This window comes from Budorcas taxicolor, chromosome 11, assembly GCF_023091745.1.
Source record: "Budorcas taxicolor isolate Tak-1 chromosome 11, Takin1.1, whole genome shotgun sequence".
NCBI classification, from domain to species: Eukaryota; Metazoa; Chordata; class Mammalia; order Artiodactyla; family Bovidae; genus Budorcas; species Budorcas taxicolor.
In genome coordinates this window covers 43,071,205-43,142,577 of record NC_068920.1, presented here as the reverse complement: position 1 = coordinate 43,142,577, position 71,373 = coordinate 43,071,205, and the positions used below count along the sequence as shown (strand labels likewise).

The 71,373-nt window shown below is 43.4% G+C and overlaps 2 protein-coding genes and 1 non-coding gene across 4 annotated transcripts; 2 read left to right on the top strand and 1 right to left on the bottom strand.

Moving 5' to 3' along the window:
* Window positions 1-14,249: 14,249 nt before the first annotated feature.
* Window positions 14,250-48,573, top strand: BICRAL (BICRA like chromatin remodeling complex associated protein). 2 transcript variants are annotated; one of them, XM_052648061.1, is made up of 11 exons: window positions 14,250-14,290; window positions 14,754-14,802; window positions 14,892-14,960; window positions 17,783-19,462; window positions 35,197-35,302; window positions 36,139-36,236; window positions 38,147-38,208; window positions 38,787-38,932; window positions 40,163-40,257; window positions 43,805-43,907; window positions 44,876-48,573. In XM_052648061.1, the coding sequence occupies exons 1-11, from the start codon at window positions 14,250-14,252 to the stop codon at window positions 45,661-45,663; spliced, it is 3,237 nt and encodes a 1,078-aa protein (XP_052504021.1). In that variant the 3' UTR covers window positions 45,664-48,573. The 2 variants fall into 2 exon arrangements, with proteins under 2 accessions (XP_052504021.1, XP_052504020.1); XM_052648060.1 differs by lacking the exon at window positions 14,250-14,290 and having other exon boundaries at window positions 14,695-14,802.
* Window positions 48,574-55,870: 7,297 nt separating this feature from the next.
* RPL7L1 (ribosomal protein L7 like 1) lies at window positions 55,871-61,257 on the top strand. Its single transcript, XM_052648790.1, has 7 exons — window positions 55,871-55,919; window positions 56,526-56,634; window positions 57,670-57,833; window positions 59,331-59,468; window positions 59,961-60,070; window positions 60,205-60,419; window positions 60,820-61,257. Exons 1-6 carry the CDS (start codon window positions 55,906-55,908, stop codon window positions 60,411-60,413), a joined length of 744 nt encoding a protein of 247 aa, XP_052504750.1. The 5' UTR covers window positions 55,871-55,905; the 3' UTR covers window positions 60,414-60,419; window positions 60,820-61,257.
* On the bottom strand, window positions 58,757-58,829 carry TRNAR-CCU (transfer RNA arginine (anticodon CCU)). The gene has a single exon. It is a non-coding gene; the product is annotated as a tRNA-Arg (tRNA).
* Window positions 61,258-71,373: the final 10,116 nt, after the last annotated feature.

The following is a 71,373-nucleotide window of genomic DNA, read 5'->3' as shown; positions in this document are numbered from 1 at the left end:
TGATGCTTTTGAACTGTTGTGTTGGAGAAGACTCTTGAGAGTCCCTTGGACTGCAAGGGGATCCAGCCAGTCCATGCTAAAGGAAATCAGTCCTGAATATTAATTGGAAGGACTGAGGCTGAAGCTGAAACTCCAATACTTTAGCCACCTGATGCGAAGAACTGACTCATTGGAAAAGACCCTGATGCTGGGAAAAATTGAAGGCAGGAGGAGAAGGGAACAACGGAGGATGAGATGGTTGGATGGCATCAACGACTCGATGGACATGAGTTTGAGTAAACTCCAGGAGTTGGTGATGGACAGGGAGGCTTGGCATGCTGCAGTCCATGGGGTCGCAAAGAGTTGGACACGACTGAGCGACTGAACTGGACTGCCTGCTGGGGGGCCAGATTTCCCCAGTTTGCCTGAAATATGCCCAAGTATGTGCTGTGACAGGGAAAAAGAGGGACCAACCTCAGGGGCCCAGGGAGAAAGCCCCCTAAAACCCTAGATTCCTGGTGGACCATAATCTCTGGAGTGGGCAGGGGAGACAGGATTCCATGTTTTTGATAACTGACTCCAGTCCATGTTTTGTGAAGCAAATCCCAGACATCTTAAAAGTTAGTTAATTCGTGCCTATTTCAGTGTGAGCTCTCTAAAAGGTATGAGTTCTTTTTAAAAATGTGACCCAAATGTCATTATTACACCTACAGATTTTATTGGGATGTAATATATTTAACATGTCACTAGTAATTGCAAATTTTCAATGCTGGTGGACCTTGGGAAATTTTACATTTGTGAGGATTAAACTAGAATTATGTGAATTTTTAAGACAACACCTTTGGGAACACAGTCTTTACACAAATCACAGCTGCCCTACATTTAAACCCCAAATATTTATTCAGTATTTATTATATCTGTTTATGTGCTATTTGCTGGGGATGTGAAGATGAATATGACAAGATTCCTGATTTTGATGGTACAGTTCAGTTCAGTCGCTCAGTTGTGTCTGACTCTTTGCGATCCCATGGATTGCAGCATGCCAGGCCTCCCTGTCCATCACCAACTCCTGGAGCCTGCTCAAACTCATGTCCATCAAGTTGGTAATGGCATCCACTCATCTCATCCTCTGGCACCCCCTTCTCCTCCTGCCTTCAATCTTTCCCAGCATCATTGTCTTTTCCAATGAGTCAGTTCTTTGCATCAGGTGGCTAAAGTATTGGAGCTTCAGCTTCAGCCTCAGTCCTTCCAATTAATATTCAGGACTGATTTCCTTTAGGATTGACTGGTTTGATCTTCTTGCAATCCAAGGGACTCTCGAGAGTCCTCTCCAACACCACAGTTCAAAAGCATCAGTTCTTCGACACTCAGCCTTCTTTATGGTCCAACTCTCATATCCATACATCACTACTGGAAAAACCATAGCTTTGACTAGGTGGATCTTTGTCAGCAAAGGAATATCGCTGCTTTTTAATATGCTGTCCAGGTTTGTCAGGGCTTCCCTGATAGCTTAGTTGATAAAGAATCCACCTGCAATGCAGAAGACCCTGGTTCAGTTTCCTGGGTTGAGAAGATCCTCTGAAGAAAGAATAGGCTACCCACTCCAGTATTGTTGGGCTTCTCTTATGGGTCAGCTGGTAAAGAATCCACCTGTGATACGGGAGACCTGGGTTCAATCCTTGGGTTGGGAAGATTCCCTGGAGAAAGGAAAAGCTACCCACTCCAGTGTTCCGGCCTGGAGAACTCCATGGACTGTATAGTCCATGGGGTCGCAAAGAGTCGATGACAGCGACTTTCACTAGGTTTGTCATAGCTTTTGTTCCAAGGAGCAAGCATCTTTTAATTTCATGGCTGTAGTCACCATCTACAGTGATTTTGGAGCCCGAGAAAAGAGTCTGTCACTGTTTCCACTGTTTCCCCATCTATTTGCCATGAAGTGATGGGACCAGATGCCATGATCTTAGTTTTTTGAATGTTGAGTTTTAAGCCACCTTTTTCACTCTCTTCTTTCACTTTCATCAAGAGGCCCATTAGTTCTTCACTTTCTGCCATAAGGGTGATGTCATCTGCATATCTGAGGTTATTGATATTTCTCCTGGCAATCTTGATTCCAGCTTGTGCTTCATCCAGCCTGGCATTTCGCGTGATGTACTCTGCATATAATTTAAATAAGCAGGATGACAGTATACAGCCTTGACGGACTCCTTTCCCAATGTGGGACCAGTTCATTGTTCCATGTCCAGTTCTAACTGTTGCTTCTTGACCTGTGTACAGATTTCTCAGGAGGCAGGTAAGATGATTTGGTATTCCCATCTCTTTAAGAATTTTCCACAGTTTGTTGTGATCCACACAGTCAGAGGGTTTACGTATAGTCAATGAAGCAGGTGTTTTTCTGGAATTCTCTTGCTTTTTCTATAATCCAATGGACGTTGGCAATTTGATCTCTGGTTCCTCTGCCTTTTCTAAATCCAGCTTGAACATAATTCTCGGTTCACGTACTGTTGAAGCCTAGCTTGGAGAATTTTGAGCATTACTTTGCTAGCGTGTGAGATGAGTGCAATTGTGTGGTAGTTTGAACATTCTTTGGCATTGCCTTTCTTTGTGATTGGCATGAAAACTGACCTTTTCCAGTCTTGTAGCCATTGCAGAGTTTTCCAAAGTTGCTGATATATTGAGTGCAGCACTTTACCAGCATCATCTTTCAGGATTTGAAATAGCTCAGCTGGAATTCCATCACCATCAGTGAGGGTAGCACTGTAATAGTGTCTTATATATAAATCTGTTAGTAACATTTAGATTTGAGGTGAGTCTTTTGGTCCACTGTACTTACTGTTGTTGTTCAGTTGCTAAGTCATGTCCAGCTCTTTGCAACCCTATGGATTGTAGCACGCCAGGCTTTCCTGTCCTTCACCATCTCCCAGAGTGTCATGTCCATTGAATCAGTGATGCCGTCCAACCATCTCATCCTCTGGTGCCCCCTTCTCTTCCCACCTTCAGTCTTCCCCAGCACCAGGATCTTTTCCAATGAGTCAGCTCTTTGCATCAAGCGGCCAAAGTATTAGAGCTTTAGCTTCAGCATCAGTCCCTGGACAGAGGAACCTGATGGGGTACAGTCCATGGGGTCACAAAAAGTCAGACACAACTGAGCAGCTAACACTTTCACTCCACTGTACCTGAGCCATAACTTAATACCCAGAGGTCTTTCCCACCACTAGCTGTGCAATAGGAGAGCAGACGGTTAAGCGTGTCCTCATATGCCGTGTTACTCTCAGAGTTTGGTTTCTCTTGAACCACCTCAGAGACTTTCAGAACTCAACCCCCAACCTCTTTTGATGTCCTCCTTTGTTTTAGACTGCCCATCTACCCAGCCTGGCACCACATGGCAGTTGACATTAAAGGATGATAAAGAGAGATGTTTTCCCCAGGACCATCTTCACATCAGTCAGACAGTGCATACACAGGTCTTCCATCAGTGGATTCCTGTTAAATCTCAAAAATTTGAGAGGCCTTCAGCAAACATGTTAAGCAGAATTTTTATCAGCCCTGAAATATTTCAGCATGTATATTTCTGGCTGGTTTTAGAATCTGTTGATGTTTCTCAAACTTGAGAACTCAGACCAGCCAGGATTATTTCTTAAGATATCAGTTTGAGAAACACTGGTCTGTGTATGGTTAAATGGTTCTATAGCCAGTAAACGTGGGTCATTATCGCTATGTTGGAATTTTGTGCCTGGACCCCTCAGAGAATCCAAGGTCTCCAGGGATCAAAGTTTTAAAATCACTATCCTAGCTATTAACTTCATTAAGGATAAAAAAAAACAAGCCCTGAAACATTGGAGTGTGTCGGTAGTTGTCAATGTCAGTGTCCAGAACAAGCCCTCTGACTTCCAAATTCAGTGCCCCCCCCCGCCACCTCCACAGCCCCTGTAAAGCCTGGCCAGACTTCTCCCTTACCCCCTCAGATCGGTCCCTCTTTCTCCCCATGTTATGGTACGTTGTGTAGTGAGCTTGATTCTTAATTTATTAGGTTTGTGTCTACTTCACCTCGTTCCAAGTTGAAAAGTAAAGCAACTTAAAGGCTTTCAAAGTCTTTTATTTATTTATTTTCTTTTTTTTTGGCTGCACAGCAGGATCTTAGTTCCCTGACCAGGGATCGAACCATGTTCCCTGCATTGGAAGTCCACAGTCCTAACCACTAGACCACCAGGGAATTCCCAAACTTTGTATTTCATGAGTTGAACCATGAAATACTGATAATTGCCTACATTAATGATGGTCATCTTTTCTGACTTCAAGGAATTCTTTGGTTCCTAACTTTTCCTCCTAATAATGTTTTAGTTTTTTCCACCTTTCTTCCTTGCTGCTAGTGGGCTCTAGCTGGTGACAAAATAAGTGAAGTTCTTGGTTGAATAACAACGGAAAAACTCAGAAGCCATCATGCTGAGTTTGACAGTTTCCTTTTATTACATATGGGTATAACTGTGAGGATATAGTCATTTTTTTTCTAGCAAAGTGTATTATTTCACAAAAAACGACCAGTGACTTCACCTGAAGAAGCTTGGGAACCCCCTCCAGAAGCTCTAGGACTTCTTACATCACGTTGCGTTGAATTATTACATCTGTTTTCCAAAAGAGAGTGAGTTCCTTACAGTTAGGAACTGTGCCAGAAAGTCTGACACAGCCTTACAATTGCAAAATTTAACAGTCCATAACAATAACAATATAAGAAAAGAAATAAGATGAGAATACTTTATATCCTAGGTGACATAAACAGTTACTTTCCCTGGGTAAGTGGCTGTTTTATGGTGTTAACTTGTTGATCATGACACTTATTGGGATATTGTTTGCTTAAATAAACACAGTAACTTACTTTTTGGCCTTGCTTTTACAGTCCTACAAAAATGCTAAGGGTATTTATATTTACCATTGCATTTTATGTCGTACTCATTCAACATTCCCAGTCCTTAACACAAGACCTGGCACATAGTGGGCACTGAGTGTTGGTTAAATATTTACTCTCTTCACCCACCGAGCAACTTCATTAAATGTAGTAATTAAAGAAGCAGGTTTCCCCGTTCCCTAAGCTTTTTTTCAGGGTAGAAAACAGAAGGAGGCAGGGCTAAAGCAATTTACTGTCCTCCTTTTCTCCTTCCCTCCTCCTTTCAGGATTGTCTGATCCCACAATTCATGCTAATGAACTCATATAAGCTGTTCTTACCTCCTAAAGTAATTTCTTCCGAAGATGGAATAATAGGGACTGGATTGACCTTCTTTCATAAAAGTTAAAAATTAGATAAAACATGGTTATTAGACATTGACTATCAGGCAGCCCAAGACAGTGACTCATGAGAAAGAGAAAAGGCGTAAGATGGGCCCTGTAACTTCCCCAGTGTCCTGTCTGGGGAGAGTTTCCAGGCCACAGCACCAGGAAAAGGAACCCGGATGACACCTGGTAGTCTTCTTGAGTTGTGCTGATGGTGCTGGCGTGTAAAAGTGGCTAAACTCGTGGGGGCAGAGCCCCAGAGAAGAGAGCTGCAGTGAGATAAATATAAAACCCTGGAGAGTGTCTCCCTTGACTCTTCAGCTGATACCCAGTCAGTCCATGTGTATGGGGAAACTACCCAAGTCCTGGGAAAGAACCAACCAAAAGGATTAGAGGAATTAACACTTGGAGGTCACACAGGGCAGAGAATAGTTTGTATTTCCACTTGTAAGAGTGCAAAATCCTTACAATTCTGTAGTATCAAGTGAAGTACTCAGGTGGGTATTGGGCAAAACTGACCCTAGACTAAAGACTGACAAAGCTTAAAATCAGACCTCAAGAGAATCAAACTATTCCTACAACCAACCTAATTGTGTTCTAGAGAGAGTTAAAATAGAAAAATATCCAGTACTCAATAATGTAAAGTTAGCAATGTCTGGAATCCAATCCAGAAGATTACTCGGCATACAAAGGAGAAAAACACTACCCATTATAAGGAGAGAAAAGATCAATCAGTAGAGACAGACCCAGAAATGATACAAATGATAGAATTAGTAGAGAGCGATATTAAAAAGTTGTCACTATTCTGCATAATTTCAAGAAGGGAGAGGAAAGATTGAACATATTAAAGACAAGAAAGGTATTTTTTAGAAAATACCCAACTACTAGAGATGAAAACTAAATGGTTGAAAATTTAAAAATACATTGGATAGGATTAATAAGTGATTAGACACTGCAGAAGGAAAGATTAGTGTGCTTGAAGACACAGCAATAGAAACTATCCTAAATGAAAACTAGAGATACAAAAGGGCACTTAAAAAGTTTCAAAACAGCACCAGTGAGCTGTGGAGCCACTTAAAAGCAGCACAATCATAGGTAATTGGAGTCCCTGAAGGAAGGGTAGGAGATAGAGAATATAAAGTAATGGCTGCAACTATTCAAGATCAGCTTACCTGCCTCCTGAGAAACCTGTATGCAGGTCAAGAAGCAGCAGTTAGAACCAGACATAGAACAACAGACTAGTTCAAAATTGGGAAAAGAGTACTTCCAGGCTGTGTATTGTCACCCTGCTTATTTAATTCATACGCAGAGTACATCATGTGAAATGCTGGGCTGGATGACTCACAAGCTAGAATCAAGATTGCTGGGAGAAATATCAACAACCTCAAATATGCAAATGATATCACTCTAATGACAGAAAGCAAAGACAAACTAAAGAGCCTCTTGATGAAGGTGAGAGAGGAGAGTGAAAAAGCTGGCTTAAAACTCAACATTCAAAAAACTAAGATCATGGCGTCTGGTCCCATCACTTCATGGCGAATAGATGGGGGAAAAGTGGAAACAGTGGCAGATTTTCTTTTCTTGGGCTCCAAAATCACTGTGGATGGTGACTGAAGCCATGAAATTAAAAGATACTTGCTCCTTAGAAGAAAAACGATGACAAACCTAGACAACCTATTAAAAATCAGAGACATCGCTTTGCCGACAAGGGTCCATCACAGTCAAAGCTATAATTTTTCCAGTAGTCACGTACGGATGTGAGAGTTGGATCATAAGAAAGTTGAACACCAAAGAATTGACTCTTTCACACTGCGGTGCTGGAGAAGACTCTTGAGAGTCCCTTGGATAGCAAGGAGATCAGATCAGTCGATCCTAAAGGAAATCAACCCTGAATATTCATTGGGAGGACTGATGCTGAAGCTCCAATATTTTGGCCACCTGATGGGAAGAGCTGACTCATTGAAAAAGACCCTGCTGCTGGGGAAAATTGAGGGCAGGAAGAGAAGGGGGCGACAGAGCCTGAGATGGTTAGATGGCATCACTAGCTCAATGGGCATGAGTTTGAGCAAGCTCAGGGAGATAGTGAAGAACAGGGAAGCCTGGCGTGCTGCAGTCCACAAGGTCGCAAAGAGTCTGCCACCACTTAGCAACTGAACAACAAACGACAACAACAGTGGCTGCAATTATTCTAAATTGGAGGAAGATTAAAAACTTACAGATTATGGAAATTTAATGAATCCCAAACACAAGAAACATGAAGAAACATTGCCAAGGTACATCGTAATCAAAGTGCTTAAAACCAGTGATAAGGAGAAAAATCTTTAAAGTATCGGGGGTGGGGGATGAGGGTGGGGAGGGGAGACCTGTTCTGTACAAAAGGACAAAAGTGAGAACCACAGAATTCTGTTTAGAAACAGGGCAAGCAAGAAACAGTGTAGCAGGATCTTTGAAGAACCAAAAGAAAACAGGCTCAGTAGACAGGAGTTTGAGCAAACTCCAGGAGATAGTGATGGACAGGCAGCCTGGAATGCTGCCGTCCATGGTGTGGCAAAGCATTGGACGTGACTTAGTGGCTCAGTGACAGAACTATATATATCCAGTGAAATACATTTCAAAAATTAAGGCAAAATAAACATTTAAAGACATATGAAAGAATTCATCACCAGATCTGTACTTCAAAATATTAAAGGAAATCCTTCAGAAGGGGGGAAAGGATACCTGATGAAAATCTGAATTCGGTCAAAGGATTGAACAGCACTGGAACTGGTAAATATATGGGTAAAAATAAAAGTGACTACAGCTCATTATACCTTCAGAGATCACTTGAGAAGACTACCCATTCCATAGCTCAGTTCAGTTTCAGTTCAGTCGCTCAGTCGTGTCTGACTCTTTGCGACCCCATGAATCGCAGCACGCCAGGCCTCCCTGTCCATCACCCTCTCCCAGAGTTCACTCAGACTCACGTCCATCGAGTCTGTGATGCCATCCATCCATCTCATCCTCAGTCGTCCCCTTCTCCTCCTGCCCCCAATCCCTCCCAGCATCAGAGTCTTTTCCAATGAGTCAACTCTTCGCATGAGGTGGCCAAAGTACTGGAGTTTCAGCTTTAGCATCATTCCTTCCAAAGAAATCCCAGGGCTGATCTTCAGAATGGACTGGTTGGATCTCCTTGCAGTCCAAGGGACTCTCAAGAGTCTTCTCCAACACCACAGTTCAAAAGCATCAATTCTTCGGTGCTCAGGCTTCTTCACAGTCCAACTCTCACATCCATACATGACCACTGGAAAAACCATAGCCTTGACTAGACGGACCTTAGTCAGCAAAGTAATGTCTCTGCTTTTGAATGTGCTGTCTGGGTTGGTCATAACTTTTCTTCCAAGGAGTAAGTGTCTTTTAATTTCATGGCTGCAATCACCATCTGCAGTGATTTTGGAGCCCAAAAAAAAAAGTCTGACACAGTTTCCTCTGTTTCCCCGTCTATTTCCTATGAAGTGATGGGACCGGATGCCATGGTCTTCGTTTTCTGAATGTTGAGCTTTAAGCCAACTTTTTCACTCTCCACTTTTACTTTCATCAAGAAGCTTTTTAGTTCCTCTTCACTTTCTGCCATAAGGGTGGTGTCATCTGCATATCTGACGTTATTGATATTTTTCCCGGCAATTTTGATTCCAGCTTGTGCTTCCTCTAGCCCAGCGTTTCTCATGATGTACTCTGCATAGAAGTTAAATAAGCAGGGTGACAATATACAGCCTTGACGTACTCCTTTTCCTATTTGGAACCAGTCTGTTGTTCCATGTCCAGTTCTAACTGTTGCTTCCTGACCTGCATACAGATTTCTCAAAAGGCAGGTCAGGTGGTCTGGTATTCCCATCTCAGGACTGCTTAAATAAAGTTTCCTACTGATCCCTGTGCTAGCTCAGCACCTTTTAAAGGCAAATTTGTGAATGATTGGAAAATTATGACATATACTGATACTATACCAAATCAACGCAAATAAAGCAAATGTCAGTAATTTTTTTTGTATGTTGGTAAGATAACCTGTTTTATTGATTCTTGATGATCTTTTAAAGTTTTAGCTTACTAGTCATCATTTTCACTAGATAATGTTTTTGGAAGAAGAGAAAACAGAAAAGCATATAAGGGAGAGAAGAGAATCATTTGTGATGCAGTCACATAGCAGATTTCATTTTGTGAATTATTTGAAATCCTGTGTTATGACTTTTAATGTTTTCTTCTACTCCTAGGTTATAATGTCTTAAATCAGTAGAATTGATTTGCTTAGCTAGCTTTCCTGAAATTTGTTCTTGAAACCAACGCATTTCTTGATATAAGAACTCCGATTTTTTTCCTCCTATGTAAAAAAATATATATATATGTATGTATATATATAGCCTGCCATCTTCCTTTTTATCTCTGGCTTGGCGGTCTTTAAAATCTTTGTGTGATCTTGAATATCAAACTGTCTGTAAGGTATTTCTTCTGAGATAGCTGATGTAGGTTATTCTTGAGGGCACTGGACTGCTTGAAAATTTTCCAAGTATTTGATGTCCAGTATGCTTACCGAGAGTGAGCCTGACTTGAGGTTCTTGTGTTTCATGGATCTCCCTATCCTCTTTGTTTTATTAATTGTATTGGGGTGGGGGCCACTGCTCAGCTTGTTGGATCTTAGCTTCCTAACCTGGAATCAAACCCAGGCCCCAAACAGGTAAAGCCCAAAATCCAGCCACCCAGTTTCCCTCGCAGAAGCAGCTGGTATTGCTGGTTATTTGTGCCTTATTTCAGGGTCTGGATATTTATAAGCACATGTATATATTTTCCCTTTACCCAACACTTGGGTATCAATTATATTCACCCACACAATGGATTGTTACACAGCCATTGAAAATAATGAGGCAGATGCATACGAACTGACTTGGAAAGGTATATGATCAAAGGAACAAGAAAGGTGCATACCTCTTTCATTTCATTTTTTTTAATGCTTTAAATATAATTTCAATACCATAAGATTCACCCTTTAAAGTGTACAGTTTTCCGTGGTTTGATTCCACAACATTTCCATCACGTTAAGAAGAAATCCCATACTCCTCCCCTCTAGGTTTTTATAGTCTGTTGTTAAAAACCAATCATGCTACAGTGGATAAGTGTGGAGACTTAGCCCCCTGACCGCTAGGGAAGTCCCCTGCATTGGATAGTCTTATACACACAGCATTTCACACTTGTGCAAGAATATCTGTAGGACAAGCACCTGGAAATGTTTGCCAGGTGACATGATTCATGCATTTAAAATTTTTAAAGTAGTTGCCCTCTCCAGAGTGTATGCTCTCACTGCTGCTGCTGCTAAGTCGCTTCAGTTGTGTCTGCCTCTGTGCGACCCCATAGACAGCAGCCCACCAGGCTCCCCCATCCCTGGGATTCTCCAGGCAAGAGTAACGCTCTCACTACCAAAGTGTGAAAGTCTCTGCTTCCCATTTCCTGACTAGCATAGTCCTTAATCAAAGTTTATCTTTGCCAGTCTGACAAGTAATTTTATCTTATTGTAATTTTCATTTGCATTTCTCTTATTCTAAGTGAGGGTGATTACTTTTACACACTTAGGAGCTACTTGTCTTTCCTTTTTTATGGACTGATTTTTCATACCCTTTGGTTCTCTGCAGGGTAGCTGACCTTTTTAAAAATATGAGCTCTTTATATATTAGGGAGAAAAGCTGCTTGTGATATGAACCGGACGTGTTTTCCCCACTTTTTTCGTTTGTTTTTAAATCTTTGTTCATTTTTTTCTTTTATCATGCATAATTTAAAAAATTTTTGTCATCAAATTTGGCAGACTTCTGCGTCTTGTGACATACTTATCCTTTCCCTACTCCAAGATTATAAAAACAAAATTCTACCATATGTTTTTCTTAAACTGTAAGTCTCTTCTCCTCCCTTCCCTGCCCCCCACATGTTTAACTCTTAGATCCATCTGGAATTTATTTTTGTGTAAGATAGGAGGTATGGATCCACCTTCTCTTCTCTAGAGGGCTAATGTTTTCTCCCGCTGACTTGAAATGTCAGTTTTACATTGTCTTCTTGATTAAGAACAGTATGAGCAATTTTAAATATTAGCTTTCACTTTCTAGGAGTGGTAGTCAGGGATTTCCCTGGTGACCCATGCTTAAAACGTTGCACTTCTAATGCATGGGACGCTGATTCAGTCTTGGATCAGGGAACCAAGATCCCACATGTGGCCAAGAAGTAAAAATAAATCAATTTTTTTTAAGAAAAGTCTTAATCAGGTGTGTCTGGGCAGTGCCTTCTGATCTCTTGGGGCACCTATAGGAACTGCAGTCCCCTTCTCTCCCTGCCAGATCCTACTGGCTGCAAACTGCTATCACCCAGGGGATGTGTCTTGCTCTAGTGTGTGAAACCAAGAAGTAGTTTGTAACCTCTGATCTAGGGACTTCTCTTGGAAGAGGGGCGGCCAGAGGCCCATCTTGTGAATCCAGAGTCATTACTATAATGAGGGCTTCAACGAGAGCCCAGAAGTAATGGGAGAATCTTTCCACAAAAAACTCAGCTCTTCACTTTGGAGTTATTAGTTTCTATCCTCAGGTTGACTTTCCGCTTTCGAATCCTAGTCAGTTTCTACACATTCACTCTGGTAGATGTACTCTGATGGGGCCATCTGTCCTCCTGGGGAAAGAAATACTGGCTTGGGCTGCGTGTGACTGTGTTTGGGCACCATGTAGAGCTGGGTGTGTAGAGGTAAGAGTCATCTCTTCTAATCTGAAACTGTTTAGTTGAAAAGAGTGTGGCCCTTTAAAAAGTAGAATTCTCAGAGTACCCCTGACTATAAAGGCTTGTGGAATTCCACCCAAGGGGCGCTGGAGGAGAAGGTCTGTCTGGCAGGACTGATGCCCTGAGTAGGGTGGATGTCCCCAACGAGTGTTCTGTCAAGTGTCTGGGCAGCCCACTTGGTTTGGTAGGGGAGGATGTGCAGTGGCTTGTAATTTCATCCCTCTTGTACAATTGCTCTTATATTGAGTCTACTCAGGGAGTAGCTTGTCACTGAACTGTGGGGTAGCAGATGCCCTTCTGTGCTTGAAAGTCTTGGTGGCAGTGACACTTGGGAGGAGCGACTGGTGCTGCCTTCCTGTCTCGGTGTGTGTGCATTAACCCTGGGGCATCTCGTGCGCTGGAGGAGCTGATATGGGTGTAAAGGGAACCAGGGAGAGACGTGAAAGGGTTCTGCCCTGATGCAAGCTGTTTTTCACATACATTTAGTTTGTTCTGAAAACAGACACTTAAAAAATGAATTTACAGAGGGTACAGTGGAGCTCCAATTAAATAGTCATATTTAAGTAAAGAAATAATATGCATTTTATAGGCTTAATTATACATCATAATTAGCTAATGTAGTCCCTGTGATTGGGATGTCTGGGAGACCAGCCCAGGGAACAGTAATGAGCAACAGCTAATGTGGTTCTGCATGGTAAATGTCAGGATTTAAGGGCAGACCTTCACACAAATTTCTACCATATCTACTTGATGATAGTTTTCCAATTTCTCCTTCCTGTCCCTTTTCACCCCTCAAAAGCCATGTTAGTAAAGTCATCCTAGAATGCCCCTGGGTAACTCAACGTCTGAGCCCTAGACACAGATTTCACTTGGCCCGAGCTCCTCCCACAGTTGTGGCCATGGCTGTTAGCATTGGATAAGCTGTCCACACTGACCTCCTCCTGTCTCCCATCAGCTCTCCTCTCCACCGATGATCCAGAGGGATAATCCACAGCAGCTGAACCCTGTCACCCACCAATGGGGAGGTCCCACATGGGGGGATACTTACCCCTTCCAGACCCTTCCTGAGGAAAGCAAGTTTCCCTTCATGTGGCAGGAGTAATTTTTATATTTGTTTGGCCTTGTGACCGATAGGATGGGAAGTTGGGGGGAAGTGGAGAGGAGATGGCAGTTTTAACCAAGAAAAAAAAACCTTAGTAGAAACTCTGCCTTCTTCGGGCGTGTCCTTCTTCTGGGCATCTCTTCAGGATTTCATTCCTCTGTCCAACTGCCGTTCACAACTGCCCTTTCCAACGGCTCCAGAACTCTTGGCCTTGGCATTCCATGATGTAAATTATTCCACGCATGGCTCGAAATGGGTGCGAAGCAATGTTGCCAGGTGTCGGATCACTAGTGTAAGTTTCCCGGATCTCGGGGGAGGGAGGAGAAAGAAAGGGGGAGAACCACTCTTGGAATTTGTACAGTTGTTATTGTTTCAGCCAGAACACAGCGATTGTGCTGGCTGAGCTGGATGCTGTCGATGGCTGGGGAGAGAGGGAGCTTTGGGCTTAGAGCTGCGGTGAACTGGGAGTTGAGAGTTTCTACTTTAAAGATTGTAGTGTTAAGATGTACACTGTTTACAACTGAACAGTTGGCATTGCTGCTGCGGAGGGAGGAACTTGGGACCTTCAGTGCAAAGCCTTTCACAGTACTGCCTGGGGCAACGGTGCCTCTTCTGTCTCAAAAAGTAGGGAGAATTGACTTTTCTGTTTTCCTAAGGATAGCTAAAATATGGCTAGAAATCCAGATTGCTCACCAGGTTTGGAAACATCTAGTCACAAAATTCAAAGACCTCTGTATGCACGGGGTTTTTTTAAAAACAAAACTCTGATTGCTCCTCTTGTTCACTGTACTTTTTGAGGAAGTTACTGTTCCTGGTTTACTCCCCTTGTGGGGAATTGCATGTGAAAGTTTACTGCCAACCCCCTTAGATTTGTCTGGATTCCTTTTTGACTTGTAAGTTCAGGATTTGTGTTCAATAAAAACAATTTAAATTGAATATTTGATCTCTTGAATGACCACAAAAATTTTAAAAATCACATTCATAATAAGCAATTAGCGGGAAATGCACATGAATTACAGTTATTTATCTAGGAAAGTATAAGGTATATTTTTGTGTTGCGTTGATGCTGGTGGCTTTAATCTGCTCTGCTGAAACAGTGCTTTCTTATTCCTTTTCTTTATAGTTGTCATGGATGATGATGACGACTCGTGTCTCCTTGATCTTATTGGGTAAGACGCTCATTCCGGGATTGGGGTGAATTGAGTGTGTGAGGTCTGCTGTACTGACACACCCTAATAAGCGCATTGAAACCAAGTGGATTTTTTAAATAAAAATTAAATAATCATCATAGGTATAGTAGATATATATAGGTAGAGTAGGTAAGTATAATATGCCTACCTATAGGCATATATAGGTATAGTAGGAAGACAGAGTGACATGGATTAACGTAGGAGTCATCATTAGGTAATCCTTTGTTACATTTATTTTCTAAGAAATCCTAGGAGGCCGAAATGAGTGCTAGTAGGAAATGGAATGGCAGCAAAACAAAACAGATAAAAACTACTAATAGTTTTAAAGCAAGGAGAGGATTTTACTTGAGCTAATATGTTATTTTCTTTTTACCCTAGTAAAAATGACCCTACACATAAGTAATGCATTCATTTGCTGTTGTCTCTGGTTGTTGTTTTCTAGAGACCCACAAGCATTGAACTATTTTCTACATGGACCTAGTAATAAATCGGTGAGTAATACACAGGCTGTCACAGTTGTACGTTTTGCTGCTTCTTTTACAGTCTGAGTGATCATTTTTTTGAATTTGTACCTTTGCAGAGCAATGAGGACTTGACTAACGCAGGATATTCTGCAGCCAATTCAAATTCGATTTTCGCCAACTCTAGTGTGAGTATTGGAAACTGCAGTGATCAGGTGTTTCTGTCTCATTGATGCCTGGTGACTGGAAGCTATAATTGCTTTTGGATCATGATGGGAATCCTCATTTCGTCTTTTGCAGTTGCCACAAGAGGAAAATCTATTGAATTATGTTGACAGTTTCTACTTTTAACTTAGCCTATTAAGATTTTTACTTTACTATTTTCCTAAGCTTTCAGTTTTCTTTCTAAAATGCCACAGACACATAATCTGAAAAACTTAGAGGCTTTTGAACACTGTTACATAAGCTTTAAGAAAAAATCCTTCTGAATTATGGTTATGTTCTCATCCTTTTCATCTTAAGCGAGGAAAAGGTCATAGTAACTGACACCTATTAAGCACTCAGTATGTTCTTGGCACTAAGAGCTTAACAAATATCAACCACACTAACCCTTACAATAATTCCGTGAACTATAGTAGGTTCTGTTAGTATCCATATTTGAAGATGAGGGAACTGAAGATTGGTACTTACCGAGTATTACACAGCCAGGAGTTGCAGAGCTTGGAACTGAACCCAGGCCACCAGGTTCCAGGGTGCAGGTCCTTAAATTCTAGGAGCATCCAGATAAGAAATCTGACCTGGGGGACAGGGGAGTCCTGCCTGGAAACTATATCCAGATGGCTGTGTTTAAGCCCATGTTACTTTAATCTCTTAACTGCTTTGTTCTCCATGGATGATAGCCCAGAGTCCCACTGCCCAAGTTTGAATCCTTGCTCTGCCCCTTTCTAGCTCTGTAACCTTGCTTATATTACTAAATTTCTGTGAGGCTCGGGTTCTTTATTTGTAAATCCAGGAGAATGCTAGCTCTACCTCACAGGCTGGTTAAGATGAATGGAACTAGTCCACGGGCACACTGTTCAGTTAATGTCAACTTATTGTCATCATCAGGGTCTTTATTTTCTTCATCCATAATATGGAGTACCATTGGAGTAGCATTTGGAAAGTTCTTAGGAACGTACAATTCTTTAAAGTCTTTGAGTGTGTACAAAGTATGTCAGATCCTCCACATGCTAGGGGTGGGTTTAAAGTCACAACACTATCTCTTGTAAGGCTTGTGAATCAGTAGCAATTCTGAAATTCATTCTGCATGGGCAATAACTGCATGCATGCCTATAGCCCATAAAGAAGGTATTTAGCCTGTTTCCCGACACTACTGATGTTTACTCACCAGCTCTCCCCCTTCCATCTGAGTATGATTCTAACTCTTCAGGCTGCTTCATTCAGGGTGTATTTGGGGGGACTTGTATTATGTCATGGCAGTAGAAATATTTTAAACGCTTTGCAAACTATGAACTTTTAAACCCATGGTCTGTTAGTTTGTGCACTGTGAAAACATTACTGTGTATCACCACTCAGGAGATAATCCACTGTTGCCTCGACCTTTCTCTGCAGAAACAAGCAAACACACCTCCTTGGTTTCGGTGGCTTTCCCCCACTTCCTTTCAAGTGACTTCAAGTTCTAATTGGGTGTCAGGTGAACTAGTCTTGCTTTTCTACCTTGTTCTTCCTGTCTTCTAGCCCCCAGAACACTGTACCTTACTAGCCTATGGCTGAGAATTTCTAGGGTTTTGAAAACTGGACTGTTCATTCTTCTTCTTTTTTTTTTTCAGTCACACTGTGCGGCTTGCAGGATCTTAGTTCCCCAGCCAGGGATTGAACCCAGGTCCTGGCAGTGAAAATACCAAGTCCTAACTGCTGGACCACCAAGGAATCCCTGGACTGTTTATTCTTGCTTGATCTATTTTTAAATGTTTTTCTTCACCTTTAAAAATTTTTAATTATGTTATACTATATATATAACAAGTTTACCATCCTAACCATTTTTAAGTATACAGTTTGGTAGTGTAAAGTATATTCACATTGCCTTCACCTTGTGTTAAATAACTATTGATTTCATTTTTTTTCTTTTGTAATCCTGTTGTATCCCATGATAAACTTCTGGCCCAGTGGAGTGTCTCTGACTTATCAGTAACTGTGTTCAGTTCTCCGCATATGCCTGTCTTGTTGTCTCTGATTGGAATGCCCAGACCTTAAGGACTCATTACGGACAGACACTAACGCACAAGTGAGCACTTGACACACGGTGACCAGCTTTCACTCTTGAATAAGACACTGATACAGTTTTCACAGCATCATAATGAGCTGATTACTTCTAAGAAACCAAATGCCCATTCACTCATTTCACATGGGAAGCTTCTTTTCATCCAGACTGATCTTGCCTGGATTGGGACAGGTTAGAACTAGGGGAGTTCTGAGAAACCTTGAAAGTCAAGGCTGAATCTGGGATACCGTCTGGACATCTAGTAGAACCACACTCAGAACTCGCAAAACTCACGTCTCCTCCTGTGGTACAAAGAACTAGACACTGCTGTCTCCTGGATATACACATACCCTAGGCTGAGTCCTATTCAAGCTTTGGACTTGGGAACAATCCTGAAAAATAATGTCTGTGCCACTATCTCAAAGAATAAAGCTACCCAGGTAGCCATGAGTATGTTTGCATTATTGATCTGTTCCCTATAAAATAATTTACCAAAATAAATAAATAAATAAAAATAAAATAATTTACCAGAGCAATGAATGCTTATACTTAGCAAAAAAAAAAAAAAAAAACCTTAAACATCATTACTAAGGAAATCAAGTGTCAGAATAAGATGAGCAGTTTGGAGAGTTGAATCTAAAAAGCAGACTGTTATGCTTTATTCATATTCAAAAGTGAGATTCGTTTTTTGTTCTAAGAATCTCTTTCAGAGGTGAGATACGCCGTGTAACCTCCCACTTATTTTTTTAGAATGCTGATCCTAAGTCAGCCCTCAAAGCTGTAAGCAGCCAGCTTGGAGAAGGGCCCAGTGATGGACTGCCACTTTCAAGTAGCCTTCAGTTTCTCGAAGATGAACTTGAGTCTTCTCCTCTTCCCGATCTCAGTGAGGACCAACCTTTCGACATTCTTCAGAAATCCTTGCAGGAGGCCAATATCACTGAACAGACATTGGCAGAAGAGGCATATCTGGACGCCAGTATAGGTTCAAGCCAACAGTTTGCACAAGCTCAGCTTCATCCCTCTTCATCAGCATCCTTTACTCAGGCTTCTAATGTTCCTAATTACTCAGGTCAGACGCTGCAGCCTATAGGGGTGACTCCTGTGCCTGTTGGCACGTCGTTGGCAAGCAATACGGTGGGCGTGCACCATGGCTTCATGCACCACGTGGGGATCAGTGTGCCCAGCCAGCATTTGTCTAATAGCAGCCAGATTAGTGGTTCTGGACAAATACAGTTAATTGGGTCATTTGGTAATCAACCTTCCATGATGACTATTAATAACCTAGATGGATCACAAATTATACTAAAGGGTGGTGGGCAGCAAGCCCCCTCAAATGTGAGTGGAGGGCTTCTTGTTCACAGACAGACTCCTAATGGCAACTCCTTGTTTGGGAACTCCAGTTCCAGCCCAGTAGCACAGCCTGTTACTGTTCCGTTTAACAGCACAAATTTCCAAACATCTTTACCTGTGCATAACATCATCATACAAAGGGGTCTTGCACCAAATTCAAATAAAGTCCCAGTTAATATCCAGCCAAAGCCTATCCAGATGGGTCAGCAAAACACATACAATGTGAACAACTTAGGAATACAACAGCACCATGTTCAGCAAGGGATCTCGTTCGCCTCTGCAAGCTCACCCCAGGGCTCAGTGGTTGGTCCGCACATGTCCGTGAACATCGTAAACCAACAGAACACAAGGAAGCCCGTCACCTCGCAGGCCGTGAGCAGTGCCGGGGGCAGTATTGTTATTCATTCTCCTATGGGCCAGCCTCACACACCCCAGAGTCAGTTCCTCATACCTACGAGCCTTTCTGTCAATTCCAACTCGGTACACCACGTCCAGACCATCAATGGGCAGCTTCTTCAGACTCAGCCCTCTCAGCTCATTTCTGGCCAGGTGGCCTCAGAGCATGTCATGTTGAACAGAAACTCTTCCAACATGCTCAGGACCAACCAACCATATTCTGGACAGATGCTGAACAACCAGAATGCCGCCGTCCAGTTAGTGTCTGGGCAGACATTCGCTGCCTCCGGAAGCCCAGTGATTGTCAACCATGCCTCCCCTCAGATCGTCAGTGGACAGGTGCCTTTGCAGCAGGCATCACCCACCGTCTTGCACCTGTCCCCTGGGCAGAGCAGCGTCTCCCAAGGAAGACCTGGCTTCACTACCATGCCCTCGGTGACAAGCATGGCAGGACCTAGTCGGTTCCCTGTCGTCAGTTCGTCCAGCACTGCCCATCCTAGTCTTGGGTCTGCGGTTCAGTCTGGTGCATCAGGATCAAACTTTACAGGAGATCAGCTGACCCAGCCAAACAGGACTCCAGGACCGGTCAGTGTGTCCCATCGTCTTCCAGTTCCTTCCTCCAAGTCTACCAGCGCCTTCAGTAACACACCTGGAGTAGGAAGCCAGCAGCAGCTCTTCTGTCAGGTAATGTCCCCTTCATCAAACAAATGCTTGGGTGATTGCAGAAGGGAAGAATGGAATATGTATTTGTAAAGAATATAATTTTCATCCTAGGGTCCCAATTTATTATCTTAAGATGTTCAACTTATGATTGATTGCCTTTTTTCTTCTTAGTTAAAATGTTCTATCCCACATAGCCTTGTGGTTTAGGGTGGAGACTTCATGGATTTCACTCCATGGGAACAAGTCTCAACTAACCTCTCTAGACTTAAGTTTTTCCATCTGTATAATAGACTTTATATTAATAATACTACCATCCCACATAGTTATTGAGAAAGTTAAATGAGATAATCTGTATAAAGCGCTTAGCATGGTCCCTGGCAAATGGTAAATACTCAGTGTGTGCTTAGCTCATCGTGTCCAACTCTTTGCAACCTGGACTGTTAGCCGGCCAGCCTCCTCTGTCCATGGGATTTTTCAGGCCAGAATACTGGAGTGGGTTGTCATTTTCCTCCTCCAGGGGATCAAAGAGCCAATATTAATACATATACATGATGGAATGTGTTATAGGCATTTAAAAGGAAAGATTATTTCAGATTATTTACTTACATCAAGGGATTTCCCTGGTGGATCAGACAGTAAAGAATCTTCCTGCAGTGTGGGAGACCCAGGGTCAATCCCTGGATTGGGAAGATCTGCTGGAGAAGGGAATGGCAACCCACTCCAGTATTCTTGCCTGGAGAATTCTATGCGCAGAGGAACCTGTCAGGTCACAGTCCATGGGGTCGCAAAGAGTCAGACACGAGTGAGTGACTGACACTTTGGCTTCACTCTCACTTGCATCATATAGAAGCCACTAGGTCCTATGACTATGGACTGGATAGAGAAGTCGTGGCTGTTTCTTGGGTGCCAACTGGAAAGGCTCAGGGACCTACTGAGACTCAGCAGTGGGTAACTGGCCTGCACAGAGGGATGCATACAAGAGGGAAGGATCCAGGGCACTGGATGGACCAAGAACCTGAGCCTGTTCTTACCAGGCTGCTGTGCAGGTGAATGACCAGGCAGTCAGTTACACCATGTGAAGATGGTGTTCCTGAGAAGCCTTTCAAACACTTGTCAGCGGTGGTCCCTCAGCCCATCTGCCAGTCCTTGAACTCCTATGGCTTCTGGCTCTCACACATTCTGAGAATGTTCTGTAGCCCCAGTTCCATACCCCACCTGCCCGCTGTGGTATGCCCTCTCAACTCCTCCATTTTCCCTGCCTTTCTCCTCCACATTTAGAAGAACTCAGAACCTCCTCTCTACCTCGTAGGTCAATATTTCTTAAACTGTATACCTTTGACTTAGTAACTCCATTAATCCTAAGGAAACAAAGATTATTAATGATTAAGGATGTTCAGTGTACACTTTTGGTATCAAAACTGTTTGTTTGTGTGTTTTGTTTGTTAAATTTTGTTTACATTTATTTGGCTGTCCCACGTCTTAATTGTGGCATGCCAGATCTTCGATATTAGTTGTGACATGTGGGATCTAGCTCCCCTGCATTGGGAGCGAGAAATATTAGCCACTGAACCACCAGGGAAGTCCCTCTGTATGTTTTGAAATAATGTCAGACTTATAGAAAAACTAGAGTTGTAAGAAGAGTGTAAAGAATTTTCGTGTACCCTTCAGCAAGATTCTCCAAATGTTAACTTTTTACCCCGTTTGTTTTATTCTTCTCTCTCTCTCTGTTTCACACACACACATACACAAACACACACATACAGTTTTGAAGAGTAAATTGCAGGCATGATGCCTCTTGACCCCTACATACTTCAGTCTTAACAGGTTTATTTCTTGAAGTCAGGGGCATTCTACTACATAACCACAGTACTGTTATCAAAACCAAGAAGTCAGCATTATTACAATATTACTATTAAATCTATAGACTTTATTCTGTGTAGTTCATTTTCCTAATAATGTCCCTTACGGCAAGAGAGAATAAAATATGTTTTGTTTTGTTTTTATGGTCCAGGATCCAACCTAGGATCACTGCCTAATTCTGTTGTCATGTCTTTAAATCTGAAACAGTTTCTTCATCTTTTATGACCTTGACTTTTTGAAGAGTACAAATCAGTTATATTATTGAGTATTCCTCAATTAGAGTTTCTCTAATGTTTCCTCATGATGAAATTCAGGTTATACATTTTTGGTGGCCTTCCCTGGTGGCTTAGCAGTAAAGAATCTGCCTGCCAATGCAGTGGATGTGGGTTTGATCCCTGGTTCAGGAAGATCCCCTGGAGAAGGAAACAGCAACCCACTCTGGTACACTTGCCTGGGAAATCCCATGGACAGAGGAGACTAGTGGGTTATAGCATATGGGGTCGCAAAGAGTCAGACTCAACAACTAAACAACAACACCTTTTTGAGAGGATTGGCACAGAAGTGGTGCATGTGTCCTCGTGAGGTGGACTTGTCCCACTCCTGGTGATGCTGACTCTGAGCACTTGCTTAAGGTGGGGTCTGCTTCATGTGGTCTCTGATGTGTCATTAACAAGCTTCTTTGGGGAGCTACATTGAGATCATGTAGATATCGTTTCTTGCCAAACTTGAACAAACTAGTTTAAGCTTTCATTGAAAATTCCCAACTGAATCAGTTATTAGTCAGTCAGCTGTTACTGTGATGGTCACCACATAGAGACTTTCTAATTCCATCAAGTTTATTCTACCTTAATTGTTAGCATTCTGCTCTAAGGAAGAGCTTTCCTGTTTCTCCCTTTTACTTCTGTCAGTATAGACTCATAGATTCTTACCTTATTTAATGGGTTAAAAATTGTTGCAATCAAAAATTGTTGCAATGATTTATTTTGATGCTCAAATTGATTTTTAAAAATTATTTTTTAACATGAAACTTGAGATCATATGCTCTTTTTATTAAAAATTTCACTTTGATGCTTAGGTTTGTTGGGATTTATATGTTTATTTAATTTTTTGGGTGCATGGCATGTGGATCTTAGTTCCCTGACCAGGGGTTAAACCCACATCCCCTGCTTTGGCCGCGCAGACTCATAACTACTGGACCACTGGGGAAGTTCCACTCAAGTTGATTTGATGGCCGTTGAGCGCCCCTCCAAATTGGCTGCTGGTCTCTCTGACATGTTTCCACTGTGCTTGGAGCACTGTCTTTTAATTTCTGGGAAAACATGATGTTCCATGTTCATCTTTCACTTTCCTGCCCCTGCCCTGGAATTCCACCATTTTAGGGGCCTTGCTCTTTCTAGTGGAGAACAGTACTTAGAAGCCAAGATCAGAGCACTACATATTCATTGCTACTGACGTTGTCACAACTGGGACTTACATATGTTTACACATACACAACATCTGTAGCTATCTATTATCTATATATCTATGTTAAAAACAGTGAGTTCATATTGATACTTCAGTTCTAATCCAGGACCACCAGATTTCGTTATTCAAGTCTCCTTTTCCATATTTATCACTCCCTTTTCTAATAGTGAAGAAGCCTGCCACATAATATTTGCTTATTTGCCCAGTCCTAGAATACACAGAAAATAGTTTTAGAATCACTAATTCATGGGCTTCCCTGGTGTTTCAGAGGGTAAAGCGTCTGCCTGCAATGCAGGAGACCTGGGTTTGATCCCTGGGTTGGGAAGATCCCTGGAGAAGGGAAAGGCTACCCACACCTGTATTCTGGACTGGAGAATTCCATGGACTATATAGTCCACGGGGTCGCAAAGAGTCAAACACAACTGAGTGAATTTCACTTATAAAATCATTTTAAGTGCACATTTAAACTTGAAATATTTAAAATGTACATTTAACTGTAAAATAGTTAATAAGCAATTTGCTTTCTCTTTTAGAAAAATGATGAAAGACAATATGGTGAACTAGAAAATAGAAAACCCTCTTGCTTACCAAACACTCAGAAACTTGACTAAAAGGAAATGTACTACTCCATCAAGAGCAGTTCCTTGGGTGGTGGAATTACAGATACTCTGTTTTCTTCTAATTTAAAAAATTCACCCATGGTAGAGGAGATGATACCTGGAAAGCATTTATCAACATATTGATGCATTTTTTAAAAGAGTAATACTTCCCATTGGTAAAAATTAGAAACAGTTCCAAAATAGCTTAGAATGAAGAGTAAGCCCTCCCCTTCCAGGTTTCCCTACCAGAGGCCACCAGTGTCTCTGAGTTCTTTCTCTTTCTCTTCCCCCAGACACCCTTTGCATATTCAGCACACGTCACATATACACTCAACTCTGCAACACACCGTACCCGTTTCCATACCCATTTTTACTTAATTAGATAATTTGAGGATCTCATGATATCTGTATATATTGGTCTACTTCATGTTTATTATAATTAATTACACATAATCAGCCACAGCATGGTCATTTCCTTTCTTTTTCATTTTTTTCAATAATGCTTCAATGAAGGGGAGAAAAAATCTCTCTCTCTAACTCCCCAAAGTTTCAATTATCCAAAGGTAACAAGAAGCATATTCTGGCAGCTCCAAAGTAATTTTTTGTGACTTTTAATCTCAAAGAACATTGGGAACTAAATCTTGCATTATACCCCATGTGTTCTGCTCTAGGTTTTCCAGAACAATTAAAATATCAGGTATTTTGGAATAAGGAGGACATAACCTCAGAGGCTGCACAAGCTGGAAAAGTAGTGTTGAGGTGCCGTCTAACATTTACACTCCCAGGAAATCCAGAAGCAGAGTGACTCTTTTTACTTTATAATTTCTGTATAAATTACCTTATAGAACATTGTAAGGAACAAAGATACCATTATCAAGGGCCTTCAATGTTTATTTACTTGGGGAAATTTCATTTAGCAAGTTTTGATACTATAAAGCGTTAATATTAAATGAGTTTTAAATATAAACTATTTTTGCCATCGATAATACACTTATTTGGTTCAAAATTCAAAAGATACAGAAAGTTGTGTGCTACAGTGAAAAATTTCCTTCCTCCTATCGCCAGCCACCCAGTTGCCTCTAGTTTAACCAGCTTCTTAAAGAGTGAACTTAAGTCCCTGCCTCACCTTTTCTTTTATGAAAACTTTCAGAACCACAGAAAAGTTGGGAGAGTACAGTGGACCTCTGCAGCGAGATTCACTACTTGTTTATGTTTTGCAGCATTTGTTCTGTTTGTGTCTGGATGTCTCCAGTTCTCTCTCCAAACACAGACACAGACACACACACACACACACACACACACACAGACACACACACACACACACACACTTTCCTCTGAACTATTTGAAAGTAAGTTGCAAAATGGCATGAGACGTGACCGCTAAATTCTTTAGCAAGTATCTCCCCAAAACAAAGACTCTCTTCAACACAACCTCAGTATCACTATCATGCCCAGGAAATTTAACATTTGTATAATAACATTATATCAGATTTCTTCCTGTTGAGCCAGTAACACCCTTTATAACAATGCCTCACTCTGGAAAGCACTGATCACTTACTGTCACGTCTCTTTAGGCTACAGCAGCCTGGATCAGTTGTTTCAAGGGGGGCCCTCAATGCATTGACTGATTGTTTCCTCGTGGTTAGATTCTGGCCGAGTGGCTGGTATATAATGTTTGTTTGTCCCTTTATGGGTGATCACTTGGTTCCCGTGGCCCCCCTGGCCAGGTTTCTCCTCGAGGTATTGAAAAGTATCTTATTCCAGTACAAGGAAGACATAATCTCTGGGACGGTGTTTTGGGACTCTGTGACCCTCTTGTTTCTCAGCCTGTCACCATTGACTTCACTGATATATATTACGTTAGTGATTGTAAAATGATTTTCTAATTATCCTATCTACTGTTAGTGATTGAGATTTTTCCGAAAAGAGAGCTTTTCTTCTTCTCACATTGTATATATATGTGTGCTGCTGCTGCTGCTGCTAAGTCGCTTCAGTCGTGTCCGACTCTGTGCAACCCCATAGACAGCAGCCCACCAGGCTCCCCCGTCCCTGGGATTCTCCAGGCAAGAACACTGGAGTGGGTTGCCATTTCCTTCTCCAGTGCATGAAAGTGAAAAGTGAAAGTGAAGTCGCTCAGTCGTGTCCAACTCCTAGCGACCCCATGGACTGCAGCCTACCAGGCTCCTCCGTCCATGTGATTTTCCAGGCAAGAGTACTGGAGTGGGGTGCCATTGCCTTCTCTGGTATATATGTGTATGTGTGTATATGACGCTATGAAATCATAGTTGTTTTTTTTTCTTTTTAATTTATTTAATTGGCTATGCCAGGTCTTAGTTGTAGCATGTGGGACCTAGTTCCCTGACCAGGAATTGAACCCAGGCCCCCTTACATTGGCAGTGTGGAGTCTTAGCCACTGGACCACCAGGGAAGTCCTGACATCATAGTTTGTTTTTTCATTCATTTTAAAACTACTTATTATGGGGAACTTTATTTATTTACTTATTTACTTTGGCTGCATCAGGTCTTCATTGCAGCATGCAGGATCTTTATTGCATCGTGTGGGGTCTGTCGTTGCCATGCACCGACTCAGTTGTGGTGTACAGGGTCAGTAGTTGTGGCCCGTGGGCTTAGTTGCTTCACGGCATATGGGATCTTAGTTTCCCAACCAGGATTTGAACCCATGTCCCCTGCGTTGCAAGGTGGATTCTTAACCACTGGGCCACCAGGGGAGTCCCTATGAGGAACTTCAAACATGAACAAAAGTAGACAAGATAGTGTACTGAACCCTCATGCTCAATCGGCTTCAGGGCTGACCCACTCATGGTTGCTTCTGTGTTATCCATACCTGACTCAGGCTTCCCTGCCCAGTGTTATTCTGAAGCTAATCGAGACACAGAAGTTCATCTCTAATTTTTTAGTGTATTTCTCTAAATATCGTGTATTTTCTTTCATAGTTAGTGTTGCAATCTATTGCTTTCCTTATTCTTTTGATGCTTAAATCCTCCCCAGTTTGGTCAGTGGAGGCGAGGGCTGCTTAAGATGGCTTCTGAACTCTTTTCACCTCCCCACCTCCTTTGAGCACTCTATGGGACAAGACGTTATAGGCATGCCTATGATTTCCTTGCCTCACACCTAGAATCAGCTATTTCTCCAAGTCCTTCTCTGTGAATTTAGATCTCTTCCTGCAAAGAGTCATTTACAGGACTTAGGCTTTCTCATGAATGCTGCTGCTGCTGCTGCTGCTGCTGCTAAGTCGCTTCAGTTGTGTCTGACTCTGTGCGACCCCATAGACGGCAGCCCACCAGGCTCCCCCGTCCCTGGGATTCTCATGAATGGATTAATATTTTACAAATCACTGATTGAAGCAGTTTGCAAGAGTTTAGCCTAAACAAAGTAAGTCCAACTCTCTTTAGATCCAGGCAAGAATACTGGAGTGGGCTGCCATTTCCTTCTCCAGGGGATCTTCCTAACCCAGGGATCGAACCCAGGTCTCCCACATTGCAGGCAGACCCTTTAACCTCTGAGCCACCAGGGAAGCCCCTACTAACTAACTAACTATAAAATTCCCTGAGAACTTTGTGTGAGAGATTTCTGGAGTGGTCACCACTGAAGTCTCCAGCCATCCCTGCCCCTCCCTAATTTCTTCCGCATCCAGCTCAGCCTGCCTACCTTACCATGGAACCACTGAATGCTCAGACGCTCAGACTTCATAATCTAGGTGTTCTTGCTTTTTTCTTTTCCTTCTATACTTTTAATAGGTTACTAAATCCTACAAATTTTTCTTTGAATGTCTCATATCCATTCCTCCCAATGACAATGAAAGTAATAATATTATTAACAACTGGTACATACCTTGGGGCCACAGGTAGCATTATTGTTCCCATTTTGCAGTCAAGGACTTGGAGGTTCAGAGCATGGACGAATTGCTGTAAAGGCAGACTTCACCTGCTAGCTGTCTTACTGCACTGCCTCCCATTGCTCTGCTTTCTGCATCCATACTTGGGGCTAGACTTTAAGAGGGACAGCAGTATAATGGGTAAAACGAGAGTTGGAATAGCAATCAGAGCTCACTTGCAGGTCATCTTCTGCCAGTGACTGGTTTTGTGATCCAAGTTCATATCTTAAATTCTGAGCCCTTGTTTTCTCTTGAAAATGAGGAAACCCTAGCCAAGCCATAGAATCATCTGGGGAGCTTTGTAAAAATATGGATACCCCCATAAATTCTGACTTAAATGGTTTGGATTAAAGGCTCTAGGCATTAGCATTTTTCAAAAGCTCCTCAAGTGATTCTAAAGTGCAAACAGGAAGATGGGTCAATGAGTAGATGGTTCCCAAGGCCCATCCGTATTGTCATTAGGTGGCTGTCACCATTGTCTGAGTGATTAATCTGCCTTCAGCCTCTTCCCAAAGTCTGGTTTATTCACCTTGCCAAAACATTTGTTCGATGACCTAAACCACATCATCTGGGAGCTTCTCATTGCACAGGAGAAAAGTACAAACCCCTACCCTAGCCCTTAAGCTGAACTCAAGCTGAACTCTTCAGGTTAGCCAGGCATGACCCCTCATGGTTTCCCAAACAGGCCAGACTCGCTGTGAGGCCCAAGCCTCTGCTGATGGGTATCCACTGAATGTCCTTTCTTGTCTTGCCTGACGGCTTTCCTTCCATCAGGGCATCCAGACTTCTGAAAGAGTGAAGCCTTTCTCACACCATCCATTGATCTCTTCTCTGCACTTTTTGTTTATACTGCCCACCAGGTACATAACCACTCGCTGTACTGTTTGCTTCATTGATTCATTCGTTCAGCAGTGTATCAGCACCTGCGCCACCAGCCCTGGGCCATACGACAGGCTGTTGCAGGGCAGAAGGCAGCGGACAAGCTGACCAGTATTCTCAGTGCTCCAGTGGGAGCAGCCCAGAACTCCAGGCTCCAGAAAGGAGCCTCTCACCCAGATGGGGCAGGTTTACATGAAATAGTGGTTTCTGACTGAGCCCTCCTAAGGGAGAAGGAAGTCATCCAGCAAGAAAGGGTCTGAGTCAAGAATGTTCAGGCAGTAGGATCAGCGAGTGCAAGGCCTTGGGCAGGGAAGAGAATGTGGTTCTGCAGGGGGAGGAGAACAGGTTCAAGTGAAGCATGACGATTTAGGTGGGAAAGGTAAGCGGACACTAAATCCTACAGGACCTTGATGCTGTGTCACGGAGCCATCAGGGTGTCATAACCTAAGCCTGACATAGTGAAAACCGACTCCGCCTGGGTGGCTGTAGGAAGGGCGAGAAGTGAAATGGATTTGAGGCAGGTTAGATAGAATTTCTGATTGATTGGCTGGAGTGGCAGAATAAGGGTGACACAGATTCCTGACTTTTTTAAGCCAAAAAGTTGACTTAAAACTCAACATGCAGAAAACTAAGACCATGGCATCTGGTCCCATCACTTCATGGCAAATAGATGGGGAAACCATGGAAACAGTGAGAGACTTTATTTTGAGGGGCTCCAAAATCACTGCAGATGGTGACTGCAGCCATGAAATTAAAAGACGCTTGCTCTTTGGAAGAAAAGCTATATGACCAACCTAGACAACATATTAAAAAGCAGAGACATTACTTTGCCAACAAAGGTCCATTTAGTCAAAGCTATGGTTTTTCCAGTAGTTATGTATGGATGTGAGAGTTGGACTGTAAAGAAAGCTGAGGGCCGAAGAATTGATGCTTTTGAACTGTTGTGTTGGAGAAGACTCTTGAGAGTCCCTTGGACAGCAAGGAGATCCAACTAGTCCATCCTCAAGGAAACCAGGCCTGAATATTCATTGAAAGGACTGATGCTGAAACTCCAATACTTTTGCCACCTGATGTGAAGAACTGACTCATTTTAAAAGACCCTGATGCTGGGAAAAACCGAAGGTGGGAGAAGGGAACAACAGAGGGTGAGATGGTTGGATGGCATCACTGACTTGATGGACATGAGTTTAAGAAAGCTCTGGGAGATGGACAGGGAAGCCTGGCATGCTGCAGTCCATGGGGTCACAAAGAGTTGGACACACTGAGCAACTGAACTGAACTGAACTGAGATTCCTGACTGACACCCAGGTTCACTGAAATAGAGAACAGGGGAAGACATCGTGGTTTGAAGGGAAGTTCTGAATTTAGTTTAGGATGTTTGTCAAGGGTGGGGTACTTGTGTGACAGCGGAGTTGTATGGGAGACGGCTCCGCATGCTGAAGCAGAGGGTGAGATGCCAGCCGAAGTGGGGCTGCCTTGCGTGTATATCACAATGGAAGCAGCCAGAGGGGAGGAAATGCATCAGGAAGAGCGTGTCAGCAGAGAGGAAGAGTGGCCACAAGAGAACCCTAACACACTTCAGCACTTGGGGTGGATGCAGAAAGACAAGTCCACTGTGAGACTCAGGATGTTCCAAAAAACCGAACGGTCTTGGCAGTTTGGAAGCTAAGAAAGGAAAATGAGGCAGGCAGGGATAGCTGGGGCCCATAGAGTTGAGTGTCACTGAGGGGCTGGTGGAAGTCAGGATGGAAATGTTTCTGACATATTTAGCAACAGGGAGGCAGTTGTTGACCTTGGTAACATTTGTTTCCATGGAGTGATATGTGCAGAAGCCAGATTATAGATGAGGGGAGATGAGGAGTGTGGTGATGAGCATGGACAACTTCCAGAAAAATGACAGTAACTGACCCCGCAGTAGCTCCACAGATGTGTGGAGTCCAGTGGGTGATTTGTATAAGATACGGGAAAGCCTTGACCTTTTTTCCAAAGCCTTGGAAAGGAGAAGGACATGAATTCCAGGGCATCAGTGGGATTCTTTGTAGAAAAAAAAGGAGAGATGCTTCTGCCACTGTAACAGGGAAGGGGGGAAGGGATGACTAGGGATCAGGTGAGGTCATATCTTTGATGGTAAAAGGTGGAATGAATTCTCACCTGGCTGACAGGTTTGAAGACAATGAACTAGCCTTCAGTGGAAAATGAGCAGGGAGCTAGCCAGAGAAAGAAAGGGTTACTGGTCAGGCCTGAGGGCCTGAGATTGGCCACTGTAACTGTGGTGCACTGATGGGCTGGGTTTGGGCCCGCCTGGGTGTTCTCTGGCCGGTGAATGTTCAGAAGACAAGCCCTGTAGCGGTATCCTTCAGCCTCCCTCTTTGATTACCGTGGTATGGTGTATACAGTGAACGCCCAAATGTCTTAGTCAAGGTACTTTGGGTTGCAACTATCAGAAACTCACTCTAACTTGTTTAGCAAAAAAGAAGAACATCTCATGGAGTGCAACTCCTTTATAAGGGTCAGAACCAGGCTCTCTGCTGTTCCCTTGGCCTCTCCAAGATGGCATGTACCTACCTCTCTCCTTCACAGTCCCCTCTCCCTCTTCTGGCCCCAAGTGGCCAGCCCAGGCCAGCGTCACAATATTTGCCAACCATTTAACAGAGACTGGGAAAAGAGAAAAAAGAAAAACAGAGACTAGCAAGTGCAGTGGTTTCCCCACCTTCAGAATACATCAGAATCCACTGGAGAACTTTTTTTAATAAAGGATTCCTGAACGCCGCATTGGATTTCTGAACCCATCTTTGTGGATGGAAACCCAAAACTTTGTCTTTCAGAAGCTCCCCCAGGTGATCTTGATACAATTAGGGTATAAACCTGCACTTGAGAACTACTGCTGTTAGGTGCCCACCCGCTCCCCCCATTCTCAGTTCCAAGGAGCATCTGATTGGCCCACCGTGGTTCAGTCAGCCTTGACCTGAGGAGCCAGTCGTGGGTGACCTGAGGAAGCAGCCACATGGGGCCTCTGCTGCTCTGTACAGAGCCTTTGTTCAAATTAGGAAAAAGTGCGCCCTGAGCCGAAATAAAGAAAGGCACCCCTAGGAGGGAGAAGCTGCTCCCTGGCAGGGTTGGCAGTTTCCACGGGAAGAAGAGGTGCCCCTGCCCTGGATTCTAGCTTTGCACATCCTCGAGCCCTGTGTGTGCCCACCACCCTGGCTCCACCCATTTCTGTGGCAGGGGGCAATTCCCAGAGGAGGGCGTGGGCTGGGAAGATTCCCAGTGGCCTCCCTCATTCAGCAGACGCCTGATGCTATCATCTTGCTAGTTTGTTGTGGGCTCTTACAAAGGGTACCACAGAGCTGGGGACGGATAGATGCTGTACTCTGATTCATTGGGGGATTTCTCTGTATTCACATGGTATCAAGATAATGCAGGATCTAAAGAGTTAAAATCATACACTGATGTGAGCAGAGTTCTTGGAGCCAAGTTCGCAAGAAGATAGCCTTCAGTAGCTTCTCTATTGTAAAGAAAATATATTTCAAGAGGAAGGTATCTCCTTAGAGCTCAGGAGAAAAAGACCAGAATGATCAATTTTATTTCTGGAAAAGACTGTCAGTTGGGGGCAACCTAAACTGGGGTGGGGGGGGGAATGGCAGAAAGTTGTTGGCTGCTAGGGAGAGCTTTGGACTAGGAGGAGGCAGGGACCCCTATAACTTAGGCTTCTGTGGAATTCACTCACTCATTTTCATCTAATAGCGGTTCACCCTGTGCTCGCTGTGGTGTCAGGCCCTCTTCTGGTGCTGGGGATTCAGTAGTGCACCAGACAAAAGTCCTGCCCTGAGAATCAGGGGACTGGAAGCGACCAGTGACATCTGGAAACAGAGCGGGTCTGTCGGGCAGCAGAGCTTTCCAAACATACAGACCTGGTGAATGGAGGTGTAACCCACATTCCCAGTGGATTGCTATTCTGCCATCACCCTGGCCCACCCAACCTCCATGTTACCCCATGGACCAGCCGGGGAGATCATTCCAGTCCCCAGCGGAGGCACACAGTGAGGGGCACCGGCAGCAGCTGGAGGATGAAAATGTGCTGATGCCAGTGTTGAGCCCCCACTTAGGTGGGCGAGAGGCCTGTGAAACACTCATACCAGAACCTGCTCAAACGAGAGGTACCCTGCGGGTAGAAGCCTTGCTTTCAGACACAGCGGCAATTTATGCCCTTTGCTGTTACTGTCTTTTGGTTACTAAGTCATGCCTCACTCTTTGCGACCCCATGGACTGCAACACACCAGGCCTCCCTGTTCTTCACTATCTCCCAGAGTTTGCCCAAGTTCATGTCCATTGGGTCGATGATGCCATCCAACCATCTCATCCTCTGTCACCCTCTTCTCCTTTTGTCTTCATTCTTTCCCAGCATCAGGGTCTTTTCCAGTGAGTTGGCTGTTCGCATCATGTGGTCAAGATATTGGAGCTTCAGCTTCAGCATCAGTCCTTCCAATGAGTATTCAGGACTGATTTCCTTTAGGATTGACTGGTTTCATCTCCTTGCTATCCAAGGGATTCTCAAGAGTCTTCTCCAACATCACAATTGGAAAGCAGCTTTGACATTAGATTAGATTGTTCAGGGTATTTTTTTTTCTTGTTACTCTTCTATATTATGAAAACACACACACACATTTAGGAAAATAAAGAAAACATAAATGTACAGCTACCAAATAATTTTAAGCAAATACCTGTGCAAGTAACCACTCAAGAAATGGACTGTTCTCAGCACCCACACAGACCACCTCCTCCTTCCGTGTGTCTCCGTAACCCCAGCCCGCTCCTGACTTTCATGATGATTTCTTCTTTGCTTTTCTTATGTACTTTTTAACTTTTTTTTGTTTTGGCTGTCCTGGATGTCTTGTGGGGTATTAGTTCCCAACCAGGGATCAAACCCGAGCCCTCGGCAGTGAAAGCTCGGAGTCCTAACCACTGAACTACTGGAGAATTCCCTAGTGTTACTACTTATGTATGCATGGATTTTGTTTTATTTGTCTGTTTAATAGCTAAGAGTCATTCAGGGTCGTGACTGATGAATAAGTTGGGAGATAAGGCTGTGTAGTGAGTGCCATTTACTTATTCGGTTTTTCAAAGTTGTATGCTCTTAAGCAAATAAGGATGAAATTCTTCTGTTTCATGTGAACTAGGCCTATTGAAAGAAATTCCAAAAATGTTGTGTCCTGGTAGCACTGCTATGAGGACTTTGGTCATAAAAATGTATTCCTTCTGGTTCATCTATTCATCTGTTGATCTCGTTATTTCAGAGTCCCGTCTAGAATATAGCCTTGCCCTGTCAGACCACATTTTTCCAACTTTTATCTGTTTTTTTATCCAAAGTGGTACCTTTCTTTCTTTCTTTTTTGGCCACACCTTGCAGCTTGTAGGAACTCAGTTCCCCAACCGGGGGTTGAACCTGGGCCACAGCAGTGAAAGCCCAGAGTCCTAGCCACTAGGTCAAGGGGGCCTTTAGTGTTTGTGTGCTGGAAATACTTGTGAGGAAAGCCACAGTCCTCCCTACAACATGGATATCCTCCTTGTGGCTTCTCTGCAGTAGGAGAGTGTGGAGTTCTGTTCCAGGGGAAATTCTGAAGACTGGGAGGTTCTCCCCTGTGGTGTTCTCACTCAGAACATGTGACTATTGCCTGTAGACTTAGGAGATGCAGGTCCAAGCTTTCCTGGTAATGGAAAGATGAGCCAGGTGACCATTTCCATCTTTGTAACGACCTCCTCCAGTCTGTCTTGGATGATGTCAAATCCCTCTTCATTTTTGTATTAGAAAAAGGAGCCAAATAGATCATTGTTTAGCATAATTCACTGTTTAGAACAGAAATACTAACATATCTAGTTAACTGGATTGTTGGCTAGTGACCAGGCATTACCCAGTTCTGTGAGTGGCCACATGTGAATGGTTGGTGGGAAACTTTTCCTTAGGCCAGAGTCACAGGTCATCAGCCATGGAGATGGTGGCACTGAATCATCTGCTGGTGTACGAAACTGAAGGAGAAGCTGGAAACACTGCGCTGTGAAATAGTGATGACGTAAAGGATTAAAAATTGGGTGTGGTTTAGAAACCCACCCTTTATTGTGCGTGCGTTGTGTGCCCAGTCACTTCAGTCGTGTCCCACTCTTTGTGAACCTATGGACTCTAGCCTGCCAGGCTCCTCTGTCCATGGGATGCTCCAGGCAAGAATACTGGGGTGGGTTGCCATGCCTTCCTCCAGGGGATCTTCCCATCCCAGGGATTATACTTGTGTCTCCTGCATTACAGGCAGATTCTTTGCCACTGAGCCACCAAGGAAGCCCAGAAACTGTTTATCACTTTTTATGCATTATAGAGATAACAGATTTTTTTAGACCTAGAACTTGTTAGCCCTTAAACATCACCCAGTTCATCTTCCTTATTTATAGAAAAACACATAACAGTTTAAACATCAGATTAATTTTTCTAGTCATATTTTGCTCAGACTGATATTCAGTTGAATTTACATTTCCCAGTTACCTGCCACCTAAGGCTGTTATTTCATGAACCAAAGATCTCCCAGACAGCAGGGGTGAGAGGTCCTTCAGATCATCTACACAGCAAACAGCGAGTGTTGACAATAGATTTGGGGTTGGCACTTAGGCCCTGGCTGGGTGCTCAGCATTCCTGCAGACCCCAAATAGTCAAGGCCATAATCCTTGCAGGTGTGATAAAGCATTCCTGAAGCTAGAAACTCTTGAGGGGCAGAAACTGAGTTCCAGGCTCAGCTCTGCATCTGAGCACCATGGACACAGGAGTTCCAGGAGCAAGAAAGCAGCTGGTGTCAATGCACTCTGCATCCCTGAATGGTGTCAAGAAGACTCAGCATGCCTGGAGGCTTTAGAGGGTACTCTTTGCAGGTCTCCCAATGTGACAGGGAAAATTGTTTTGTAATCTAACCTGAAGGCGATGCAGGAGACTCATTAACTGGCTTGGTTGGCATTTTAAGTGATCTTTTAAAGCTTTTATCATGGATTTAATTTTTCCATCTTGGCCTTGTTTTTCACAGGCTCAGAAAAAAAGCTTGAATCAGACTTCCCCCATTTCTGCTTCCAAGACCACAGATGGCCTGAGGCCAGCGCCCATGCCAGGCCTCTTGAGCACCGCACTGCCAGGTCAGGAGCCCCCCCTGAGCTTGCCTCAGTCCGTGCCCGTCTTCCCAGGGGGCACTCTCTGCACACCCGTCATCCTGCATCTCTTCCACTCCGCCTCACCTCTGCTCTCATCCTGCCTGCCTTCTGTGTCCCTTCCACCTGAGTTATGTACCGTGCTGCATCTGTGCCATCATTTTATATAAAAAATGAGAAATTAAAACACCTCTGTTAAGCTATGTTCAAAAAGTGTGCTGCTTAGAAAGAGTGAAATCTAGTGTTTTGAAAATAGTAAAATGAAAATAGTATTATATGGCACATGTGACTTTGCGGCTATCCTCGTGTTGCTTTGTTTAGGTATATTTAGAATTCACCCCTCTGAGACAGAAAGTGTCATGGGTCATGTCTCCCATTGCTTCTAAAGCTTTGAACACCCACACTGCTCAATAAGTACCAGAAAAGATGACACTGTGAACACTCAGAGCCAGTCCCGTTTGGGCCTCCCTTTCCTGAAGTTGTGAGTATTTGGAGGTTCGGCAGTACTGACAGATCACTGGCCCGAGGCCTGTTCTGTAGACCTTAGATGATTGGAAACTGCAGCATTGACAGCTTTTATTTATTACGATTCAGGGATGTGTTTATTTCTATGTGTTACCTAAATAATCTTTCCTAACCCTTACCTCTGCTTTTTGCACTTTGGTAGATAAATGGACTTCCTGCTTTCCTTTCTCATAGCCAACATCCATGATAAATTTATTTCAGCAAGTTCAGTAATGTATGTACATTAGACTCTAGGGGTTACCTGCCAGGCCTGATTTGCTGTTTCTGTTGAATGTTGTCTCATGTGTTCATTCTAATAGGGCAGGATTCTGGAAGCAAAGTTATACCAGCGTCCTTAGGAACCACACAGCCCCAGGAAAAAGTCGTTGGATCACCTCCTGGCCAGCCAGCGGTGCAGGTAGAAGACAGTTTGCCTGGCTTCTTAATGTTCAGTGTGATTGAAAGAAAATGTCACATCCCCTTCTATACAGTCAGCCCCGATGCCCTGTATGCCCACAAAAGTGCTCGCTGAAGACCTTCCCCAAGGGCCAGGTCTTGTCATATCAGTGTCCAGGTCTTGTCATATCAGTGTTTCTAGGATGAATGCATCTATTCCTTACATACTTTCAGTGCTATGATTTCTTCATGAATCAATAAGATACCAGCAGTTGTCCACCTGAAACTATCACAACATTATTAATCAGCTGTACTCCAAAACAGAAAGTTTAATTAAAAAGAAGAAATTAATCCTCAAGAGCAAAAGTAAATAGAATGTGTCCCAAAATAAAATAGTAATACATTAATACATTTGTTTAAAGAAAGAATAATTTATAGCCTTTTAATTACATTTTAGTTGAAAAATTCCATTCTGATTTTTCTTGGAAAATGTATTCATGTGAAAATATTAAGTACTTATTAAATAAAACAAAACAGTGCAAAAATTTATCTTTAAAAAAAAAAAATGATTCTGAATACAAAATAATATACCAGCAGCCGACACATAATAGGCACTCAAAAATGAAGTTTACTGTTGAATGATAATGACCATTATCTTATCAAAAGTGGATCTGTTCCTCTTAGCTATACTAGAGATTTTTTTCCCCTGTCAGAGTGTAGGAAGTAGTCAGACTCTATGGTCTTTTAACTCATCCACTGGTCTAAAAAGGAAGAAACAAATTTTTTGTCTTCCATTTTCTAAGGGCTTAGTTTCTTTTCCATCAGTTTTACCAGTTAATAGCAAGGCAATGGCACCCCACTCCAGTACTCTTGCCTGGAAAATCCCATAGATGGAGGTGCCTGGTGGGCTGCAGTCCATGGGGTCGCTGAGAGTCGGACACAACTGAGCAACTTCACTTTAACTTTTCACTTTCATGCATTGGAGAAGGAAATGGCAACCCGCTCCAGTGTTCTTGCCTGGAGAATCCCAGGGACGGGGGAGCCTGGTGGGCTGCCGTCTATAGGGTCACACAGAGTCAGACACGACTGAAGAGACTTAGCAGCAGCAGCTTAATGAAATTTGTGATTGTCTGGGCCTGCCTGGAATACTCAGTGAAGGACCTGGCTCAGTTCTCAGGTTCTGACATAAGGAGTATTTGTTCCTTACTATGATCTAAGAAGTACCCTGCTAGATCACACACCTGGACTGGATGTAACAAGAGCCCAGATGTGTTTGCTCCCTTTTTGACTACTGAGAAGATGAGTTAAGGACTATCTACTGAATGTTCAGCTGTTTATGAAGCTGGCACTTAAAATATTATTTTTCAAAAATACAATGAAAGGACTTCTCCAGTCATGCAGTGGCTAAGACTCTGTGCGCTTCCAGTGCAGGGGTCCCGGATCGATCTCTAGTCAGGGAATTAGCTCTCACATGCTGCAACTAAGAACTGGTGCAGCCAAACTAAAAACAATAATGAGCATTTAAGGGCTTCCCTGGTTGTCCAGCGGTTAAGATTCTGTTTCTACTGCAGAGGGGCATGAGTTTGATCCCTGGTCAGGGAAGTTCCACGTGTCACGAGGTGGCCAAAAGAAAAAATAAAAACATAGTGAAGTGTTTGTAGAGGGAGCTGGGAATTCAGGCTGTAAGGTACAAGTGAATCCCTTCAAGGAGCTGATAGCACAGCTGTCTATAATCTTGACACAGCGCAGCTTTGCTGCATGGGTCTGTGGGACTTCCTTGTTTCGTTTTCCAACGTGGCAAATTCTACATTCTTAGAGTGTGCTCTTGATAAAGAGTTGAAAAGGCTGCAGCCACAGTGACCTTTATGTGGAACTGTGTTCTGCTTATGTTTTCTACAGAAGGGACTAAGAAGAGGTGTGTTTTGTCCTCAGGTGGATGGTCATCCGGGAGGACAGAAGAGGCCTGCTGCCAAACAGCTGACTAAAGGAGCTTTGTGAGTCCCCTTCGGAAATGACCCATTTTGAATGTTTTTCTAGGTTTCTAACCTTCAACAAATAGACAACAGCCGTCAGGTCACAATGCTATATGTTTTTAAAGTATACTCTGGAAGCCTTTCCCTATAGTTTGTTAGCACCTGTATATATATCAAATGTACTTTGAGCCTACTGCTTACCCTTTTGTTCTTAAGAATAGTTCTTTGTCTTCTTAGCAACCACATGCCCTTTGACTGGCCTCGGGGTCTCTGAGAAGCAGGGTTAGATAAATCCCTCTGTTCAGAACAGAAATGTTAACCAGAAGCTTAGCTGGCCAGTGGTGAGGCTTTGCCAGGGTCTGTGTGAGCACCTGCACTTGAATGGTTGGTGGGAACACGGTGGTTTAGAGGCCAGGGTCATACTTTGAGACTAAACTCAGGGTCAGACTGAACTAAACCCACCATGATGTACAGAGTATAAAACTATACTATAGATGATAACATCCCTGGATGTCTCATTGTCTTTGCATACGAATGACCATTGTGATTAGATTTCTTGACATGATTCAACACAGCCATCGGCAATTTCTCTCTCACAGCATTCTCCAGCAGTTACAGAGGGACCAAGCCCACGCGGTGACGCCTGACAAAAATCAGTTCCGGTCACTCAGTGACGCGGTGCAGAGGCTGCTGTCCTACCACGTGTGCCAGGGCTCCATGCCCACGGAGGAGGACCTGAAGAAAGGTGAGCAGGCTGGAGCCCCAGAGCGCCTCCTGGGGACACGGCCGACGGGAGAACCTGAGCTCGTTGCCCCCAGGTGGTCACTGGAGTACTCTTTTTCACCACAGACCTGCCATCTCCCCAATTTGCTTGGTTTCCCAGGCCATGTTGAGAATTGTGACTTATTTTTCTCTGCATTCTGTGAAGGGATACCCAAATGTCTGGACATTTTATGGGCAAGTTTGAGGGCAGTGAATGCAGAACATTGTCTGGACTCTGGCTGCAGGGGGGACAGCCCTGGGCTAGGTGCTCTGCACAGTGATTCAGGCACAGTCCTTGCGTTTAGGCTGAGTACACACATACCCTGAGCTGTTAGCATCACCTTTATGAATTAGATAGATGCTGTAGCCCTCTAAAAGCTTTGAGATTCCAAAGGCAGTCCAAGGCACTGCCCCACATCCAGAAGCTGGCAAAACGTTTAGAAGTAACATCCTCTTATCCCACCTCGAGCTTAGCCCATTCCGATGCCTGGCCCTGCTGCCTCTCTCAGCCACGCTGCCCAGTTCTACTCTCCTTCCCACCACGTTCCCAGCCTGGACCCCGTTAGGCACCCTCCACTGCTTGAATCAGCCCCTCAGCTGCCCCCAGACTTGTCCTTTTGGCCAGTGTCTCTAACGGGAGTGCAGCCATCAGCCCACTGGGAGCTTCCCTGGGAGGGCCAGGGTGCTCTTCATCCTCATCCAGCATGAAATAGGGATGTGGAGGCTCTGAGAAGAGCGAAGTGGAAACTGAGACGTTTGGAGACAAAGGACAGAGCCACAGGACCATGACGTGCGAGATGCCATGGACCAGTTGGTGTGGTTATGGGAGCCTGGTCTGCCCAGCCCAGACAGTAGGACCCCAGTGTCTCAGTGTTTCAGATTTTCATGCTCTGGAAGCAAGTGGAGGCTTCGGTCCCCTGAGCTAGTAGATGACTCTCTGTTCACTGATATTTGCTGCTGTGCTGTGTTTCGTGGTTTTCTTTTATAGATGATCTTAAAGGAGTTATGTTTTGGTTTCCTAATCAGAGTTAAAACAAGCTACTATTAAAATGAGTTTCTGAGAGCACATGCCAGTGAACAGGAAGGGAAAGCCGTGCAGAGGCATCGCATCTAACCAAGGAAGAGCTAAACTAAGAGAGAAAATGGAGGAAGGAAGGGCCTAGTGGTTGATGTGCACTCTCTCACTGTTTTTTTCCTCTCTCTCTTTTTAAAGTTGACAGTGAATTTGAAACAGTTGCCACTCAGCTCCTGAAAAGGACCCAAGCTATGCTTAACAAGTACAGATGCCTGCTCTTGGAGGACGCCATGGTAAAGTTCCACTGAGCACAGTTTGTTTCTTAAACTCCATAGGTCACAGCTACTAACTCAGAGAGAAAAACTTCAAGGAATTACATTTTCCCACCATAGTTTAAAAGGAACAGATACTTAAAATTGTAGAAAAACTTACCTTTGCCTGTATCTACTACTAACAGCAGCTGTGGGTTGGCCAAAAAGTTTGTTTGGGTTTTCTGTGCATTTTCCGTACGAACTTTTTGGCCGACGCAAATACAAGCGCTGTGCTCTCCGTGATTGATCACTCTCAATGCGTGCCATTGTTTTCCTGGTGCCAAGTGAGGAATTGGGGCTTGCTTACGTAACTTGCCCGACACCATACAGCCAGGAAGTTTGTTCTGTAATTAGCAGAGATGGGATACAGACCAGGACCACCTGACCCCCCTCCATACTCCGATGCTGTCCACTGCATCTCATCAACTTAAGAGGCAGGAGAGGACTGGTGACACTTCTGCTGAAGGTTGTTCAGAATAATATCTGAAAAGATGCGGTGACAGATGTTAAAATTAGTTTTGTCTTGTTTTCAGTTGAGAGATCACTAATGTCATAAAAATCATGCTTCATTTTAAAATGTACAACCTGATGGATTTTAATATGTTCACAGACTATGCAGCCATCAGCACCCCCTAACTCCAGAGCATTTTCAGCCCTCCAAATAGAAACTAAAATTGATTTTAAAGCATAGCGAACTAGAGAAAGGAGTAAGATTATCTCTGAAAATGATGGAAAGACCAAATCTATCTGAGATTTTAGAAGCAGTTCTAAAATCATACAGACTAATAAATTGGTCTCTTACAAGTGGCTTCTTTTTTTTCGGTTGCGCTGGGTCTCTGTTGCTATGTACGGGCTTCTCTCTGGTTGCGGCAAGTGGGGGCCGTCCTCTCGTGGTGCGCAGACTTCTCACTGCAGTGGCTGCTCGGGTTTGCAGGCTTTGGTAGTATTGGTTCCCGGCCTCTAGGGCACAGGCTTAGTAGTTAACGGCATGTGGGCTTCGTTCCGAGTCATGTGGGAATCTTCCCAGACCACAGATGGAACCCATGTTCCCTGCATTGGCAGCTGGATTCTTATCCACTGTACCACCAGGGGAGTCCATAACTGGCTTTTAATTTGAAATCAGCTTTGAAAATTTACCTTGGAAGAGTAAGTGAACTATATTATATGGTATACTGTATAGTGTAAATATGTATGTATGTGTTTATGCGTGTGTGTGTGTGTATATATATATATATATATATATATATATATATATATATATAAACAGGCATCAGTTCAGTTCAGTTCAGTCGCTCAGTCATGTCCGACTCTTTGTGACCCCATGAATCGCAGCACGCCAGGCCTTCCTGTCCATCACCAACTCCCAGAGTTCACTCAAACTCACGTCCATAGAGTCAGTGATGCCATCTAGCCATCTCATCCTCGGTCGTCCCCTTCTCCTCCTGCCCCCAATCCCTCCCAGCATCAGAGTCTTTTCCAATGAGTCAACTCTTCGCATGAGGTGGCCAAAGTACTGGAGTTTCAGCTTTAGCATCATTCCTTCCAAAGAAATCCCAGGGTTGATCTCCTTCAGAATGGACTGGTTGGATCTCCTTGCAGTCCAAGGGACTCTTCTCCAACACCACAGTTCAAAAGCATCAGTTCTTCAGCACTCAGCTTTTCTCACAGTCCAACTCTCACATCCATACATGACTACTGGAAAAACCATAACCTTGATTAGACGGACCTTAGTCGGCAAAGTAATGTCTCTGCTTTTGAATATACTATCTAGGTTGGTCATAACTTTCCTTCCAAGGAGTAAGCATCTTTTAATTTCATGGCTGCAATCACCATCTGCAGTAATTTTGGAGCCCCAAAAAATAAAGTCTGACACTGTTTCCACTGATTTCCCATGAAGTGATGGGACCAGATGCCATGATGTTCGTTTTCTGAATGTTTTAAGCCAACTTTTTCACTCTCCTCTTTCACTTTCCTCAAGAGGCTTTTTAGTTCCTCTTCACTTTCTGCCACAAGGGTGGTGTCATCTGCATATCTGAGGTTATTGATATTTCTCCCGGCAATCTTGATTCCAGCTTGTGCTTCTTCCAGCCCAGCGTTTCTCATGATGTACTCTGCATAGAAGTTAAATAAGCAGGGTGACAATATACAGCCTTGACGTACTCCTTTTCCTATTTGAAACCAGTGTGTTGTTCCATAAACAGGCATACGTCAGAGCTATTGAGGGTTTATTTCCCCAGACCACCTCAATAAAGTGAATATCACAGTAAAGTGACTCACATGAATTTTTTGGTTTCCCGATGCATATAAAAGTTATGTTTACACTATAATCTGTTAAGTATGCAATAGCATTGTGTCCAGAACAAAAATGTGTATGTCTTAATTTAAAATACTTTATTGCTTAAAAATGCTAACCATCATCTGAGCCTTCAGTGAGTTGTAATCTTTTTGCTGGCAGAGGGTTTGAAATATTGGGAGAATTACCCAAACATGACACAGAGACATGAAATAAGCAAATATTGTTCAACGTTTGCTAGGAAAATGGTGCCAGTAGACTTTCTCAGTGCAGGGTTGCCACAAACCTTCAATTTGTTTAAAAAAAATGCAGTATCTACAAAGCACAATGAAATGAGATATGCCTGTAACTTATATATATTTATTTTAAATTGTGCCACCAAAGTCAAACAGTTGTTCTTGCTTTGACAGTCATTTCTGTAATAAAACTGAGCTATCAAGAAGACTAACTGTCATTCATGAGAAAAGGATCATTTGTACAGATTTGGACAAATGAACTAATTATTTGGACAAATTATGTCTGCCATGAATTATGTTAAATTATTTTATGTTGAATAAATAAAACATAAATTATTTTATGTAAAATAAGAGTAAATAAGATTTGATTCTGTACAGCAAGAAATAATTCGAAGGAAAGCCTTAATACAAAACACAATCATAGGGAATTCCCTGGTGGTCCGGTGGTTAGGACTCTGCACTGTCACTACCATGGCCCAGGTTCAGTCCCTGATCAGGGGCCTAAGATCCCACAAGCTGTGCTGCAAGGCCAGAATACAATTACAGCATAGCAAAACATGAAGTAAGAGTGTCTGAACAAAAAGATTTCCAACATATCATTAAGCAGAGGAGGGAATAAGGAGAGAATAGTGCATATAGTTGCTTGTCATTTGTGTGCAAGAAATAGAGAATGAATAATGTAAATGTGTGCGTGTGCATAAAGTATCTCTGGAAGAGTTTGCCACGGCAGCGGGTGCCTACAGAGAGGGCCCTGGGTGGGTGGGAAGGCATTGCACAGGTCAGGCGAAGAAGGAAGGCTCACTTTCCACCTCCCCTTTTAGTACCTTTTGAAGTTTGTACCAATGTTGTAAATGACCTTTTCCCAAAAAATACAATTTTAAAAAATATGTCAATGATAAACACATTTTCTTCTCTGATTGCTTCCTCTGTCCCCCAAATGCAGCAAGATGTTCGCAGTTGTTAAAAGGCATCTGAAATGACTAGACTCTCTCATTTTTAGCGGATCAACCCCTCCGCTGAGATGGTGATGATTGACAGAATGTTCAACCAGGAGGAAAGAGCTTCTCTGTCCCGGGACAAGCGTTTGGCACTCGTAGACCCCGGTAAGAAATGTCAGAGTGAAAGCCGAGGAGAGCTCCTGCCAGGGTTCCGGGGCCGTGGCTTTGGGGAGACCATCTGAACTGACCTTGTGGGATAAGACCTGAAGGTAGAGCCTGGATTCCAGGGAGAAAAAATCCAGAGTTGAGAGCACAATATGAACCCTCTGAGAAGGTCTATGTTCTGCAAAATCCAAACCGGAATTTGACATTTGGTTAACTGAGTCTTCTTCTCTCCTGTAAACTGACACTTCTCAATCTTTCTCTAGTTTTTGAGAACTAAAGTAAGTCAGAAGCCTTCCCAGAAGCAAGTAAACCTCAGCCAGTTATTGAGTTGTCTTACTGTGTGCCAGACCTTGTTGGGGGGAGTCAGTGAGGCACGGTCCCTGCCCGTAAGCTATTGGATGGTAGTGCTCCTTGTGGGTACTCTGAACACCCCATCAGCTTCCTGCCGTTTGCATCATGCTAGAGTCAACCCACATTCCGCCTTTTAGAAATGGGTTCTCAGGACTGCCCTGGTGGTCCAGTGGTTATGAATCTGCCTGCCAATGGAGGCAGCATGGGTCCCATCCCTGACTGGGAAACTAAAATCCTGCATACCACACGGTATGGCCAAAAAATAGGAAAAAAAAGAAAGAAAAAAGTATTCTCCATACTATTTTCTAGCCTCTGAAATTTTTAAATCCAATAACATTATAACAATTTGTGGAGTATGGATTTTCACCCGTATTTTCACCATCCTATAAATGTTTTTATTCCTACAAGCTTTCTTCCAGTTCTGGTTCCCACTTGTATATATCATTTACAGGTTGCTTTTATAGGGCACCCTCCAACTGTGCTTCTGCACGTTCCTGGACGTGAACGACTGATTGAGAGGGTGGGGTGGGGCAGTCTGCACCTGACCCACTGAGGGGCAGCTGTCTAGTCTCACTGTCTCCTTCTTTCATTAACGTCCTTTTCGTTCCCAATTGCAGAGGGTTTTCAGGCTGATTTCTGTTGTTCCTTCAAACTCGATAAAGCTGCCCATGAGATGCAGTTCGGCCGGAGTGACCAGCATGGCGGTAAAACAGCAAGTTCCGTGCATCTGATGGCCAAGGCCCAGAGCAGAGACCGAGCCAGAGCAGGCCTGGCAGAACCAATGAATCATGACCAATTTCATCTAGTGCCTAATCACATCGTGGTCTCCGCAGAAGGAAACATTTCTAAAAAAACCGACTGCCTCGGCAGAGCACTGAAATTTGACAAAGTGGGCTCCGCTCAGTACCGGAGTGCATCTGAAGAGAAAACCAGCCGGAGAGACTCCGCAAAAGGCAGCGAGTGCTCCCCTGGGCCTGAAGGCCACCGGAAAAACTCGTCCAGACCAGATCATGGTCCCGACAGCAAACTCTCAAGCCTCCTAGTAGATTCGCACCTGGAGATGACCTGTAACAGCTCCTTCCAGGACAAGACGCTGCGGAATTCTCCAAAGAATGAAGTTTTACACACAGACATCATGAAAGGGTCAGGCGAGCCCCAGCCCGATCTCCAGCTCACTAAGAGTTTAGAAACGACATTTAAGAACATCTTGGAACTCAAAAAGGCTGGGCGGCAGTCCCAGAGTGACCCCACGGTTAGCGGCTCTGTCGAGTTAGATTTCCCCAACTTTTCTCCAATGGCTTCGCAGGAAAACTGCCTGGAAAAGTTCATCCCGGACCACAGTGAAGGCGTTGTAGAAACTGACTCTATTTTAGAAGCAGCTGTAAATAGTATCCTAGAGTGTTAATAGCGCAGTCCTCCCCTTGCCTGCCCCGAGACCCTGCCCCGGACAAGTTACATTCTTTCCTGGCAAAAGCAATGGAAACGGTCTCCTGTCTCCAGCCTGCTTGATCTTTCTTCACAGGTTTTTCTTTCTAATTTCAATCCCATTCTTTGTTTAAGAGCAATACTCGTCATGGTTACAGGGAGATCCTTCAGTAAAGCGGATCCTTATTAGAAAGCAGTCTGATAGGCCCTATACATTTCAAGTGTTTTAAAAGTGCTTATCGTCATTTTTGTTGTTGTTTATTTTTTTTCCCAAACACTATAATTCAATGAGATCACAGTACACTTGGCCCTAGGTAAAATTCTGACAATCATAAGTCATTTGAAAAGAACAGACTTTATTAAAGAAAATCAAACAGGACTGTTAGAAGATACTTTTTAAAGAATATCCCCACTGCATCTCCAAATTTGGGCTTCGAGGGGGGTGGGTCTTGGGGCTGTCGTGGGCCAGGAGACCGCATGGCTCTCCCCTCGGCCTTCTGTGAGCAGTTAGTCCTGGCTACTCTGCTGGGACCCACAACCCCGGCCTGAGCACCTATAGCGCACAAGCAGGGCTTCCTGTTCATTCAAGTGCTTTTCTGATGCTCCCTGAGCAAAACCTCACCTCTTATATCCATGTTGAATTTCATGTAGGGAAAACTTTGTTTTGAGTTGCGACAGCGTGACTTGAGATAATCTCACCAGGCAAAATAAAGGAAAAATGGAAACCAGTTAAGTGGCACAGTGTGCAGGGGAGGCCAGGATCGAGCCTTGAGGAATATAATATGTATATATGTAAAAGCATATATATTATGTTCACTGTTGAGAAAAAAACAAGTGTTTTGCATTCTACAATTGGATCTAGTCAACATACAATGTATGTTTTTGTTGGTTGCTGGGTTTTGTTTCATTCAACCTCTCTACGCACCCCCTCCCACAACAAATAGCCAAGCGTCCAAAGCACTTTCATTTGAAAACTGTGTTATAATTTTTCAGTTTAAGTGTTAAGGGGACTTTGGCCTTGTTTCTGCTTCTTCTTGTCTGAGAACAGTAGTCACACCCCCCGGCAGCAATCATTACCAAAACACAGACAGACCAAAGGTAACCAGCCAGCCCACCACTGAAGGGAAAGGTCTGAGACCCGGATGCCCACTTGAGAGCCAAAGGACACGCCCTGTCATGGTTTGGCCCTTGTTCATGTTCATGGGTGTGACTTACTGCTTTATTTATTGATACTTCTTTTCGGGGAGCTTTCCCCGTTTTCCTTTGTGTATGCCTGCCCCAGGTCCTCCCATTTCTGTTGTCACTTTCATTCTCAAGGTCCCTGCAACCATCAGTGTCCCTCAGCACTGGGAACGCTACACGCGGCATTCCGTGCGTGCTGTCTGACATGCGTGCGTGTGTCTGGGCTGTTCAGGCACAGAGGCTATTTTGGCTACAGAGTGTACAGTCACCCTCCCTCTTATGTGGACAGGCTCTCATCTCTTCTGTCCATCTCTCTGGCTTTAGAGGAACTCCCACTGGTCTTCACTCGAACACGTTGCCAAGATCTACTTCTGGCCTTCCTCAACATGAGGACAACCCCCTGTCGTCATGTTGGGCATTTCTTTTCCAGATTGGCCTGCAGTGGAAAGGAGGGCTTCTGATTCCTAGAAAATACAACAGAAGACCTAGACTCTGCCTGCCCCTTAGTGCCCTCCCCCACACACAGACAGAGAAATCCTGGGAGACTGCCAGTCTTCCAAAAGCAAAATACCTTCTCCCCACTCCCAGCCCTGAGCCAATAGAAACCAGAAAGTCTGGGGCATTTCACAGTTGCCATGTTTTCCTCATGTGTGCCAATGTCCAAGTTGCAGATATCCCCTTTTTCCCCGTATTGTAACATATGAGAAAGATAAGTCGGTGTTGCCAGCTGGAACTTTCTGTTTGGGCAGCCCTGGGATAACACCCTGCTCTGAACCCCATGATGTCACAGGCTCTTCTTCTCTTAGGGCTCATGCTTCCCTCGTTACTAGCAAGACTTTAAGGTGGTTCCTCCTGGTCAAATTCTTCTCATTGTGGAAATTTATACCTGGAAGCCTTCTTGGGGGCTACTGATGAGTTACGTTAATTACCGAATCAGTGGAATTCTTAAGAGACAAGCTAGATTCATGTACGTTTGTCACCACTCTCCTTCCCTACCCTGCCCCACTACCCCAGTCCCAGCTTTTCAATCTACCATCATAAAGGGTTTTGTAAAGACTTGACACTTGTCTTGAAAACAGAGAGCCTAATTTACCAAAATGAAACTTGTAAATTTTTGTGTCCTTGTATGTAAGTTTACTTTTAACGGAGGAAAGTTCTAGATAATGACAAATGACGATTACGAAATACATTTTACTCCTGTGATTAGGTCATAACTCGCGTGTCGAGGCCCCTCTGGTGGAGGGCGAGAGCTCAGCCTCGGATGGCCAGCATCCAGTTGTTAAGGTTCATTAGTCAAAGTTAAGTTTTAGAGCTACTCGTGCTCAGTAACAAAAATCATTTTCTTTTCTTTTTTTTTTTTCCTGTTGTTGTGGAAGAGTGTGAATTTGTTATTAAGCATTTGATTTTCTGTGTCCTTAAGTACTGCCTAAAGATAAAGCAAATTTTAAACTGGCAATTACGAAAAAGAACTATTTTAGCGCTGAAGAATTTAGTAAACTTTGTTAGATTAGGGAGGCCTTACAGACTGACTTGACTTAAAGAGGACGCGTCACTCACTGTCAGTGTGGTGTGGGCTTTATTTGCTTAAATACCTTCATTTGTATAGTATGTCTCACTTGAAATTGCTTTGTATACATTTTGTAAAAATATTTATAAAATGTTTTGTAAAAAAAAGTATAACAAATTGCAGTTTATTTTGTTATGTTGGATAAATACTGTTAAAAGAAACCAGTCAGTAACTATATTGTTAATCCATGGTTAGGAAATGTTTAGTTGGAGATTACAAAATGAAACAACCATTGCAATACAGCCAAAGATTTGGGAAAATGTGCAACTGTGATTGTCTTGATTTTGCAAAGAAGAATGGCTGCTTTTCCTAGAAGAAAAGGGTAAGTAAGTGTCCAGCGGGCTTTCTGTTATTAAATCCTGTTACTCAAAACTACCTCTGCCGGTGAAGGGGTAGGATTTTAATTGATCAGCCTTTCCAAACAGTTTAAAGTTGATCAGTGAGAAAGTTTAGTCAAGTACATGTCAGGCCTCCCTCCCGGGACTCCTGCCACATGGGCCCTTAACTAAGGAAGGAAAAATGAGGTCATTTAAAGGTCTCAATCTGCGAGAAATTTCCTTAATTTCCTGTAGTCATTATATTTATTTTGTTTCTGCGGGGACAAGAAGGCTAAGGGATAGGTTAAAAATGAAAAAGATTAAGAACTGTCTGACATGAGGCTTGTTCTAGAATGAACACGTTTCCCTTTGGATTCACACATTTGACCAAATTATATTGAGAAATAACCCCTGTTATGTCTATAAAGTCAGCCCCAGGGGCACTTCTGAATTCCTATACTCCCTCCCAAGTGTAACTTTACTGAAATGGTCAGGAAAACTACCAGAGTGGAAACTTTGTGGAGTAAAAGTCTAAGACTCCTTACCTTTTTCTTTGGGGCCTAGAATTTATACTTGCTGCTGCTAAGTCACTTCAGTCGTGTCCGACTCTGTGCGACCCCATAGACGGCAGCCCGCCAGGCTCCCCCATCCCTGGGATTCTCCAGGCAAGAACACTGGAGTGGGTTGCCATTTCCTTCTCCAGTGCATGAAAGTGAAAGGTGAAAGTGAAGTCGCTCAGTCGTGTCCGACTCTTAGCGACCCCATGGACTGCAGCCTACCAAGCTCCTCTGCCCATATGATTTTCCAGGCAAGAGTACTGGAGTGGGGTGCCATTGCTTTCTCCTAGAATTTATACTCAGCCTCCTTATTTTATGGTTTAATGGCTCCCTTCCCCACCCCCACCATTAGGTGGAAGCAGTTGGGATATCAAGATTCTTCAGTAATCAATATATAAAGAGGAAGTCATTCTATGTCTTAACAGAAGTTAGAATAATGACATCAGTGGACAGATCCCTTAATATCTTTTGCAGTGGTGTCCTGCTGTCGAGCTGCTCCCCTTGCTAAGGACAGATACGTCACCAACATGATAGTCTTGCCCCTCTGCCCATTTACAGTGGGTGTGCCCCGTGAATAAAGAGAAGGATCATCTGGCTACTTGGTTAGGAGTGAAGTCTGTGTGTTGCGCCGGAGCACACACAGAAGAAAAACCTCTTAGGATGGTTAGAGCCCTGAGCCCTGTGTACGAGAGGCCCTGTCCCAGGAGAGGGGTCCTAGCACTACCTGATGTAGGGAGAGTAGCCAGGGAGTTACTGGGGGAAAAGGGAAGGGAAAGGAAAGAAACTCTACCATCTTGGGGCACAGCAGCAGCATCGCTCAGGCAGGATATCTGTGGCACTGGATCTGAGCTCTGGCTCTGCTTCAGAGACAGAGGGTGGACTCCCAGGCATCTGGCATTAAGTATCAAACTATCGAGCAGTTTGCAGGCAGTGTGCTAAACCCTGGGCATCTACAGGTCACTCAGGTGTGATGTCTATGCTCAAGGAGCTCAGTCTAGAGAGGAAACAAGTCCATAAATAGCTACATTCCAAGAGAAAAGAAACTTGGGGCTAAAATTTTTCCGGATCTCCACTTGGTAGAGAGCCACGATCTATATTCCCATGCCCCTCTTATTTCCATGGTTCCATGGTGCAATTTCCTGAGGTACGTTTGAGAAAAAATAAGTATGATACTTTTTGCATGAATGAAGATAGAGGAATTTTATAGTGTTAACTATATGGAGAAATCTGGTGCAGCAGACACAAACTGCAGGAGCACCTTTGCAGTATCAAGTGGATTCTAAAGGATACATACAGGCTAAAGTGAATAGCCTGTTGCACTGGAGCACACACAGGCCTTCATGAGTCCCTGATCTATATTCATTGTAGGCATGTGCTGGAGCAAATCACGTGTGAAGGTCAAGGAAAGCGGTACAATGGGAGGTGGGAGCGGGTGGGCACGGAAAGTGTCTTTAGCAGCAGAACCTGGGAACAGGCCCCAGGACTTCACCTAAACTCTCATCAGACAGCTTCGTGCAAGTTACTCTCATCCTTTGCTTCCTTGCCTATCAACTGGGAAGACTTGTCCTGATTCTCCACTTTTTAAGGTGTAAAATGAAGTCTTAAAGGAATGTGGAAGGTAGGAAAAGCTAAAGTTCCATTATCCCCTAAATAATTGACAAGAGGTCTGGGTGGTTCTGTTTTGCATTTGGTCTTGCCTACAGCATGCTCTCTGCCCACGCCCTCAGCTCCCCTGAGAGCTGCCTCCACCAGCTCTCTCCTTTTCCCCTTTCACTTTTGCCCCCTTTGCTCGTTTATCAGGACCTAAAGCTGCTGTCCATGTTCTTTCCCAACTCCAGGCTCACCTGGTTGCTCTCTCCCACCGGCCGCCTGGGGGCCCCATGGCACTCTCTGAGGAGGCAACCAGGAAATCCTGAAACAAAAGTTGACTGCAAGAAGGGTCCTAATTCAAGAAAGAGGTTTGGGGCGGACAGGAAATTGCAAGTTGGGCCCACTTTTGGGTGTGTGGGGTGTGATGCTTTTGCCTTACTGAGAAGGCATGGAGTCCAAATAATCCCAAAATGCAGATATATGTTAGGAAAGGAATCCCAGAGCCAATTCAGAGAACCACAGAACGTTGGCTCTGAATTTTGTTTATCATGGATCCTAGTTCCCCCATCGGGGATCTAATCGATGCCCCTGCATTGGCATCTTAACCACTGGACCACCAAGGAAGTCCCTTGCAAGGAGTCCTAAAAAACAAACCAACAAACATACAGTCAAGTGGTTTCTAAAACAGGCAAATCACAAGAACCTAAGAGAGTGCTTTCTTAAGTGATAAAGGGCGCACCACAAAGTGTCAGTCTTTCTCCTATTCCAGGCCCTACTCCCATTTCCCCAAAATAACCTCCGTCAGCACTTTCCTATGTGTGTGTTAGTTGTGTGTTAGGTGCTCAGTCGTGTCCAACGCTGCAACCCCATGGACTGTAGCCCACCAGGCTCCTCTGTCCATGGGGGTTCTCCAGGCCAGAATACTGGAGCAGGTTGCCGTGTCCCCCTCCAGGGGATCTTCCCAACCCAGGTCTCCCGCATTGTAGGCAGATTCTTTACTGTCTGAGCCACCAGGGCAGCTAACACTTTCCTATATATCCTTTGTACTCTATTCTGTATCTTGATTTTTCAAACATAGCCAAATGTCTGGGAGTTCTATAGTTAGGATTCTTTGGTTTTACGTAACAGAAACCCATCTGGTCAGTTAACGGCATAAAGTTTTATAGGAAGGATAAAGATTAAAGGAAGATTGAAGAGCTTGAAGACTTCAGGGAATTTTCTGCTAATCCAGTAGTTAGTACCCTGTGCTTCCATTGCAGGGGCCATGGGTTTGATCCCTGGTCAGGGAACTAAAATATCTCAAACCAAACAGCATGGCCAATAAATAAATAAAAATTAAAATTCTAAACTTAATCAGCAAAAAATTAATTAAAGTTTTTGGGGGTCAAATTCCGAAAACAAAGAATTTGAAGACTTGAGAAAGACAGGAATAAGAAAACTCCAGGAGGCCTTCCTTAGGAGGTAGAAATCCTTAAAAGACTAATTCTGTTTCTTCCACTGTCACTCCGTTGAAGATTCAAAATCTGGAGGAGAGAAGGTTAGGGTCTTATGGGCAGGTAGGAGTTGAAAAGATGTTCCAGAGACCCCTTCAACGGATGTATTGGGAGGTCAAGTGTGTTTGGATTTGACGCCCCACCCTCCAAAGACTGTACCCAATGAAGGAGAGCTCACTCAGCCCACAAGAGAAAAGGGGACAGAGGTCAGTAGGCCAAAACAGAAAAAAATACCACTGAGATTTCAGGACATAAAGACCTACCTCACTGCATATATCAATAATTGCATAGTCTTCCATAAATTGTTCTAACCATTCCCTAATGATGGACAACTGAAATGGTCAAGGAAAAAGAGAACTGAGGCCTATGCGGTCTGGCTGTAAAGAATCAGATTCTAGAGGCTGTATATGGCCATGCTCCATTCTCATTCAGGAACCTGTTTCAAGTAAAAAAATCTATCTTGCCCAGAGCTCAGGGCATATATTCACTTCACTATAAACATGTAGTTAGTGACCATCTGGGCCTTGAGAAGTACTCCATCTCTTTGGATCAGTCTGGTGGAATGACGGCTTTGGGCCTGAGAATACGTGTTCTGCTAGCGCCACCTGCTGGCCCTGGAGAGCCTCTCCTGACTGCTGGCCTCCAAGTCTCAGCCAGGAGCGTTACATGAAAGTGAAGAGGAGCTAAAAAGCCTCTTGATGAAAGTGAAAGAGGAGAGTGAAAATGTTGGCTTAAAGCTCAACATTCAGAAAACGAAGATCATGGCATCTGGTCCCATCACTTCATGGGAAATAGATGGGGAAACAGTAGAAACAGTGTCAGACTTTATTTTGGGGGGCTCCAAAATCACTGCAGATGGTGACTGCAGCCATAAAATTAAAAGATGCTTACTCCTTGGAAGAAAAGTTATGACCAACCTAGATAGCATATTCAAAAGCAGAGACATTACTTTGCCGACTAAGGTCCGTCTAGTCAAGGCTATGGTTTTTCCTGTGGTCATGTATGGATGTGAGAGTTGGACTGTGAAGAAAGCTGAGCGCCGAAGAATTGATGCTTTTGGACTGTGGTGTTGGAGAAGACTCTTGAGAGTCCCTTGGACTGCAAGGAGATCCAACCAGTCCATTCTGAAGGAGATCAACCCTGGGATTTCTTTGGAAGGAATGATGCTGAAGCTGAAGCTCCAGTACTTTGGCCACCTCATGCGAAGAGTTGACTCATTGGAAAAGACTCTGATGCTGGGAGGGATTGGGGGCAGGAGGAGAAGGGGACGACAGAGGATGAGCTGGCTGGATGGCATCACCGACTCGAGGACGTGAATCTGAGTGAACTGCAGGAGTTGGTGATGGACAGGGAGGCCTAGTGTGCTGCGATTCATGGGGTCGCAGAGTTGGACACGACTGAGCGACTGAACTGAACTGAACTGAACCCCTCTGAAAGAACTTCTAGTACCACAGAACCTATCTTGTATGTGTAGAGGGGAACTTACAAAACACTTATTTTGTTTCTTGCTTACTATGTAATGGATGTTTCATAGTTTGCTGGCCTTTCTGTTTTTGCCTTTCCACAAAGTAAGATACATGGTGAGGTGCTGAAAGAGCGAGTCAAAATGAGCCTCACACCACAGTCTGTGATTCTGAAGACCATGTTGTCCTTCGACATTTATTCATCAGGTACTGAGCTCTGTGCATGGTACTTCATGGTTCAAGTATTAATAGTTACATAGCACTTAACCAAAATGATGTTTTGAGCTTAGATGGTTAATAAGTCCCTGCAGGTGTCCATTGTTTTGAGAGGTGCTGTAGAAGATTCAGAGAAGTATGTGACAAATTCTCAACCTTCAGAGACCCCAATCTAGTCAGGGAAACAATAAGCCAAGCAATACAGGATAATATCTGTGGATATGCCTGCAAGTGTGTGCCTGCATGCCTGCTAAGTCGCTTCAGTCCTGTCCAGCTCTCTACAACCCTATGGACTTCAGCCCCCCAGGCTCCTCTGTCCATAGGGATTCTCCAGGCAAGAATACTGAAATAGGTTGCCATGCCTTCCTCTGGGGGATCTTTCCCAACCAGGGATCAAACCCGTGTCTTTTATGTCTCCTGCATTGGCAGGCGGGTTTTTTACCACCAGTGCTACCTGGGAAGCCCCCGTTCCTGTAAGTACAGTCAAATAATGACATTGTTTTAGATCTTAAGATAAATATATAAATATGTATATTTAAAAGATAAATATATGTACTATGCTAGACATGTGGCAATGCCTGGAGCATTTTTTTTTCTTTTTTGTCACAACTGAGGATGCTAGACACCCTATAATGCACAAGACAGCCGTCCCTGTCCTGTCAAAGAATTTTCTGGCCCCAAATGCCAGTAGTGCTGAGACTGAAAATCCTGTGCTGACGATCATTAGATCAGTGATGAGCAAAGCAGGTGTGATCTCTGCTCTCCTAGTATCATGGGGAAGAGATGTTAAAAATATAATTGCTTCCTGACAGAATTCAAGACAGAGACTACTCAAGAACCTTGGTTGTCAAAGTGTAGTTTTCAGTCCTGAAGCATCCGTATCACTTTGAAGCACGTTTAAAATGTAAAGTATTGATCCTCGCCCCTTCCTGAATAAAAAGCATGCATTTTAACAACATCCTCAGGTAACTCCGATGCACATTAATGCCTGAGACACGCTGCTCGTAAGGTTTCCAGAAAAGACAAGACATGAGTTTTCATTATTTTATGAAGACCAGGAAAGAAGGAAGCATGTTCCAGGCGGTAAGAGCTGTATGAGGGAAGGTCCTGAGATAGTAAGTTGGAATTTCTAGTTTTCGGTTCAGCACCAGTAACGATTAACATAGTGTTAAAAGTTCGCTTAGCGCCAGACTTTGTGCTAAGAGCTTTAGATGGAATGGTTCATATAACTCTCCTGAGACTAGTAATAAGGCAAGATCCATTGTCTATCTATGGGAAAAAGAAACTCAGGGACACAGGGGTCAAAGAATTTGCTCAGGGATCCACTGACGGAGCCAGGCCGATGGAATCAGAGCTGCGTTTTCCCACCATCCTAAGTGGTTCTTATTCACCTTTACCCACAAGAGAGCGCCAAAGCCGGTGTCCCAACTCTCCCCACCCAGCCACGCAGACGCGTAGCGCAACGAGCGGAAGCCGGAGGCCCAGCGCCCACACTCCACCGGAAGTCAGTGCATTGTGGGAAGCGTCTCGATGTTTCTTTACATCCCCGCCTCCAGCGCTAAAGCGAGTACACTTGGAATGGAAAGGACTGGATTCTGAAAATGACACGGCTCCGAAAAGCTTCCAAGAAGTGCGAAGGAAGCATTGTGTAACTTTTGGCGGGAATCAAGGCTAGCAAAACTTCAGCAGTTTACTACTGCCAAGACGGCCCGGGCCGCCCCGTGCGCCCCGCCTTGAGCTAGAGTAGACGTCTCTATGGTCCAGTAAACGTAGAGAGGCGTCTCTCGGCCCTGGGGGTTGGAACTGCGCATGAGTAAGTAGCTGCCGCGTTGGAAAAATGGCGGAGGAAGAGTAAGTGTTTGGGGATGTGTATCTCTGGCGTGGCTTCTTGAGCATCCGGTGCCATCCACAGTGTTTATTTCTCGCTGGCGGAAAATAAGGGTACTTGTGGACTGAAAGAAGAGAATAGGAAAGGCTCCAGATTACAGAGAGAGGAGTGAGGCGCCGTACGGCTTGGTGTGGGTGGGCGAAGGGGGCCGCCGCGGAGCTCGGGTCATCATCTCAAGGGGGCGAGGATTGACTTTCGGGCAGCGGGCTGAGAGCAGGCGGGGTTCCCCCAGCTGTGCTTAAGTGTTACCACTGTAGCTGGGTCTGCACGCGACCCAACTCCACGGGGCGGAATCTCATCGCTGATAGTCTATAAAGCTGTGGCATTAGAAGCTCCGTTGACGTGTATGAGGACTAGTGGCTGTGGGGTTCGTGACTTATTAAGTCTTTGGGTCCTAGGAAATGTGAGGGGTCCATTTTGAGGGCTAGTGTTAGAAACCACAGATTTCGGAAGGGCCACAGCCCTTACGAATTTGAAGATAGTGTTTCCCTAGGCCCGGGATATCTTTTGGAAATCTGGTGCATATGTGTTTCTTAAATACTATCTCTGGTCTCCATTTTCTGTATCAGACCAAGAAGAAAGATCCCTTTGGTTCCAGAGAATCTCTTGAAAAAGAGGAAGGCTTATCAGGCCCTCAAAGCCACCCAGGCAAAACAGGCGCTTTTGCAAAGGAAGGAGGTAATGGTGGGAACCAGGTGGAGGGAATTAGAGTTTGTGTTTGAGTTGTATCCAGCACGTGTTGAACTAGACTTGGTACCGATGGCCCCTTCCCCCATCGGTTGCGTTGTACCCGATATTGGTTTCTTGCCTTTGTTTAGCAAAAAATGTATCAAACACTTTCCACGGGCAAAGTACTGGATTTGAGTTGTTAAGGAAGAAAGTAATTGCAGAGTTCCGGATTCATACCAAGTGATTTGAGAGACCAGAATTTGTATCTGGAAGAAAGTTTTTAATGTACCAGTTTTGTACAATTTTTGCTATTTGCTACATGATTTTGGAGAAATACATTTTGGAGGCAGTTTATGATGCCTAACACAGTGTTAGGGTCCCTAAACACTTGATGTATTACTTGATAGTAAACATTGCTGCTGCTAAGTCCCTCAGTCGTGTTCGACTTTGTGCGACCCCATAGATGGCAGCCCATCAGGCTCTACAGTCCCTGGGATTTTCCAGGCAAGAACACTGGAGTGGGTTGCCATTTTCTTCTCCAGTGCGTGGAAGTGAAAAGTGAAAGTGAAGTCGCTCAGTCCTGTCTGACTCTTAGCTACCCCAAGGACTGCAGCCTACCAGGCTTCTCCGTTCATGGGCTGACAGCATGTACATTGGTTTTTTCGTTTGTTTATAAGGGACTTTTCCCAGTAGTTCCCAAGTTTTCTCAGCTTCACTTCTTTCTTGTCGATCTTGTTTTTTTATTATATAAGAATAGAGGGGCCGTCCCTAGCATCCCAGTGGCTAAGAATCCTTGCTTCTATCCCAGGGGGCATGGGTTCAATCCCTGGTCGGGGAACTAAGATCCTGCATGCTGAAATGCAGCCAGAAAATAAGTAAAAATAAATTTAAAAAAGTAAAAACAGAGGATGTTTGTTTGTGCCCCTTTCCAGACCATAGGGGAAATAAGCTCTATGAATAGTGACTGGTGAATTACTCTTGTGAAAAAAAAGATGCATACAGAGGCAAAAAAAAAATGGTGATGATGGTCTGCCTTCTCTGTAGCAGAGGAAAGGAAAACAAATCAAGTTTAAGCGACTAGAATGGTTTGTACATGATTCCTGGCGGCAACTACGGGACAGAGTGCGACTCAGACGGCTAAAAGTGAAACCGCATGGCTTGGAAGTGCCAGACAAACATTCCTTGGCCTTTGTTGTACGTATTGAAAGGTAGGGAACTTGGTGGATTCCATGAGGCTGGGGAAACTGTTGGTTCAGCTTTAGACCCTTTTTAGGGAGATGAGATTTAAGCCCTAAAGGCAAGTTGTGCTAGGAATTCTGGGCTAAGTAAAACAGATTTTGTCTTCAAAATTAGGGAGACTGGAGGACTTCCCTGGAGGTCCAGTGGTTAAGACTTCACCTTCCAGTGCAGGGGGTGTGGGTTTGATCAGTGGAACTAAGATCCCACCTGCCTTTGTAGCCAAAAAACCAAAACATAAAACAGAAGCAATACTGTAACAAATTCAATAAAGATGTCTACTAAAGTTAGCCACATGAAAAAAAAAAAAAAGATTCGGGAGATTAGGACTTTCCTGGTGGTCCATTGGTTATGACTGTGCACTTCCATTCCAGGAGGATAGGTTTGATCCCTGGTGAGGGAACCAAGAATCCCACGTGCCACAAGGTGCAGCCAAAAAATATATAAATATATTAGGGAGACTGACATTAAGCAAACAAACATGACAATACACTAACTGCTGTGAAGGCAAAGTGCTGGATGTTAGGACACGGGGGCCACAGTGTGATCTGTAGTGGTTTAGGACACTTGAAGCAGGAAGCTGTGGCCTGCCCACATGAAAAGTTTGGGGGGCAGCTTTCCAGGCAGAGATGCAGGAAGTTCAAGTGTAGGATCAGGGTGGTTTCTTAGGAACGGAACCAGGGTCCAGCAGATGGTGCATAGTCAATGCTGGGGAGAGCTTTTTCACATTCAGCAATAACCTTACCCATTCCTACCGGTACATACAGCGTTAGCTCTCCCTTTCATACCCAGTCATCCAAGTCAGAAACGTGGGGTTTTGTTTTTGTTTGGCTACAACAGGTCTCAGTTTCAGCACACAGGATCTTCGATCTTCACTGTGGCATGTGAGATCTAGTTCCCTGACCAGGGATTGAACCTGGGCCTCTAGCATCAGGAGCACAGAGTCTTAGCCACTGGACCACCAGGGAAGTCCCAGAAACCTGTGGGTTTTAAGTATGTGTGAGCCTCCTATCCTTTCCCTTGCCCATAATCTCTTTTTTGCCTTTTATTTGTATTTTTAAAATTAGAGTATAATTGGCTTTCATTGCCCATGATCTCTTTCCTGGCCTATCACATCAGCTGTCTAGCTAAACTTCCCAGACTTGGGTGTCACTTTTCTTGTTTCTGTTTTATATGCTCTCTTTGGTGGTTGTCAAATCTGGTTATGTCTCCTTAAAATCTTCTCTAGCTTTTAATACCCACAGGCACAAGTCCATTGTCCTTAGCTTGACACATACAGCCCTCCCCATTACAAGTCCAGGGACCATTCCTATCCCTGTAGCACCTCAGGCTTTGCTCCACGTAGCCTGGCAAGTGATCTGTTTACATGGCTGCTTCCCACTCAGTTGAACCTGCCCTCTGGGTGCCCATTAGTGGCACACAGTTCATGGTGCTTGCTGGGCAGAGCCTGACTTAGCTGTTCATTTCAGGATTAATGGGGTGAGTTCACTGGTGCAAAGGACCATTGCCAGACTTCGCCTGAATAAGATTTTCAGTGGTGTCTTTGTGAAAGTGACCCCTGAAACCATAAAGACGCTTCGTATCGTGGAACCTTATGTGACCTGGGGGTGAGTATGGTTTTTTGTGTGAATTCACATTACACGATACTGGAGAATGTTGAGAACATTGGGACGCACAGGGTACTGTTCTCCAGCACTTATGTTGCTGAGTCAGGGGAACATCGTGCCAAACATTAAAACCCCAAAAAAGACTTGGATTTCATTTCAAACTTTTTCAGACTCTTGAATAGGGTCACATAAGGCCAAAGTCCTAGATTATAACCCATGACTTTATTTTTGCTGGGAAATAAACATCTTTACCTGGCAGTCATTTGTATCTGTAAATTTTAGTTTCTAATTACATAGTTGGGGCTGTGTGGGTTTTTTTCACCTCCTTTGGGTGTATGCTTCCCAGGTGTCCCAGCTGTAGTGTGTTGAGGACACTCGTGGGGACAGGGGTTGGGAGACTCCTTAGCCAGGCTACAGGACTGCGCTGCCAGCGTGGTGCAGCCTGCCAGGGGCGGGCGGTGCTGTGATTGAGCTTCGTTCTGCCTCACATAGATTTCCAAATCTGAAGTCTGTTCGGGAACTCATCTTGAAACGTGGACAAGCGAAGGTCAAGAACAAGGTCATCCCTCTGACAGACAACACAGTTATTGAGGAGCACCTGGGTGAGTGAGCGTCTGAGGAGTCAGCAGAAAGGGCCCCCAGAACTTGCCAGAGTGCTGAGCGCTGGCATATCAGAGTCTCACAGTATGTGCTGGGAAAGTGCTAAACACAGGAATCTGAACCTTATGTTTCTTAGGAAAGTTTGATGTCATTTGCTTGGAAGACCTCATTCATGAAATTGCCTTCCCGGGGAAGAATTTCCTGGCGATCTCAAGGTTCCTATGCCCTTTCCAACTCTCAGTGGCCCGTCATGCTACCAAGAATAGAGTGGGCTTCCTCAAGGAAGTGGGCTCACCAGGCTATCGAGGTGAACGCATCAATCAGCTCATCCGGCAGCTGAACTAAACCCAGGTGAGGTGGGGCTGAAACTGCCCTTTGGTGGACTCTCAATGGGCCAGGCCTCACCCCCTAAAAGGTCATCTTGCATTTATAAGTGTATGAGAATAACTTTGGGTGGGAGGTGGCTGGTACTCATAAATTTAGTGGATGGAGATACTTGAAACAGTGAATGCCTGGTTAGGACATGGGGCTGTGTGTATCTCAAGAGTTACAGGATAGAAAACACTTGAGTGACCAAAAAACCTTCTCTGTTGCTGTGTTCATTTTAGCTGGAGATGGAGAGAGAATAAAAAACTAACTTCAAAAAGGATATTCCTTCCTCTGTTGAAGGAATCTTAATTCTGGAAAGCTTTTACGCTTAGGTTAGGGTTATGGTACATCTGTATTAATGGAGTTGTTTTTTCTTCCTCAGCGTACCTGAAAATAGTGCACTGGAAGCGTGTGTTGTTGTTTTATGGACTTGTCACTCAGTATCTTCAGGGAAGATTGTTTTCTGCTAGAATATATCTTCAGAAACTGGAGGAAGGGGCCAGGGGAAACACAGTGATGTTCCCAGCCTGCACTGCATCCCACCTCAGTTCCAAGGAAGAGTTCCTGTGATGACCACCGTCCACCTCTGAAACCAGCAAAGGCTTATGCCACGGAGGAGGAAATCCTCTTCTATCACGTCTCTCCTGGGCTGTACTGTTGGTGACTGAACACTTACCTATGAGTACAAGACAGCAGTGGACCAAGCCCAGGAGCATGTTGAACCTGGGGTTTCCTGGGGCCTTGTTTTTGGAAGAACTTGAAGTTAGAATTGAGTTAAGTTAGAACTTAAAATTAAAATTGAAGGCACACAAAAACGGTACTTGGTTGTCTTTCCCGTGAGTTCATGTTCTAACTTCAGCGACAGCTTGGCAAGCTCTCAGGCTGGCTCTAGGTATATCCAGTGTCTTATCATTGCAGCTGGCTTAGTGCTTTTCTCTAGCTCAGGATTTTAACCTACTCCTGGATCTGTGAGAAGGGCCCTTTCCCAGAAAAACATACACTCCAGTTTTTTCTTGGAAGTTTAGGGTATTTGTAGATCCTTCTCAGGGACCCAGGGACCTTATGTGAAGAAGTTCTATGCTATCAGTATTGGTCACACAGGCTCTGATCTTGCAGCCTCCTCTGGTTCTGTGCCCTGTTGGAAGACCAAAGCTTACCAGAGTTTTTTTTTTCCCTTTCAAGCCAAGTGGATGTTTCCTACAATATGGTAGAATGCTGAGCCCCTGAGCCATTAATCAGTCGATCTAAAAAGAAGTGGAAAACTTTATCCAAGCCAAATTTAAGAATCATAACTCAGAAAGAGCATCTCAGAAAGCTCTAAGAACTGTTCTGATTAGAAGTGAAGACACAGTTACATAAATTTTTTTGAGAGGAAGGCTGTACGTCAAATAACTGACAGCTGATACAGTCCAGACCTGAGTGCCATGGGACCCCTTATCAAATGGAATGTTACCTCTAAGGGCTTGTCTTAGGAGAATATTGCTCTTTATGGTTGAGGGGAAATTTCTGCCAAAGAGGAAAGTTTGGTCAATGCATAATGTAGCTAGATACACAATGCACAGTGGCAGGAGAGAGAAGGCCAGAGACGATTTCTTGTTTTGGAGATTTCCTTAGTCCAGTGGCTAAAACTCTGCTTTCAGTGCAGGGGGCCAGGGTTCAATCCCTAGTCAGGGAACTAGATCCCAAATGTCTTGAGTTCGCTTGCATGCTGCAAAGATGGAAGATCCCATGTAGAAGACCTGGCTTAGCCAAATAAGACACTTAAAAGTCTTGCCATAAGGTAGTACTTCACAGTTTCCCCCTGTTGATCTTTAATCTTTTGACAGAAAGTGTTAGGTGACCAAGTGTTTGGTCCCTCAAAGCAAGGATGGGTGCTTGCCTGCTTCAGGGCCATCAGGCCGCTCGATGCCAGGTCCTGATAGCCCGGTTCTCTCTTTGGGGGTTATGCTAGCAGAATGTTGGTCAGGGACTGACAGTCAATTCTAGATTGTCCAGTAAGGGACTTGAGCTAATTGTCCTTGCATGTACATTGTGTATGTACATTATTTTATAGGGAGCTATAGATGTGATCCAGTTTCAAGCCATTCAAACATCTGAACTTCAGAGCAGAAATTTGCCTCTTCATGGGTCTTAAGATGAGGAAACAAATACCATGGCCAAATGGTCCTATCACTGGAAAACAGAAACCAGTGTCCTGCACTGAAGGCAGACTGACAGCTTGCCAGGGACTGTTCTCGGGCTGCCTGTGAGTATCCTTGAGCCCAGGGGAAACGTGATTGTGCATCCCCCTAACCAACCTGGGGAGAGCTGAGGTCACAAAGTGTACCAAAAACTTACTGGGTCCTAGTAGGAAGTACCAGCCACTAATATAAAGGATTAGATATCGCAGAAAGAATCCACCTGCCATTGCAGGAGACAGGGATTCAGTCCCTGGTCTGGGAAGATCCCACGTGCCATGGAGCAGCTAAGCCTATGTGCCACACTGTTCGGGCTTCCCTGGTGGCTCAGCGGTAAAGAATGCCTGCCAATGCATCCTGCCTGGAGAAGGAAATGGCAACCCACTCCAGTATTCTTGCCTGAAAAATCGCCTGGACAGAGGAGCCTGGCGAGCTACTGTCCACGTGGTCACAGAGGTGGACACAACTTTGACTACACAACAACGGCATGGCAGAAGAGGCATCATTAATTGGCTGGTGAAAGGGTCTCAGTGATACTGGCAGTGTAACAGCTTGCACAATGCTAGACTGTCTTAAAATAATTGCTTTTTGAAACTTGCATGTGTTTGAGCCCAAGAAATACATTTGGTTCCTAAGCAAAACTAAGAGCAATTGTCAAAATAGTATACAAGCCTGGTCCAGAACCTTGGGTCAGCTGTCTTATTTCAGGTGTCTTATCATGGTCTGGTAGTGCTGGTCTTAAAATCAGGTGTCAAAACAAGTTTCAGTTTATTCAGGAAAGGCCTTCTAACATGGCTTTAAGGAATCCTTTATCCCATGTCTTTTCCAGTATGAATAATATCCTGGTTGCAGGTGATGGTGAATCCAATCTTCATCCAAAGTCGGATTACTGTTGTAAAGCAACTATGCCCCAAATAAACACTCACACAAACACAAAAAACCCCAAAGTTAGATTATTGTGATAGACTTCAGAAACAGTGTCCTTTTAATAACTAAACTTACAAGGAGCTATCTGGGAAGTGAGTCTTAATCAGTAAATATACTTCAATTAACAAAACTAGAATGTTCACTGAAACAATCTTTTTCTTTCTAAAATTACCCTCATTTCTACCAAATAAGTGGTTAACTGACCATATTGTTAGCTATATATGACAAAAACTTTCAAAGTCAAGGTTAAAGACTGATTACATTGCAATTGAAAAGCAATTTGATTACTGACTGCTGTGACATACACTAAATCTATGACTGATATCACCAGGTCATACCAGAATTTTAGGAGTTCCTTATAATTTCTAGTATATATCTATTAAAAATGTTTACCCATATGACACAACCTAAGAAGTTTTATCACCACTTGTTAAACAATGCTTCTCATTTAACATACCAAATAAGTCTAATCAGTGTAATATTCCTCTGAGATGGGAAGAAAACAAGTATTTTGAGGTGTTCCAGGGGCAATTAGGAAAACCTCAAAGTTAGCTAGACAGATCAAATAAACTTCACTTAGAATTTGATCATTGGAAAGGTTGTCAGAAGTATCAAAAAGTTTTAAAACACTTGGTCAAATAGAATCAGGTCACTGTGAAACAATACCTAACCAAAGTGCCAGTGAAAGATCTCAATGGCAAAGTCAGGTCACTGAAACACAAACTCATAATCTATTAACAAAAGCAGCTCAATATTTTTTAAGAAAAATTTGTCCTCTTAGAAGGCCAAATTCAGGTTTTGTACCACTTTAAAACTTTTTCTTAATTAAGTTCAGTCTTAGCCAGTCTTGACCGTGCACAAAACTCTCACAGTGTCCTTTTTCACAAACCTCGATAAATTTCTCTATCTGTAAAGAAACAACCAGCTCTAGGACACCACCTTTTTTTTCCCTTTAACAAAATGCATTTTCATTCCTTATACTTTTCTTTGTTGAAAACACACATCCTACCTTCCTTGCATCCTGAAATATCTCCTTTATAATTCTTAACCTTAAAACCTTAAAATTTCGGGATTTCCCTGGTGGTCCAGTGGTTGACTCTGAGCTTCCACTGCAGGAGGCTCAGGTTTGATTACTAATCAGAGAACTAAGATCCACCTGACATGCATGCTATGGCCACACACACACACAAAAATCTCTAGTGAAAACCACGAAGTAATTGTAAACTGCTGTGATATCAGCATTTCCTGACTGACAAAATTAGGTGTTAGTTTTCCTCTCTTAAGAACAGACCTCCCCAACAATTAATGTTCTGGTATTTCATCCTATTTGAAATGACCTGGATAGCAAATGAATTCTCATAATTGAATTTGGTTTAATTTCTAGTTACTAAGATCTGGAGATACTATTTTATTTTTTTGCCTCACCACACAGTTTGCTGGAGCTTAGTCAAAGTGCCAAGTCCTAACCACTGGACCATCAGGGAATTCCCTGGTTTGAGTTCTTTTAGGTGGCTCAGTTTCTCTCAATGACACCATCATGAGTGCTTGAAGCACTAGGCAATCAGCCTCTGTCATGCCCCCAGATAAGCAGTACTTACTTAATGATCATAGTGGGGTTTCCTTATGGGACTGCTACCGGTCATGAAAACTGATCCTATGACACTTCTGGGAGATCCTCTGTCATCTAAGAGTATCTTGTGACTGGAAGGAGCAAAATGTTCCTTTATTCTTTGGAGATGAAAAACTCAGTCTCTGATTTCACTAGTAATATTTTGTTCAGACCATATATCAACTCTTTTTTTTTTTTTTCCAATTTAAGCCAAATTTGACAAAAACCCAGCCACACGTTTCCCTGGTCCTCTTGTCCAGACCCCCTAGGTGCCTAGGAAATGCACCAGTGCCCTAAAGACAGCAAGTCTTAAGACCAGCTCAAATAAAAATTTTAGGATCAACACCCAAACAATGAGATCTAAGTGTCAGGAGAACTTACCAAGAACTGAGGAGTGTTGAGAAGCTGGTGGGGCTCAGTGGGCCCATGCCAGTACCAAGCACTGGTTGAGTAGACCCCAGGTAGCCTCTGGCAGGAATCTCTAATAGCCTACAGCAAGCATGTATTAATGAAATGAAAAATCTAAAAAAGAAACTTAAGCTTTTATTTGAGCCAAATTTGAGAATTACAATCCAGGAAGAGCATCTCAGAAAGCTCTGAGAACTATTATGCCCATAAGAAGTCAAGTTATATAAGTTTTTTGAGACACAGGGCTGTACATTAAATGACATATTGTTGACAATTTGCATAATCCAGATCTGAGCACCATGTAACCTCTTAGGAAGGAATATCACCTTTAAGGAGTTGTTTTAGGAGAATGTTGCTCTTTACTGTTGAGTGGCAATTTTGACTGATGGGGAAGGTTTCAACTGATGCAAAATACAGGTACACAATGCCCAGTGAGGGAGAGAAGAGGCGAAAGGGCAGAGATTTTTTTGTTAAAATTTTTCTTCTCTTGGCCATAAAATATGAATTTTATTTCATAGTTAATTGGCTCAAGAGTTAACCTGCCAGGAATAGATGTTACTCATACCGTAAAGCACTGTGAAGTCAGATTTATTTAAAATGATGTATTAAAGTCATGAGAAAAGAGCAGTTGTGAGTGTGGAAGCCCAGGGTTTATAGCCCAGATCTTATACTAAATACAGGAATGTTACTACTTTTGCCTGTAAAATGGAACTAATATAGTGTTGCCTGTCTGCCTGTCATAGTTGAGTATTATTATAAAGGAGGTTTAAAAATTTATGCTCTTCTGTATTATATACCATAATATATACCATTCCCTGAACAAATTGTGGGACTATCCTTATTTCTGGGAAAAGCTAGTCCTTTTAATGTGTGCTAATATGGGTTCGTGAGTCATGAACGGGATATGTTCTAGGTGTAGGCAGAACAAAAAAACCTACTTTCAGGAAGCAAGAGTAGGTACAGTGAGCCAAGTAGCTGATTTAGAGAGACTGACTTTAAAAGGCAGTTCAAGCTTTTCCTCAGCTCTAGACCCTCTAGCGCCTTGCCTGACCCAGCTGGTTCTCAGAGCCTAGGGTTCTAGGGGTTGTTGTTGACTGGCTCTTTTTATGCTTTGAGATTTCATTCATTGTCATTCCAGGGCCAAGTTTTCTCATCAGACTTTTTTTTTTCACTGCCTATCTGGAGAATGGTTATCTGAAATCAAAATGCCACTTGGATCCCAAATTCACTTCCACATCCACCAGTATAAACTAAACTGGGAGATAAACACTGATGTCTAAACTCCTAAGAAATAATTCCCAGTGGGTCAGAACCATTTAGTGTTTCCTAAGTAGCATTAAAAAATGAAAACATATCTATGCACTGCAAGTAGTAAAGTTATGAGATTTGTTTCAATTTATATAAGGACTGAAACAGAATCTAAAAAGATAATCTTTTAAACTGAGGCTCCCAGTCCAGAGATACAACTGCAAAACCACCGCAGTGATGCTCCCAGGAGGCTTAAGTCCAGCTGATAGGTAGGGGTGAAAGCACAAGAAAGAGCAGAGTGGCCAGTATCCAAGGTCTGAGTCTATGTGGGACATGGTCATTCCCTCCAGATCTCAGAAAAACACACAACTTTAAATGGAGAATTATGTTTTATTTGGTGAACGTTTTGAGCAATCAAGCCTGGGAAGCAGCCTCTCAGACAGCTCCAAGGGACTGCTCCGAAGAGGAAAGGAAGGAGCCAGGATATTCAGGAGTTTTTCAATAAAAAATCAGGTAGTCAGAACATCAAAAGATTAGTTAGAAAATCCAAATATCTCAATTTAACGAATTTAATACTTTTCTATGTATGGGAAGATGCAAGAGTCTGGGCTTACTGAAACCATTCCTTTGATATGCACCTGACCTATCCAGGACCAGCATCCTGTTCTTTCCCATCCTGAGTTCCCTCAGGGTGCACCCAGGTGGCTACCCAGGTGAGGGCCTGGCAGCAGGCAACCCACCTGTCTCTCCTGAGTTCCCTCAGGGCTCACCATCAGGGGCAGTTGTAGCAGCTGATGGTTTGATGGCACTGCCCCTTTTGTTTGTTGATACGGCAGCCAACATTTTTCATCCACAGTGCTTCCACTTAGTAATAAAATTCGACCAACATTTGGGAGACATTTCATGACCAATATGGTCCCATGGTGCTAGGAAGGCTCATTCCTAGCTAAGGCAAAGATTCTATTGATAAGCTACTCAGTGTATTGAGAAGTTTTCTTGGAGCAGGCCCTGTTGATAATCTAAAATTCTCTAGATCCCTTGTCTTACTAGTCTATTATGATCGAGGAAAGGTTTTTCATTGTTGCTTCTTCCCATATCTAGAATCATACTATTACAACCATTGATCTATTTCCTTGAGATGTTTCAGTTCAGTTCAGTCGCTCAGTCGTGTCTGACTCTTTGTGACCCCATGAATCGCAGCACGCCAGGCCTCCCTGTCCATCACCAACTCCTGGAGTTCACTCAGACTCACGTCCATCAAGTCAGTGATGCCATCCAGCCATCTCATCTAGATGTTTACCCATCATTAATTTTGTTAGAGACCTGGTTACACATTAAGCAATGCAAGAGAGAATCTTATAAACTAGCTGGGATAAGTAATAGAGCTAGTAACATTAATAAGATCATAGTACAACAGAGAGAGACACAAACCGTAAACAATCTGAAAACAAAGAACAAATTAAAACAATGATTAGTATGAAAGTGAACATGTTAGTCACTCAGTCATGTCCGACCTATTGTGACCCATGAAGTGTTGTCCACCAGGCTCCTTTGTCCATGGAACTGTCCAGGCAAGAATACTGGAGTGGGTAGCCATTCCTTTCTCCAGGGGATCTTCCTGACCCAGAGCCTGAACCTAGGTCTCTTGCATTGCAAGCAGATTCTTTACCATCTGAGCCACCAGGGAAGCCTATAACTACTTGTAATTTGGTTGTAATAAGCCATCAAGTCCATAGGAGACCTAGCTGGAGAAGCCAAATTCTGAGAGCATTAGGTACAGAGAAAAAGATAAATGTTTAATTTTTATAAAGGTATATTTTATCAACATCGGAGGAAAGGTTTTTCTGGAAAATAAAGATTTAAAGCCAGTATTTTGCAGAAAATTTCATAAAATTATAAATAACATTTATTTACCAGTTCATTCAGTCCTATGTAATTAATTTCTGATGATCTGGATGAAGTACTTGGGTTTTTCATTAGAGTTTTATAATTTCTTACCCAGTTCAGTGGTATGATCTAAAAGTTATCAGAACTTAACATTTGTCAAAATTCCTTTTTATGAACTTTTAAAGATTTTCATTTTATAGAAGCATCAGAGTAAAACTGACTGTCAACAAATGATAAGACTTAAATGGCATGGTTAAAGATCTGATTGCAATGCAGCTGGCAAGAAATTTGGATACTTCTGTGACATATAACATTTTAAGATAATAACTAGAATTATGACTAAAAACATACCAAAGCATATCAGAATTTTAGAAATTTCATATAAAATTTAGAATAGCTACAACATTTATCTATATAATATAACCTAGGGCTCATCTCCAATCATTTGACAATGTTTCTCAAGTAACTGAACATATCAAATAAGCCTAATTAGCCTAATAGACTAATTAAGATGCCTTACAGGTCATCTGAAATATCCCAGACTTAACCACAGGTCAAATGAACCTTAAAGTTTGATATCCGGGAAATTTGTCAAAAATATTAACACTTGGTCAAATAGGACTACAGGCTTCCCTGGTGCCTCAGACAGTAAAGAATCTGCCTGCCAATGCAGGAGACCCAGGTTCGATCCCTGGATTAAGAATCCCCTGGAGAAAGGAATGTCTACCCCTCCAGTATTCTGGCCTGGAGAATCCCATGGACAGAGGAGCCTGGAGGGCTACCATCCACAGGATTGCAAAGAATCAAACACGACTGAGCAACTAACTGTTTCAAATAGGATCATAGGTCACTGTAAAACAATACTCGCTTAACCAAAGTGACAAAATTTTTAAAAGCAACAAAAAACAGATCATTTAAAAAAGCTTCACACAATCTGTTACCAAAAGCAGTATATCAAGAAAACTTCTTTCTCTTAACAGACTAAATCAAATCCAAGCTTGCACCAGCCTACTTTTAATAACATTATCCATTTACCTAATTAAATTTATCTAATCTGAGGAGACAGGGATCAAGACCATCCCCATGGAAAAGAAATGCAAAAAAGCAAAATGGCTGTCTGGGGAGGCCTTACAAATAGCTGTGAAAAGAAGAGAAGTGAAAAGCAAAGGAGAAAAGGAAAGATATAAGCATCTGAATGCAGAGTTCCAAAGAATAGCAAGAAGAGATAAGAAAGCCTTCTTCAGCGATCAATGCAAAGAAATAGAGGAAAACAACAGAATGGGAAAGACTAGAGATCTCTTCAAGAAAATTAGAGATACAAGGGAACATTTCATGCAAAGATGGGCTTGATAAAGGACAGAAATGGTATGGACCTAACAGAAGCAGAAGATATTAAGAAGAGGTGGCAAGAATACACAGAAGAACTGTACAAAAAAGATCTTCACGACCCAGATAATCATGATGATGTGATCACTAATTTAGAGCCAGACATCTTGGAATGTGAAGTCAAGTGGGCCTTAGAAAGCTAGTGGAGGTGATGGAATTCCAGTTGAGCTATTTCAAATCCTGAAAGATGATGCTGTGAAAGTGCTGCACTCAATATGCCAGCAAATTTGGAAAACTCAGCAGTGGCCACAGGACTGGAAAAGGTCCGTTTTCATTCCAATTCCAAAGAAAGGCAATGTCAAAGAATGCTCAAACTACCACACAGTTACACTCATCTCACATGCTAGGAAAGTAATGCTCAAAATTCTCCAAGTCAGGCTTCAGCAATACGTAAACCGTGAACTCCCTGATGTTCAAGCTGGTTTTAGAAAAGGCAGAGGAACCAGAGATCAAATTGCCAACATCTGCTGGATCATGGAAAAAGCAAGAGAGTTCCAGAAAAACATCTATTTCTGCTTTATTGACTATGCCAAAGCCTTTGACTGTGTGGATCACAATAGACTGTGGAAAATTCTGAAAGAGATGGGAATACCAGACCACCTGACCTGCCTCTTGAGAAATCTGTATGCAGGTGAGGAAGCAACAGTTAGAACTGGACATGGAACAACAGACTGGTTCCAAATAGGAAAAGGAGTACGTCAAGGCTGTATGTTGTCACCCTGCTTATTTAACTTCTATGCAGAGTACATCATGAGAAACACTGGACTGGAAGAAACACAAGCTGGAATCAAGATTGCCAGGAGAAATATCAATAACCTCAGATATGCAGATGACACCACCCTTATGGCAGAAAGTGAAGAGGAGCTAAAAAGCCTCTTGATGAAAGTGAAAGAGGAGAGCGAAAAAGTTGGCTTAAAGCTCAACATTCAGAAAACGAAGATCATGGCATCTGGTCCCATCACTTCATGGGAAATAGATGGGGAAACAGTGGAAACAGTGTCAGACTTTATTTTGGGGGGCTCCAAAATCACTGCAAATGGTGATTGCAGCCATGAAATTAAAAGACGCTTACTCCTTGGAAGAAAAGTTATGACCAACCTAGATAGCATATTCAAAAGCAGAGACATAACTTTGCCGACTAAAGTCCATCTAGTCAAGGCTATGGTTTTTCCTGTGTTCATGTATGGATGTGAGAGTTGGACTGTGAAGAAAGCTGAGTGCCAAGGAACTGATGCGTTTGAACTGTGGTGTTGGAGAAGACTCTTGAGGGTCCCTTGGACTGCAAGGAGATCCA

Excerpts from the sequence above, each read along its gene's own strand:
- BICRAL (XM_052648060.1), top strand. The coding sequence starts at position 14,695 with ATGACCCTACACATAAGTAATGCATTCATTTGCTGTTGTCTCTGGTTG. Across the intron at positions 38,209-38,786 it reads CAGCTGACTAAAGGAGCTTT|CATTCTCCAGCAGTTACAGA; the intron begins GTGAGTCCCCTT and ends TCTCTCTCACAG. Across the intron at positions 38,933-40,162 it reads GGAGGAGGACCTGAAGAAAG|TTGACAGTGAATTTGAAACA; the intron begins GTGAGCAGGCTG and ends CTCTTTTTAAAG.
- RPL7L1 (XM_052648790.1), top strand. Across the intron at positions 57,834-59,330 it reads TTTGTTGTACGTATTGAAAG|GATTAATGGGGTGAGTTCAC; the intron begins GTAGGGAACTTG and ends TGTTCATTTCAG. Across the intron at positions 60,071-60,204 it reads AGTTATTGAGGAGCACCTGG|GAAAGTTTGATGTCATTTGC; the intron begins GTGAGTGAGCGT and ends TATGTTTCTTAG.